The 69485-nt window shown below is 37.3% G+C and overlaps 1 protein-coding gene across 1 annotated transcript; it reads left to right on the top strand.

The window, feature by feature from the left end:
• Window positions 1-10313: 10313 nt before the first annotated feature.
• On the top strand, window positions 10314-46626 carry LOC120524245 (cytokine receptor common subunit gamma-like). The gene is made up of 6 exons (XM_039746100.1): window positions 10314-10414; window positions 23492-23637; window positions 26102-26264; window positions 38270-38381; window positions 46133-46205; window positions 46285-46626. Exons 1-6 carry the CDS (start codon window positions 10348-10350, stop codon window positions 46522-46524), a joined length of 801 nt encoding a protein of 266 aa, XP_039602034.1. The 5' UTR covers window positions 10314-10347; the 3' UTR covers window positions 46525-46626.
• The last annotated feature ends 22859 nt before the right edge of the window (window positions 46627-69485 follow it).

The raw sequence follows: 69485 nt of genomic DNA, 5'->3' as shown, positions 1-69485 counted from the left end.
TTGCAAGCAGAATCTTCTTTGCATTACCAGGACAATATGAATCACAATCATGATGTTAGGATCGGTCTTTTTAGCTCTTTTTCTGTTTCTTTAGGAGAATTGAAGATTTAGAATTGGTAATAAAAAATCACTTTAGCAGGAGACTGAGACTGTATCTGATTTCGGTTTTGTGTAAGCACTGTTTAATGCCATAGAATGCAGCTCATTTAACAGCTGTTAATGGGAAAAGTCTATAAAAATATAAATGCGGTTATTGTCAAATACAATCTCTTCTTTCTGTCTGAGAATCAACATCAAATTTTTTTACGCCTAGTTTGTTGAAACAGACAGTTGGGCTTCTCGGTGTTGAGGCATTCAATCTACATATGCGGTATGCTGCTGAGATCTTGGTGTCCAATTTGAAGTCCTCTCCAATTATTTTAGAGAAAATTTCAGCTATCAATTTCATTGGGTTTGTACTTTTAATGGTTTTCAGAGAGATCTTTGATTCTAATGTTGTTCCTTCTATATCTATCTTCTATCTTCTTCTTCTTCTTTCGTCTGCTCATGTTAGGGGTCGCCACAGTGGATCATCTTCTTCCATATCTTTCTGCCCTCTACATCTTGTTGTGTTACACCCATCACCTGCATGTCCTCTTTCACCACACCTATAAACCTTCTCTTAGGCCTTCCTTTTTATCTCTTGCCTGACAGTTCTATCCTTAGCATCGTTCTCCCACTATACTCAGCATCTGTCCTCTGCACATGTCCAAACCAACACAATCTCACCTCTCTGATTTCGTCTATCACCCGTCCAACTTGAGCTGGCCCTCTAATGTACTCATTTCTAATCCTATCCATCCTTATCACACCCAATGCAAATCTTAGCATCTTTAACTCTGCCAACTCCAGCTCTGTCTCCTGCTTTCTGGTCAGTGGCACTGTCTCCAACCCATGTAACATAGCTGGTCTCACTACTGTCCTGTAGACCTTCCCTTTCACTCTTGCTGATATCTGTCTGTCACAAATCACTCCTGACATCACATTCCACCCTGCCTGCACTCTCTTTTACACTTCTCTTCCACAATCCCCATTACTCTGTACTGTTGATCCCAAGTATTTAAACTCATCCACCTTCGCCAACTCTACTCTTTGCATCCTCACCATTCCACTGACCTCCCTCTCATTTACACACATGTATTCTGTCTTGTTTCTACTGACCTTCATTTCTCTCCTCTTTAGAGCATATCTCCACCTCTCCAGGGTCTCCTCAACCTGCTCCCTACTATCGCTACAGATCACAATATCATCAGCAAGCATCATAGTCCACAGGGACTCCTATCTAATCTCGTCTGTCAACCTGTCCATCACCATTGCAAATAAGAAAGGGCTCAGAGGCGATCCCTAATGTAATCCCACCTCCACCTTGAATGCATCCTTCACTCCTACCGCAGACCTCACCATGGTCTCACTTCCCTTGTAAATATCCTGTACAACTCTTACATACTTCTCTGCCAGTCCTGACTTCCTCAAACAATACCACAACTCCTCTCAAGGCACCCTGTCATATGCTTTCTCCAGGTCCACAAAGACGCAATACAACACCTTCTGGCCTTCTCTATACTTATCCATCAACACCCTCAGAGTAAACATCACATCTGTGGTGCTCTTTTTTTGCATGGAACCATACTGCTGCTCACTAATCATCACCTCACTTCTTAACCTAGCTTCCACTACTCTTTCCCATAACTTCATGATGTGGCTCATCAATTTTATCCCCCTATAGTTACTACAGTCCTGCATAGCCCCCTTATTCTTAAATATTGGCACCAGTACACTTCTTCTCCACTCCTCAGGTATCCTCTCACTTTCCAAGAATCCATTAAACAATCTAGTGTAGTTAAAAACTCCACTGCCATTTTTCCTAAACACCTCCATGCTTCCACAGGTATGTCATCAGGACCAACTTTTCCATTTATCATCCTCTTCATAGCTGTCCTTAATTCCTCCTTGGTAATCTGTTGCACTTCTTAAATGACTATCTCCACATCATCCAACCTCTCTCTCATTCTCTTCTTTCATCAACCTCTCAAAGTCTTTATCCTTTATTACCCTAACCAGCTGCACATCTTTCCCAGCTCGGTCCCTCTGTCTAGCCAATCGGACAGGTCCTTTTCTTTCTCCTTAGTGTCCAACCTCTCATACAACTCATCATACGCCTTTTCTTTAGCCTTCGCCACCTCACTCTTCACCTTGCGCTTTATCTCCTTGTACTCTTGTCTACTTTCTGTATCTCTGTGACTATCCCACATCTTCTTTGCCATCCTCTTCCTCTGTATACTCTCCTGTACTTTCCCATTTCACCACTAGGTTTCCTTTTCCTCCTTACTCTGTCCAGATGTCACACCAAGCACCCTTCATGCTGTCACCCTTACTACATCTGCTGTAGTTTCCCAACTGTGTGGTAATTCTTCACAACCACCCAGTGCCTGTCTCACCTTCTCCATAAACACAACCTTGCAGTCTTCCTTTTTCAACTTCCACCATTTGATCGTTGGCTCTGCCCTCACTCTCTTCATCTTCTTGAGGAATCCTACAATGTCATCCTACAGACCACCATCCTATGCTGCTTAACTACAGTTTCCCCTGCCACCACTTTGCAGTCTTCAATCTCCTTCAGATTGACTCTTCTGCATAGGATGTAATCTACCTGTGTGAATTTTCTTCCCTTCTTGTACGTAACCCTATGTTACTCCCTCTTCTTAAAAAATGTTTTCACCACCTCCATTTCCATCCTTTTGGCAAAATCCACTTTCCTCTGACCTTCTTCATTCCTGTCCTTGACACCATACCTACCCATCACCTCCTCGTCTCCTCTGTTCCCTTCACCAACATGTCCATTGAAATCCGCTCCAATCACCACTTTCTGTCCCTTGGGAACACTGTTCATCACTTCATCCAACTCACTCCAAACATCTTCTTTCTCACCCATTGCACACTAAACTTGCGGGGCATATGCACTAACAACATTCATCATCACACCTCCAATTTCCAGCTTCATAATCATTACTCTGTCTGACACTCTTTTCACCTCCAAAACACTCTTGACATACTGTTCCTTCAGAATAACCCCTACTCTATTTCTCCTCCTATCCACACCATGATAGAACAGTTTGAATCCACCTCCGATCCACCTGGACTTACTCCCCTTCCATTTAGTCTCTTGCACACACAATATATCAGCCTTCCTTCTCTCCATCATATCTCTCCTTACCAGTCATACTGCCAACATTCAAAGTTCCTACCCTCAGTTTCACTCTCTTTACCTTCCTCCTCTCCTCCTGCCTCTGGGCACGTCTCCCCCGTCTTCTTATGTTTCTCTTTCTTCGGCCAACAGTAGCCTAACTTCCGCCAGTTGTTGTTAACTTGGGGCTGGACTGATCCTGTTTGGAAATTTGTTTTGCTATCCGCATATTGATTTGGCAAAATTTTACACCGGATGCCCTTCCTGATGTAACCCTTGGGATGGGTACGAAGAAACACACTGGTTTGTGCATCCCCTGCGGCTGGTTTCTTTATCTTTCTTCCATCGCAGTTAGTTAATCACCAACCACTTTGCATTCAGATTATACAGCAGTTATTTTTTTTCTTAGTAAGAGAAGTCAATTGTTCAACATCTTCAAGATGAATCATAAACATTTGTTTATCTTCTTCAAGCTGAGTACCAAGCACTCTAATTTTATTCTCAAATTTACTCATATTTCCCTGTATATTTTCAGCATTTCCTGCTAGAGTGGTCTTATATCCTGAAGCAACTTGTCTATTCTGTTGTCAATTTTGTCATTTCTCCTGTGTATATCCTTCTTTATGTACTTTATATCCTTCATGTCAGTCTTTATTTCCTTTATATTCTCCCCAAGTGTGGTAATCATTACCTTCAGGTGAGAGAGTTTATTTCCATCTTCTCTGCATGGAGGTGGAGTTGCAAGTCCAGTTGGAGTAGATGCTGTTAACTCACAGGTATTATTAGTAGGAGTTGACAGCAGGGATAAAGCCGATGCTGCATCGTGAGGTCCTGGCAGATCTGTTCCTTTGCCTGCCACTTCCAAGTCAGTCTCTGCCAGGCCATTTCATGAACTTGAGACTGGTTTAGACTTTGATGAGGCTTTAGCTGCCTTTTCTTCCTCTTTCTGAACCCTAGATCTGCTGCATATGCTTTAAATATTCTTGTATATACTTGTAGTTAAATCCTTTCAGATTGAATAAATACAGAATACCTCTGAATGATAGTAAAACAAGGTAAAATAACACCACTGCCAGCAGAGTTCCATCCTAGATGTCCATCTCTCACGATGGAAGGGCCCAACCCCAGTTAACATTGTAAAATCTATTCTACAGCAAGAACATAGATGGTGGATGGCTTAGTTTAAAAAAAAATCTTCACACAGGAGTCAAAGAGAGAGAGGAGAGAGGAGGCATAAATACATAAAAAAATTACAAAATGGTAAAACTGAAATCAACATATGGGAGACCTTTAGATTGTGTCTTGACAGCAATTCATAAATATTAGTTGAATAGAAAAGAGTAAGAATTTTTGGCTAAATACTATTTTATTTAGAAAGCAGTGTTATTTCTTGCTATTTAGCCATTATGTATCAATAACATTCACAGCTTAATTTGGAGGAATAATAAGGTGAAAGTTTCCATGGCCAATTTACAATACTTTTACTGTCCATATAGGGCATGAATTAATTGGTATATGTATTTCAAAATTCCTGCAATTATTGTAGACTGGAGTAGGAAGGCGAAGAAAAACAAAAATGCCATACGCTAGCCATCTTATTTAAAAGGAACATAAATAATAGTGCTCTTTGAAAGACTTTTAATGCTGAATGTTAAAATATGGAAAAACAGAGTGCCACTTCTTCACAACAAATACCTATCAGAAAAGATAACAAAGCTCATTGTCAAATTAAACATGATCTTGTTCCAATTTAAATTGTGAATGTAATAAAGTAAACAAAAGTATTGTGCCTCACCAAACTTCTCAAAATTATTCAGGTAATATACATTTTTAAATTACATTAACATAAAATGGCATTTATACAATATTATAAAGCAATACCCATCAGCATAAACAGTTCTTAGTCATGGCCGGAAAAAATAATGGTCTGCATGTCCCTTAGACAAAAAATGATTCATATAAAAGGTACTGTAGATGTCAAATATGTTAGTTTTAAATAGATCTTGAAAAATGCACTGGTGCATTTTGTGATGAGAAATTAGGTCAGTTACCAGTTACTTCTGATGATATCTGATTATCATTGCTGATATCACTTCAGTAAGGGCAATGGATGAAACACTGCAGATAAAAGCTTGACAGAAGGCATGTAACATTTTGAAGGAACTCATACCACCTAAAGATAAAGGTTACCAATATTTAATATGCAAATTGAAGAATGAAAGCATCTGAATTAAATGAAGATGGAACATTTGCACCATTGTACTAATATAAAAACAAATGAAATTATCTGATTTTAGCAATAATGAACTTTGCGAAGTGATCTACATTTAAACAGCTAGCTTGATTTTCGCAGTAGATAGTACAAACGTTTTATATTGTTGTACAGCGGTGGAGAAGTTAGCACTACCACTTCACACAATCAGCAAAATGATCTCAAGTCTTGCACTTAGTCATCGGAGTTTGTCTGTTCTTTCCATGCTGCTGTGTGTTTTCCTTGAGGTACTCCAGTATGCCTCTGATTCCGTAACCATAAATACATGTGTGTCCACAGAGACCTTGTGTCATGGTGTGTTTGTGCTTGAGTGGTGCCAATATATGGCAACTTCTTACGTTATGCCTAGAGTTGCCAGAATAGGCTCCAGTAATTCCAAATTGGATTAACCAGGTTATTATAAGAATATGGTAATATTTTTATTTTACAATTTAAATATGCAACCTCTACGTTAAAATTGAAAAACTAAAATGCTTCATTAAAAACTTAGTTGAATATACCATGATGCACACTTATGAAATTGGGATTTCCACTTGAGTTAGCTTAGTCTTACAATTTAGCTCAGTCGGTTCCACTAACACAAAGTGTTTCTTGTTAACTCAAGATGGGCTGAGGCAATCCATGATTATGGCCTACACATGATATTAAGCAGCCCTGGGAAATGATTGTGGAAGAACATCTATTGTGACTCAGAAAGACACACAAGAGTGTAACATCTACATACTGAGTCTGTGTGACTTTAAGTGTGAAATTGATTTGATTGCTGTTCTCCCCGTGTCTGCATGGGTTTCCTCCGGGCGCTCCGGTTTCCTCCCACAATCCAAAGACATGCAGGTTAGGTGGATTGGCGATTCCTAATTGGTCCTAGTGTGTGCTTGGTGTGTGGGTGTGTTTGTGTGTGTCCTGCGGTGGGTTGGCACCCTGCCCAGGATTGGTTCCTGCCTTGTGCCCTGTGTTGGCTGGGATTGGCTCCAGTAGACCTCCATGACCCTGTATTTGGATTCAGCGGGTTAGAAAATGGAAGGATGGATGGATGCTTAGAATAATAAAGGACAAGAGTTACAGATAATTAGCTATTTGGAGTTTTATTTTATTTATGTAAAATAGGATGGTATCGTGTTTCTGAATTTAGGCATTATACTGTATATTTCTAGTTTGGGAATATCATACTTAAAGCATTGGCAACATTATGTATTCAGAATCAGTATGAGTGGTGTGAAACACACTTGAAAAGTGAAAATTAAATACAGAGACAAACTATAGAATTACTAGAATATACATTTATGTACAAACCTATCTTGTGTTTTGGGCAACCAAAAAGAAAGTATAGCTTTTGGCACTGGTAAGTGGGGTCCCCAACATAGGAGCTCACTCCTGCTGAGACTGGCTGATACCACAATACAACTGAACAAACACATCAATGTTATTCATAAGACTTACCAGTTCATTAATTCTATGGAAATATTTATGGTTTACATAGTTAGAGTTGAATCAATGTTTTTCATGAGGAAGTGTAGTCCACTTCAACTAAGCCTAAAGAATATTAAGTATTTTTTATTGTGTTTTTAGATCACCCATGGCATGCACAACGACATCAAAGGTAGAAGCTAACCGGCTTTGTTCTTTTCTTAATGGGCGATAGAAATAAATTTCAGAACCATCTATGTAACTGTTTCTGTAACCTCTTATCTGCCTCACTGTCCCTTGTATTCAAACCTAGGAAGCTCTAATGGCAGGCTGTTTGATGACTGGCATTTTCATTTTCACTCCTTTACTTCAACCCACTTTATCACCATTAGAGGACTAGTCAAAAATTACATATGCTCTTCTCTGCCAAAAAGAATTGGATCCATTACAGTAAACATACCACTCCAGTAGATCCACAAACGATTCCTTCACCTTAATCCTACATATAGCACTGGCCATCTGGACAACAAGAGAGGGAATTGTGGTATTTTAAGACTATAGTTCTGCATTTAACACTTAACATTTAACCCCACTAAGCTCATCACCAAGCTCAGGGACTTATATCTGAACACATAACTGTGCAGGATGGACTGGGAAATGAGGACACATAACAGCAGTGGTGGTGTAAATGTGCAAAGTGCTTTTATTCACAAATAAAAGTGCAAACATTACAATGCAGTCTTCAATAAATAAATACATAATCAATGATTTATAAAAAAAGTGTTGGGTGGGGGTTAAAATAATCCAATAGTAAAATGAGGTTAAAATCATAGTCGGGATCTATTCATAAAACCTTTCAAGAGCCTTGGTGCCGTCTTCTCAAACTGTATTGTTGCTGCTCACCCACTTGATCTGCTCTAATGCAGGAGATGCCTTACAACAAATGCAGCCATCCTTTATATCTTATATCTTGTTCCTGCTGCCATCCCTTGGAATCTATGAAGACCTGCTCCTTTCTTCCTCTGCCATCCCCTAGCTTTCAGTGGGAGCCCACTCAGAGCAGTTGGTGGCTCCTACTCCTTGGACACTCAACAGGAATGACCCTGTCCCATGAGCACCGTCTGCTCACTCAACCTGGGGCTATCCTCAATTGCTTGCCTCCATGCTGCGGCTCCAGCTCTATCACAAACCTGCTCTTTGTTTCTCCATTTTTCCCTTTAACCTCTGTCCATCATGTTCTTTTTCTCTTGCTCTATTGTTCCTGTGATCGCTTTTCCCACAGGCTTCTTTAAATGCAAGCACATGCAGGAGCCTTAATTGCAACCCAAGAGCACTAATGAGGACACTCATGCACTACCACGGGCGCCAAATGCATTATACTACATGCTACTCATTTGTAATTATTATTGCCTCTGTATATTAATAGTACCATACTATACCATACCATTTTCCAAGCCTGCTTAACCTTGAACAGGATTGCAAGGAGCATATCCCACCAAGTATAGGACACAAGGGAGAAAATCCCCTGGACAAGGACACCTGTCCTTCCCTGGTTGAACACTCACACAAACGCACAATTTGTTTGCTGTTACTTTCATGTTACTGCAATGCCATTGTATTTTGCCTATGGATGCCACAATATTATGTGTTCTGTTGATGGTAGGTCACTCTTGGTTACTGGGAGGCATGGTTTTGACATCGACATGTCTAATGACATCAGCACAGAAACAATACAGTGCTGTGACCTGTCACCATTAGCCAGTACAATTTTAAAATGAATGCTTGCATTGGTTGAAAACCCAAGGTTTTTGAAAAAAAATTTGAACTTGCAGATTTACACCTTAGCTTTCAGGAATGTGCTTACGTGGCTCTTTACTTCTATTTCTTACTTAACAGATAGGGCATCCTAATGGAAATTTCCTGCTCTGACCTGGGCTCTTGAGAGGCTGAGTGAGGAGTCTGAGCGTCAGGGCTTCCTAGATACAAACCAAGATCCAGGCCTTTAATGACCTCTTTGGCACAGCCATCGGCAGTGTGTATGTCTGCAGAGAGAGTGTTGGCCTTGTCAAGAAGTTTATGTATCTAGACAGCGACATTCATGTCTCTGATGACTCCTTCTATGATGTCAGTAGAAGGACTGAAAGAGCATCGGGGAGTAATGAGATGGCTTGAAAGAGATGTGTGGCGCTCCCAGTATCTTTCCAAAAGGACGAAGGTCCAACTCTTTACAGTCCTAGTGCTTCCTGTCTTGCTATATAGTTGCAATACATATCCAGTAACATGAGATGAATACTGGACTCCTTTGGTTACGGTGTCTCTTCAGATAATCATTGGGTACCACTGGTTTGACTTTGTGTCGAATGAGTGGTTGTTCACAGAGTCCTGAATGAGGCAAATTACCTGCATTATGAAGGAGCGTTGGTTCCGGCACTACAGCCATGTGGCGTGATTCACCGAGGATGATCCAACTCACAGGATCCTCATTGTTGAAAACCCAAGCGGCTGGACAAGGCCAAATGGACGCCCACGTAACACCTGGCTGCAGCAGTTAGATGGTCATTTACGGGGGGATAGGACTGAACCGTGTGACTGCCTGAGGTGTTGCCAACAAGGATCCTGAGCAGTTTCGTCATACTCCCCAATGACCTAACCTGACTACTGATTTATTCTTTCACATACTTTTTGAATAAATATGCCCCAGCCGATTGATCTGAGAGCCTAATTTCAATCATTTTGTAAACCACAAGACAAGATGTCATTTTCAGCTGACATGTGTGATATATGTGCTAGACTATGACCTGTTCTCAATAGTTTTATGTTATTTTATATTTAGATTGTGAATTATAAGGGCATTTTGCACCCAAATCCATTACAGTTTCACACCATTGAAAAGACTCCTTATATGTTTGAGATTACCATCAATACAACACAAAACACAAATATGTTTCTTTCCATATCTTTCTCCATTCCAAGTGAGTGTTGTCCAACTCCACCTGACTAAGGAGGATAGCCTTCCTTTAGGGTGGGATGTGGGAGTACTTCAGATATGTCACAAGTGCTTCCCAGAATTACTTCTAGATCAGATTGATAAGGGAAGGGAGACTGGCTTCCAAGCTGTTTGAACTCCAATTCTCATGCAGCCACGCAGGAGTCAAACCTAGAGCAATGCATACTGGGGAAGCATAATGTTCCAAAAAGCAGTCCTCCATTAACCCTGGCCTACCATCCAGAAAGGATACTGCTAATCTCCCTAGATGGGTTGCCCATCAACACATACCCGCCACTACAGGATTTATCTATAATAGGCGAAGAAAGGAAATGACAACAGGAACATATCACTTTTTCCCATATATAAAATGTTTAGGTGTTCAGAGTCAGACAGAAAGATAAGAGATGACAGTGATGAATCTTCAGATGCTGTTGCAATGAAGAATCTTAGAGTAGGATGTACTTCAAAACAGTATATTTTTTATCAATTGCTATACAAATTAAAGCCTTTCTGCAGGATTCTGGTAAGGCATTATAAATATTATTACTAATATCTATCTATCTATCTATCTATCTATCTATCTATCTATCTATCTATCTATCTATCTATCTATCTAATAGTCTGATATGATTATTTAATGAATTACACTTCTATCTAACCATTTATTGTAGAATATATTACATGAGGGATTTCAGAATGTTATTTTATGTAAAAAATAAATTATTATTCATTTAATATTTATATATACATACAATTTCATTTGAAGCAATAATGTTAAACCCACAGCATAGGCACTGTATACAATTCAGTTCACTTTCTTAATACAGTAAATATAAGAATGACTGGTTGATTAACTGATTTACTTAACTTCAGACCTTGAATAAAACTTATTTGATATGAAGATGCAATATACAGAAAATATAAATTATAATAAAATGAAATTAGTTAAAGTCAAAGTGTTTTTTTTAAGTGTTTTAAACCACTTTAAATGTTTCCCTTAACTGCTGGAATTCCTTCAGTGTAGTGTTTTGCCTGCTCTCCCAGTGTCTTAGTGGGCTTCCTCTCAGAATTCCAAAGGCATCTCACTAGACTATCTGATAGAACCGGAGTGTGAGTGACTGAACACAGCTATGAATAGGTGTGCTTCTGGCTACTGTCAAATAATAATATAAGGAAAATATCAAAGGGGACTTTAAAAAATTTTGATAGTTTGGACCAGTGACTGTGGGGCTGGGTATGAAGCTGTAAGTCTTAGATTGACTGCCTTTTTTCAGCACAAGGAATGCCCTTGAGCAGAATGACCTTGCAAATATATCTACAGTACATAGCTAAGTAAGAATGAGTAATTTAATGGATTTTAAATAAAGCCACAAACCAGTAGTTTCCTTTGGAAAATAATCACATCCTGTCAAGAATTTTACACATAGTAATGTATGGTTTACATGCATATATAATACAGCTTTATAAAATGAAAGCTTTTTTGTTCATGTGAACTTTGCAGGATGTGGTAAAAAATGAACTCATGTAGCTATTCTAATCTTCACATCACAAAGTTCCATTCATCATATTTAAAATAAAAGAATTCATTAATCAGCTAAAGAGTACATTTTTAAAGTCTATCATATATTTTCTTTCAGTTAAATATCAAACTGTTGGTTAATTCATAATTCACCTGGTAGGGGTGAGTGTGTGTGAGTTTGTCCAGCAATGGATCAGCATTTCAGCTAATGGAAGTTCCAATTTTGACCCCAATATTATCAAGATAGCTTGGGGCACTGAGTAGTCATAATACACTATATAATCTGTGTATATTAAAAATTATTTTACTTATTTTAAATGAGTTTTGGATGGTTTTGTCATGTTTTTGAACTTTTTAGAAAATTCTGGAATATGCATTATTTGTGAAGGTGCCTATTCTGTCAGCCTTTTTCCCTCTCACTGTTTTGGTGATCCTATTTTACAATTAAAAGTAATTTTTTTTCTACCCATCTGGCAGCTACATTAAATGCTAGTGAAACTCTGGACTAGTATTCAAAACTTGGGCTCTCCATTTAAGATAAAGGGAATAGTGCAAACCAAGGCTTGATTTGAGGATCTGGTTTTAGATGACGTGTGAACCAGATGAAGGCTGACCAGGCTTCTGCTGGTCTCATCTTGGAGGAGAACAGACAGACATGTTAGGCTTCAAGAATGAGATGCAATGCTTTTTGAAGTTGTTTATATGTACTGATTGTGATATATATTCATATACAAATTCAATGTACTAATCTGGCAGATTCCAGTAGTCCATTTTTTAATGGTTAAAATTAGCCCGCTAGATTCTCTTTCCAGTTTTAAGTCACACCATGTAAGCATGGTGTCGATTGAGCAATAAAGTCTTTAATTTTGAGATAGAGATGATTAATGTTTAAAACAACAGCACATACACTCTTAACAATAAAGGTGCCACAATGGTTCTTTAGAGTGATGCCATAAAGGAACCATTTTTGGTCCTAAAAAGACCCATCCACATGAAGGTTCCACAAAGAATCTTTATTTATTTAGATCTATAACAATTCCATACAATGAATAATCTTGAATAGATGTTAACAGATCTGTGAAATATCAATGGCTCGTGATTTTAAAAGGATTCTTCCTGCATATAGCAGCACAGGTTATGTCTAGGTTTTCTTAATCTGCTAGTGTCCTGCTACAGTAGGTAGCCTGCCATGCATTAAAGATTTAATTGGTGCAATGGTGCTTTGTCAAACAATAGTTTTATGAGGAACTACACAACCAAGTAAAGAATCATAAAGTGCCATTAAAGAATCATTATTTTTAAGAACTTAGATGACTATTTTGATTAGTGTCACATCTGAAGAGAAACATTAGCTTGTCAGAGTATGTCATGCATCCAGAGGTTTCAGCAGTTACTTGCATGCAGTATTTAAGGTCTAAAATTCAAAGACATGGAGTAAAATTGACCTACATTTTTAGATACAAAATTGCCTATTCATTAAACTGCTATATTTGATCCTGTGAAATGTTGACACCATTTCCTGATAGAGAAAAGTGCACAGGGCAGGATGAGCAAGGAAGCTAAAGACAGATGAGCAAACCAGGTGAGCAAGTGTGTGCAAGAAATGGAAATAGTGTGAGCGATGGGAGAGTTAAAAAATTAATGTTTTGTTTCTGTTGCTATGTACATTACAGAAAGATAATGCACACTATCTTAGGATTTTAGCATTATGCTATTCCAGTACAGCACACATATTTAGCTCACATTTTTAACATTAAATGAGTTAGTTATTAACCAATTAGCTTGGAACACATTAAGAATGATCATCAAATGATTCCATGGACTCTTCCTCCACAGAGAGCTACAGCTTAACTTTACAGACCATACTGGTTGCTGAACGTGTCCCTAAAAATAGCATGTGTAAAACAGGCCACAGAAACCTGTGGAATAATCTTTATTAGAGAAGATCTTAACAGCAGAGCTGCTAATCTGTTCTGTTACTTCATGTACAATAACACCATCAATAACAGATTAATACTAATCATTAAATAACCAGGCATTATTTATCCATCCATCCATTTTCTAACCCGCTGAATCTGAATACAGGGTCACGGGGGTCTGCTGGAGCCAATCCCAGCCAACACAGGGCACAAGGCAGGAACCAATCCTGGGCAGGGTGCCAACCCACCACAGGACACACACAAACACACCCACACACCAAGGCCAATTTAGAATCGCCAATCCACCTAACTTGTATGTCCTTGGATTGCGGGAGGAAACCCACGCAGACACGGGGAGAACATGCAAACTCCACACAGGGAGGACCTGGGAAGCGAACCCGGGTCTCCTAACTGCGAGGCAGCAGCGCTACCACTGCGCCACCGTGCCGCCCTGGCATTATTTATCATATCTTCAAATTGTGCATATTATTGTTCCATTTTCAGGCTACACAGTTGTACGATTATTACAGGGGTAATAACTGAAAATAAAGTAAGCTTACTGCAGTTATTCAATGTACAAAAGCAACACTTTCTAACATAAAACTATCACACACTTGAACAGAAACCAAAAAGGATCATTATAATTTTGAGTTTCATCACTCTTTGCTATATTCTGTGTAGATTTTAGCCAAAGTGAGGAAAATAATCTCTTTTGTAATAATCAACTTTAATAGAGAATACTAACAAAATACAGCAGAGTACTGTATAATAATTTACTAAATATAAATTGATTTTCAAAAACAAATTTTATTATTTTTTATCTTTTATTGAATTTATTAAAAGCATGGTAATGTTCCATACAATCAAGTCAAACTTAACAAAACTAAATTAAATTCAATCCCCACCCATGTTCAAAAATAATTTTATAACGTAGTTTTCCAAAAAAAAGTTTTTTTGCTTTTCTTTTCACAAAATGCTAGGTATCTGCATAAGTGATTGATGGAAAGCACTTAGCCAGCAATTCCACAGAGTAAATTCTTGAGCAGACACAATTACCATACAATACCATCTGCTAAGGATACAGAGCAGGGACATGGAGGCTAAAATGTATCTCAGCAAGCAAAGGGCACCAGGCAGAAACAACCACTGGACAAGGCACTTATCCATTGCAGAGGGTACAAACACACACATGTAAAAACACAAATTACAATCAGTTTAGTGTTGCCAATCCACATACCCAGTATGTGTTTGGATTGTGGGAGGAAACCGGAGTGCTAAGAGAAAATGGGACATTGGGGTAACAGGCAAAAAAAACAGGATCTGAGATGTGTGAACCCTTGTCTCCTTACTTCCAGACAGCAGCACTACCACTGTGCCTTCTAGACAAAATTACATTAAACTAAAATAAATGTAATAATAAAAAGACAACTTAGGACATACTTAAGACAAAAATACAGGGAACTGGAAAGCAAAAGACAAATGGGGCACAAGTGAGGGCAAAAATACCTTCATAAACACGTAGCAAAGAAAGCATGTGAAAAGGACACTTAACAAAGAGATCGTGAAAAAGCTTATAATGTACCATTTAAGACTTAAAGAATTTTTAAGAGTACATTAATTCTGCAATGAAACACTGCCTTGAAACAAACATTGCACAGCGTGCACAAATTTACAGCTTCCCCCATTTTTATGATTTTATTTAATTGTCAAAGTCTGGCGAATTCAGTAACTTTTCATCAGTTCAGTAATCCAAAAATAAAATCACTGCTTTATATTCATGGTCAAGTTTATTGTTACATGTACTGAGCAGAGGGACATTTTTCTTGTATGTCTGACCAACATGCAACATGTCACCATTCTCTAGTGCCATGATCAGGATTAAGGAACAGAAACTTTAGCTTGTCTATAGTAAGTAAGAATTGCTACAAGAAGAACATTAGCTTGTAGACAGCATAGTAAAGAAAAAGCAATCATACAAACATCTTTGCCTGTGTCTGCAGATTCAAATACCAAATTATTGTATTTTCACTGGTGCAGAAACACCTACCACTAAAAATAAAGTGTATGTGTAACAGTGAGGAAAAATCTCACTATACAGTACAATGTTTGCATAATGGCAAATAGTACTGAATTTCAATACACAGTGTGCGTACAATTACGAATTACTCAAGTTTTAAAAGACACCTCAAAAGTTGACACCTCACAAGGCTTTTGTGTATGCCACTGATTAACAGTAAATACACAAAATTACTAATATAAATAACAGCTTAATAAAAGTTAAAAAAAAAAAAACAAAACATTCTGCTAATTCCAAACAACTGTGAAACCTCACACTGAAAGTGTATATATAGAAGTTTGTACTAAAAGAGAAATAGCATTTATTGTTTTTAGAAATGAAACTATACATTGTAACATGCTGGAAAATAACATTAAAATAAAATAAATATCTTGTCATTTTCTAACCTGCTTAATCCAGACTAGGGTCACCAGGGACTGGCTAGGTGAATATAGAGTGTATTCCAGCTGACATAGGGCAACAAACTCTGGACATGGGAACAGTCAATCACATGGTGAACACACACCCACCAAACACACACTAGGGCCAATTTAACATTCCTTGTAATGGAAAGTGTGAGGAAACCAGAACACCTGGAGGATTCCCACACAGGGATGTTGAGAACATGCAAGCTCCATGCAGGTAGGAACCCTGCGAACCCTAGTCTCTTTACTGTAAGGCAAGAGTGCTTTAACAGTGCCACCATGAAGTCCTATATAAATAAGAAACGGACAGGTTGTTGTGCATGTTCCATAAATCAAGTTTCAGAATGGTATGTAAAATGTTAATAGTAATTTGAAAAATATATATTATATTTTATTTATTTAAAACATAGTTTTGTATAATATGCAGAATTTCTAAAATGAATATTCATTCAATGTTATCAGCATGCAATGGACTAATAAACAATTTAAGATTTTTGATAACACATAGTGTTGATAGTCATTCTCATGCAAATGCAGTTCTTCTTTCGGCTGCTCCCATTAGTGGTTGCCACAGCGGATCATCTTCTTCCATATCTTTCTATTCTCATGCATATGCAGTTAACCCTCTTTATTTACAGGGGTTAAATTAGAAGAGCCCCCATAACAAAGTAAAATCCACAAATATTGGAGTCCAAAACCCTTAGCTTGCAGGGAGAGCTGTTGAAAAGAATGGATACATTTAAATATTTAGGATCAGTGGTAGCCCGAGATGGAAAACTAGATACAGAGATAATCCATAGAGTAGAGTGTGGCTGGAATAATAGTAAGAAGGTATCAGGAGTAGTGTGTGATTGAATAATTAAGGCAAAGGTAAAGTGGTAACACTACCAATGACGTATTGCGGTGAGACATGGGCAGTAAAGAGAAAAAAAGTTAGATGTGGCAGAAATGAGAATGTTGAGATGAATGTGTGGAGTTCAGAAATGAGAATCAGAACAAGAATTGAGACAATCTGTGGTACAACAAAAGTGGGAGAGATATCAAAGAAAGTACAAGTAGGTTGAGGTGGTATGGACATGTGATGATGAGAGACAATGAATATGTGGTCAAAAGAGTGATGGGAATGGAAATACAGGGGAAGAGCAAAAGTGGATGGATAAAGTAAAAGAAGATCAGAAGGAAAAGGACTTGACTGAGGAGGAGGTACAGGCCTGAGCGGTTTGCTGAATTCTAATCAAGTACATCAACCCCACAAAGAATTGGCAAAAGAGACTTAATAAAAAAGTAAAATAAGTATGGAAAATATTTTCTTGGCACACATTAAGCCTCCATAAGACCAACTGAGCATCTTTTGAATGCCACAGCCTTCTTAAACATTGCTGCTGAATGTACGTTAGGGCTAGGTTAGGTTAAGTAGACTTTATTGTTCCAGTGAGAAATTTCTTAAGTGAATGAATGGCTATAGTCTATCCATTTTCAAAATGATAATTCCAGTACAATAATGCACATGTTTTTGCAAAATTGCTGCTCTTCAATTATTATTTAATAGAATTCAAAAACAAGTCTAAACTAGTTACTTTAACAAATTACATTTGTTTTAATTGTGATGCGATTAACAGGTAATGTCAACATTTGCTTCTGTTATTTTATTTATTTAAATTCCTTCATCATTTCATTACAGAGCAGTACTTCAAATTTCTTTACCTGTCATTTCAATAGAAGTGAAAATGCTTAGAGGAAAGATTGATCCAGCCAGAGATATCTAATCAGGATAACGAAAACAAACAGACTCTGTAGTGATTACTTCTAACAAACAAAAGAGTCTATACTTAAAGTTTTCTATGCAGCCTATGCATAAAAAAGCCTGTCTGCCTTCTGCATAGGCCCCTATTTGTCACATATTACTTTCAAAAATTGCAAGACATTGCTCTTCCCATTTAGGCATTCCGATTTTTATTGTCAATATAGCATCTCTGGATTTCATTATCCTGTTCATGTTTGTCATTGATTTTTTTTCTCCCTAGAAAGAAACCTGATCATGTTGTTTGGCTCCCGTCTCCAACCATATGGATTTTTGAAGCCGGAATTACCTGTTACAGTTTTCTTGCCTTTATACGATGAAATACAGAGGACTCTTTATAGTTAATGTATTTGGATCTTTAGCAATATTCCCAAAAACTAAAAATTAAATATCTACTCATTGAGTTTACAGTTTAATTTACCTCATGACTTTTAATTTGAGACCTAGACTATAATATATTAATAGAAAGAATCTTATATGATAATGGAGGGATTTTCCTGCTTATATACATTGAAAATTATTATTTCATTCGCTCATTCATTTTCCACACTTGCTGTATTCCAGGTAAAGTGTGGGTTAAAGATTTATTCTAGATGTAATATCTCATTTTAGATCACATTATGCAAACATAAGCAACCCACACTAAAATTGGGGAAGTTATGCACTCACTATCAATGTCAATACAAATCATTAGGCTGTTGAAGGAAACCTGAGACACTAGAGGAAACTGACAAAACCACAAAAAGTACACAAAAACTCCACACAGTATTCAAAGAAGCTTTAATTTAAACCAACCACTTGAACCCTGTCACATATGTTACTATTATTCATAACGGTTTGTTACAGTCTATGAACTATAGCTATTTATTATTAGAAGAAAAAAAACTATTTATAACAAGATGCCATTTAAATTTCCTTAATGACGTAATTTTAGCAACAACCCGACTTTCTTTAAAAGAATATTATTTGTTTATTCTAAATCACCTGTTTTTCATATTGTTGTATTTGAATACCATACCCTGTCTTTGTGGAGTTTGCACCTTCTCCCCATATCTGTGTGAGTGTTCCTTCAGTGTACTCTAGTATTCCTCCCACGTCCTCCCCAGAGATGCACTCGTTAGGTTAAATGATGATTGCAAACTGGGTCTAAATGAGTGTTGGCAGAGTGCACAAAGTACAATGCGATGGACTTTCGAGAGTGGTTTCCTGTCTTGCACCCAATGCTGCTGAAACTCAATGGTCTTTATTTGTATTAAACAACCCAGATAATGTTATGTCTTGAAAATAAAAGCTATGTTGTCCTTAAGACATCCATCTTTCCAATTTCTGAACAACTTTATTTCAATATAGGCTTGTACAGGCACCACTGTGTATAACTGCCAAAATACAGGAACTACGCTAGAATAGGATGGAAGTCCATCACAGGGTACAATAAAAAACAAACACACCCACAGTGACCTTGTTTCAGAGATAAGAGAGGGAACTGGGCTACTTGTAGACATGGGAAAGATGTGTTTCAAATAAAGGCATCTGGAGCTGTGAGGCAGTATCGCTAACCACTGTGTAACCCCGCTGCTTTATTTGCTAATATTGCACATAACTCTTAATACTATCAAAGTTGCTAATGTCTCACTTATTCTGTAAGTTAACATAAATTTAGTTACAATATAAAGTCTTAAACAGGTATTTTACAATAATTAGTTGGGTGGGAGGAAGTGACGTCAATGCACTTCTTCCCAGTTACTGGAATGAATACACTTTATTATACTAACATTTTACACTTCACACTCTTGTGATTTTGCATATCACAACTCCTATTTTATTAAATTTAGATTGCAGCAACAATATTTAGAAGTTATTGCTATTGGCAAATCATGCAGTAAGTAGCATGATCTTTCATTGCTGTTTCTTAGTATATTTTCAAAGTAAAATTTCTGAAACATAAAGGAACTGGTTTGCATGGTTGCTTAAGTTCAGTGACTTAAGTTCATTTCTCTGTCTAGGGGATGTATAGGTGGAGTGTAAGTATTCACCCTATGGCTGTGTGAGTTTTCCCCATGTACATCTCAAAAAATGTGTTTATTTAATTGGTGGCTCTGTCCAGTATGGCCTTGTGCTCTATTGTGGGTGTGCTCTACTATGGATAGCTTTGCTGTTCCGTGTTTGCTCCTATATTGTTTCATTTGATAAATAAAGCAAATTCAAAAGATAAGTGTACGAATGAAGAAAGCAAAAAAGATTAAACAGTGCATTCAGGCTATGTACTGAATAATAGACTTTTCTTTATGACTCAAGTTATGTTTAAATTGTGTTTATAGAACAGAATCAGTCTAACAAAATCTATTATCAGCTGGTGAGACTACACTGTATAATTCATTTTAAAGTATTTCCATATATCGCTCTTCATTCAAGTTAGGCTTAAACGCATTTACAAAACCGAAAAGCAAAAGTTAAAATTCATACAGATTTTACATACAAAAGTATGCATACTGTGTTTATTTAAATGAGTAATTATAAAGAGACTTTACTCTGACAGTTCCCAAGGGAAGAATAAAAAATTAGTGAAATAAATGAAAGAAGAATCAAGCCAACAGAAGTTATCACCAGTTGGTAACAGTGGAGATGAAAAAACAAACTTCAGTTAGGAATATTGCCTTTTGTGGTATATACTGTTATGGAATAAGCAAAATTAATGTCTGGATGATCTAAACTAGATATAGATAGGTAAAACTTTATTTGTCCCAGACAGACCCCTGCAATGAATGATACAATTACAGTATAGTCATATGATGGTCTAGTGCCGTATCTGTTAACAAATAAAGCCAAATGTGTTCAACCTGTCTATTGTCTCATTATCTAGCCAAGAGTGTTATTTGAGATAATGCATTTATCCAAGGCAACTTGGAAGAAAATATACCAAAAAGAAAAGGAAAATGGGAAGGAACATCTAATAATTATGGCCACCATAGCTTTAAGATAAATAACTAATGATATTTTGCATAAGCCTTAGTTTGCAATGACTATTCTGAAATACACAATTTAAAAATGGTATTAAAAGACTACCAAAGTCATAACTTCATATTCTAGAATGGAAATTTTGATATTTATTGATTTTAATGTAACTAGAAGCCATTGTGGGGGGTTATCCAACTCCCCAAACCCGTCACAGACAGGCTTGTGAATAAGCATAAAATGAACAAGAGAGTTTTTATTGTGGTAAACTCTTCCAATACTTTTTCAAGTATAAAGCACACAGCAACACTTTCTCTTGTTTTCTCACTTTGTCTCTGTCTTTCACTCTCTGTCACTGCCTCCTGTGTTCCACCCAGCAAGCTTCATCTTCCTCCTCCCGACTCGGGCTCCTGGAGCACTGGCAGGCAGCTCCTTTTATATTACACCCGCAAAACACTTCTGGTGTTCTGAAGCCGTAGCTCAGAAGCACTTCTGGGTGAGGTGAGAGCCTGACAAAGTAGAGTTCCCTAGTCCCTGCAGCACTCCCTCGCGGAACACACAGAACCCAATAGGGCAGAATCGAAAAACTCTAATTCCCATGGTGCTATAACCCAGGGGGGCCTTGGGGAGTTAACTTCTTGTGTATGCCATCTCCCGTTGTCTTTCCCGGCTAAGGGCATCCCGGTTGCGCCAGGCCATCCCTCACTCACTTATTTGAATATTTATACCATGGTTACTGAAGTGGAATATATACAGTACAGATTGAAGGATGTGCTACATTTCTAAAAGAGAATTGTCAGAATTGACTTAAGTGAGACATATATGTCTTGATATTGCATGCTTTAGTCAATCCTTCATATTTGCAAGTAATTCTATCAGTGTTTCAAAGTATGTTAACATGGCACACTGTACAGAGGTGAACAACAACATTATTGAAAGTGTAAAAGTATTATTAAGACCGAAAGAACCCTTGGTTAAGGTCATGTTAAATAACAATAAATGAGTAAAAGCTGTATTTTCACAGTATCAAAACTAAAAGAGTTACCAGTTTTGGGAATGATTAAAGCGTCATCTGGAATTGAAATGCATTAAATTCAGGGAAGACCCTAAACGAAATGCAATATGTTTGCTTTGCTTTTACTTGTGGCACATGATCTGTGGACTTGAACTAAATTTTAATACACTTTTGTATAGCATTTTAAACTGACAAGAAAATTGCATGCCATAGTTAAAAGTAATTGATTATTTAGTTGATATGTTTTAATTATAGATAGATAACGCATTGGACTGCGTTTAATTTTGGCACAAGTAATCTTCCATACATTAGCAGAAAAAAAGACTTTTTAAAGTCAAAATGAAAACAGATGTCTACAAATTGATCAAAATTAATTGCAAATATAAAGCACAAATTCATTGAAGTAGTAGTACTGTATTCACCCCCTTTAAGTCAGTATTTAGTACAATCACCTTTGGCAGCCTTGTCCACAATTTCTCTGTATGCACAGAGTATGTCATTATTGCATATCTATACACTGGCATTTTTCTCAATTCTTCTTTGCAAAACTACTCGGGCTCTGTCAGGTTGCACAAAATTGGGAGCATTTTTCAAGTCCAGCCACAAAATTTTGTTGATCAATGTCAAAAATGCCAAATTAAATCAACTATAATTCAATGTTGTATAACAGTACAATATAAAAACTTCCAAGGGGTGAATACTTTTTATAAGCAAGATATTTAAATATTTAACTTGTATTTCTCACTTCTTTGCTTTTAAAATGTGCAGTACTGCAGTACTACTTCTCTCCAGGAACCTACAATGGGTTGTAAACATGTTATCTGCCATCTGTAAAATTATATATCAAGCACATCTTTCTCGTTTAAAATTGTCCAAAATGTTTCCAGTGACATTGCAATCAAGTTCCAGCCTCATTGGGCCATATGTTTTGGGCCTGCACCAAATTAACATAATTCTGGACCAAAATCTTTAAATGCCTTTCAGACAGCCTTGGTGTCACAATCCGTCCTAACCCATTAACAGCTGTGTTTGTTGTACTTCCAGAGGGGCTTAAGTGCAGAAGGACAAACAAACTGTGATTGCCTTTGCTACACTACTGGCACATAGACTTATCTTGTTCAACTGGAAGAATCCTAACTCTCCTCTTTTAAGTCATTGGGTAACTGATGTTATACACTATACTGAAATTGGAAAAAATCTAATTCTTACTTAGAGGATCTGTACAAAACATTTTCAAAACCTGGCAGGATCTAATCAACAACATTTTAGAACAGCATTTTAATTGAGGAAGCAGATTCTCTCCCCTCTATATTCTATTTATTTTTAATAATTTATTAATTTATCTATTTACTTATTTTTACAAGTTTGAAATTTTACTCTGCTGGCCTAGCTCTCTTTTTCATGGGGGTGGGGGGACTGATTTAATTCAAACCTAGTTTTGTAAAACTTGTTTGTATGGAATGTTATTTCATTGTAATAAAATCAATAAAATGCAAAAAAAAAAAAAAGGTGAGAAGGTTTTGAAGAAAAAAATGAGCTGTTATGACCATCACAGTCTTTAAGGATTAAAACTTTAATTTCTGCAAGGAATATCAGTTTTGGGACTCAGGATCAGCAATGAATTTCTAACAGATTGTGTGGCCTTCGAATCTCAAGGGTGTTTGAAAGCAAATGAATCAACATGAGTAAAGAAATATACAGTATGTACTACAGATTACAGTGTCTTTATCAGAATGAAAGAAAATTACAAAAAAATATAGACTGACATATGAAATAATCACAGAATATTTCAATTTTGAGATCACACTGTGGAACAGATAGATCATAAGTTTAAATTTACTACATCTATAATAACATTCATTTTATTTTTCCCATTTTCATGTACTACTGTACTAAGATGTGTCTGTTTTTAGGAGTGCGTCAGCTTCAGCCATGGATTTACTCTATATTTCCCATTTCGGAAGACATTTATGTAAATTGGAACTTTTCAACACATTTAAATCTTCACTGCTTTGACAACGAATTGCAATACAAGGACAAACATGACCCACAATGGCAGGTTAGTATTTTATGTACTGGGTGTTTACTAAAAATGTACTTCTGTTGAAGAAATTTTCTAGAAATATCATAATATACAGTATATATATATATATATATATAAATATATATATATATATATAGACATGCAAATAATAATTTACCTCTGAATAGAACCAGTCACTCATCCAGTGTCACTTCTAGCCTGGAGTTGTACAGGAGAGGCAGTCATTCCACTCATTTGTCCCAAAAAGCTTTGATTGCTGCCGGTTTGATTGTAACATATCATTCAGGTTTCAGATGTAAGAACTGCTCATTCTGAAAGAAATGTGAAATGTTTCTCACACATTGTGGCATGAAAAATGGCATTCCCATTATAGCATCGATGAATATATAGTGTTGTAAATGTTGGATGGCATCCTGGACAGGACCAATCGTTCCTTACCCTACCCAGTCAGGATGCCTCTATAATGGCGGAGCATGGCTCCTCTCCAATTTGGTTGTTAGTGCCTTTCCCAGCCAGGAGGCCACAATAGTGGGAAGAAAGAGGAAACTGCCTCTCACGGCTATGTATTCCCCCCATACTCTTGCGAGGCAGCATTCCCCTGATAGAGTTCCCATTTGTGCACTTGCATTATCACCTGAAAAAAACAGTAGTCTTTTCTACAGGGCCAAAATTTGTGAGTGATGTATACACATAAACTGAAATAGTCTCATCTGGTTTCCTGCAAATGTTCAGAAGTTTAGTCTGTATTCTACTTCTTTCCATATCAAAATGCCAAATCTTTAGAGGAAGCATCTTCGCTGCAATTTGATTGCATCCATCATTAGCTAAACTGCAAAAAGGAGTGCCTGCCACACCAATGCTTCTGTTTTTTTTTTGCGTGTACTTGAAATGTTCTTCATTAGAAGACTTGTACAGTCTGTTGATTTATAGCTGCTGTGATGTTCTACGCAATTAAATGCTAAAGTCCCTTCAGCTGTACAAATGAACTCCTCACTGGATCCAGGATGCACAATGAAGTTTGTGATCTTCAAAAAACAATTTTTACTTTGAACATTCTCTGCATTTTTTCCTGTTACCATGTGTGCGTCAAGAGGTAGAGTACCTTTGTTTGCAACTCAAACAAAAGTGCCTGCATGACAAAAAATAGCCCTTTCAAAAATAGCTATATTTCTTTTTAAGATTTCACTAGCAGTAGCAACCAAAATAAGTTTACAGTACTAAAGGATGCTCAGATCTACAGATCACACCACTCTAATGCTGGCTGCTGTTTGGTTTGCACCTGCTTTGTATGGACAGAACCAAATTCTAGCATGATTGAGCACCACCGGAATGCTGAAGACTGTGGCTGGCAATGACCTCTTGAAATTGTAAACGAACTTTGAGCACCTTATTCTATAGAATTGCATGATTTTTCAAAGAAATCCCAGACAATTTTAGTGACTATAAAAATCCACCCTGATGCTTATTTTACTAGCGAAAAAGAGGACCTATCTGAGTAAAAGCAAACGTATGCAAATCCTGGGCCTATGTAGAGTTTGCTCATTCTCTTTAAACCTGCTTGGCTTTGCAATGGGCAACTTTCCTGTTTGCTCAACATCTCAAAGGCTACATTAACTGGTGACTTTACATTTTCCGAGTCATTGTGGTTGTGTGTGGGAATGTGCCATAAACAAGACCAGTATCCATTAAGGGTTGGTCTTAACCTTATGTTTTGATTTGATAGACTTCAGCTTGTAGCAACCCTGAAATGTAAAAGGAAAACAGAAGAAAAATGAATGGACCTATGCAATTTAAAAAAAATAAAAAATGGTATCATACCAGTTTGAAACGTGCTTCTTTGGATAACAGACTGAAGATGTTGCGTTTCCAACAAAACCCAGAACTTAATGCAACCTAGCAAAGTCTGGATTTTGTTTTATTAACATTACTTTTTTACAGAGATTCTTGAGACCATCTTTGAAATATCACAGCTTACTCAGTACCTGCTTATTATGTGTAAAATATGTTATCATCGAAACGGCTTTGATGGCGATGGTCACTGGCTGGCTTCACCCTCTGCTATAATGCAGGCAACAAGACAACAGCTTAAGAGCAGCATCCATTTTTTACTGTCTGAGTGTTTTATTTTAGAGCCCTGCAAAAAAAGAACCTGCATTATCAAACATAAACGCTAACCATTTTTTAGGTACAGTATACACCTTCTGCTTTTTAACTCTGGAACATTTTCTCATTTGTTTCAAACTTCTCTCTTCTGAATTGAATCCTTTGAAAAACAGCAAAAAAAGTTAAATTTCTTCCATTGTAAAATGTTGTCAAAGGTGCAAATATCAGTTGTGTACATTTGCTTGTACTAAAAAAGCATAAGGAACCTGTCTACCAGCCTGTTATTCTTAGAAACCTGAGGTTTCTAACATTGGCAGAAAAGTGGTCTGTAGCTTTCCATACAGAATCACCATGTTTTTTTCTTTCTTGGTTTCAGAAAATGTTTACCACGGGAAAATTAACTGCCCAGATCCTCAAAACAGACTTTGAACAGTGCTATTTTTTCAGAGTAAGAACAAAATTCAATAGCAATTGTGCAGAACCTGGCAAGTGGAGTGACTGGAGCTCAATAGTCAAGTTGCAAAATGGTTCAATTATAGGTAAGATTTGCTTACATTCTTTATTACCATCTAAAGCAGTCTTATTTTTTTTTTGAATATGCTTGTTTTTACATCCAAAAAGATATATACACATTTCATCATGGACTTTGAATCATGGAAAGGAACTTTCATTTTCTTGCACATGATCGGAGGGTAGTTCTCAAAATAAGTATGTGTCCCTGGAGATCATGGCTGCTTCACAGCACTCAGGTCCCAGATATTAGCCTGGAAGTATTCTTTCTGACGTTTTCACAATCTCTTCATATTTCTCTGGGTTTCTTTTGATACCCCCTGATTATTACCATTGTCAAGGGCACGATCCTATTTTGAAAATTGCAATTCTATTATTTGATGTGTTTTTTATTCTTAATTGTTATGTTTATTATTATTTATGTTTTCTCATCACCATTTTGTTTCTTATGTTTTGTCATAGTTACAGCCATAATGTTTATGGCAATTATACCCATTTTCATTCATATAGTTGTGGCTTATGACTGTTATGTTTGGGAGTCCCAAAGCACATAAATCCTAAAAACACTTCCACAAATATTAACTAAAGAGGGAAATCCCATCAAAACCCCAGCTTGACACAAAAAATGGCCCCATCTTTGTAAAATCAAAGTGTAATATTACAAAAATGAAACAGAAAGCACAAGACCTCACCACTTCCTAGTACATTCAAAATGAACCACCAGGAACTGTGGAAGACTCTTAAGGTAAAGAGCAGTTCCACTGTGAGAACAGGACCACTCACAAAAAATAATGAACATAACAAAGGCAAAGAAAGTACAGCAGAAAATTAACAAAAGTAACATTACCATAAATAAATAGCTCATCAAAGAACAAATGGGCCTTAAAACAAGACTTTGAACCCTAGCCAAGGGAGTAACAGTTAGCAGAGATATAACAATGACATTAGTACTCTTTGACTATTTAAGATGGCAGTGCATATTAACAAGCATCCAAATCTTGGAATTTGTTTCAAAAATCCACTTTGTTGATATTAGGGACAGAATTAAAAATCAGGCTTAGTACTTTATTTTGTTTCTTTGGCTTTGGTCTTTTGCCTTTCATTTTGAAATACAGTTCTCACTATTCTCATTGATTTTATGGTGTTAGATCTTTAGGCTAGTATTCAGATCTTTTGAAATAACTCTTTGTTTCCCTTGTGACTTTCCAAATTCTTCATCTATCAGAACAGCTACAATTTAAAGACAGGCTCGGACTAATTCAATTGAAATCTGTTCCAGTCATTTTAATATGGTGCACTGCTATTTAAAGGCCAGAGATCCTATTATATACATAAATGAATACACAAAGTAACCGCTAGCTATACATATTAAAATGTAGGCCTACATATAGAATATGTACATAGAAATATACACATACACTTATATGTTTATATATATATATGTACATAAACCTAAATACTGTTTATGCATAAACTTTTATTGTAGGTTTTAGTTTTTAAAAATTGGTTCTTACATATCTTAGACAAGATTGAATGGAAAAAATCAGTTTATAATATTTAAGCCAATTTTACAGTACACAGCTTCTTGCTAGAAGGGATGTCAAACTTAACAACTGCAGTTCTGATCTTGTGTGTCACATTACATCAGTACTGTTGATATTGCAGGGTATGTCCAATTAGAGGACTGCTGGACTTTCACATTTTCTGGCAGCCAATAACATGCTGCCTGGTGCTGAAGGTTCCTGTGCAAGGGCTTTACAGGTATGGTAAGTTCTGCTGCAGTCTTGGGCCCTTTTTTCCCTTTTATCCATTCTGTCATTGTATGCAAAAGATGTGCAATCAGACAAACCTCTCTTCTGTTTTGTCAGGTCCAAAATCACAGTGTATCTTTGTTATATGCGTCACATTTCTAGCTTAATGCTCATTGGTTGTCAGCACTCACACACATTCAAGCCCGCCCCCCTGAAAATCACTGGAAAAGTCATATTATGTGTTATGGATTTATGACTAGATGACAAAGAAGAGGAGCCCAGCAAAATTGTAGTCAGTACAGATTCCATATTTCCTGGACTAACTAGACGTCATGCCTGTACCCAAGCATTCATCTGTGTATTATGGTGTTGGCAAATTCTAAACGTTTTGGTAAAATTGATTGATAGCTTGTACTAAAATGCTTTGCTCTGCTTTAAGAATAACAAACTATTAGATAATTAGAGCTGGAAAAAAACCTTGCGATTAGAATCTATGAATGAAATTCAAACAAAAATAGTCTTACTCAGTTCAAATTATACAATGCATGTATTTTCTTCTGTTTGTCTTTGCCTTTGATTTGTAGCCTTGAAACACAATTTCCACCAACAGTACTGTATATAGTGTACACCATTGGGATTCCAGTCAATACTCAGCTATTAATAGTTATGGCATAACACGAGATGGAGCTCAATTGTTTAATAAAGACTTTAATATGATAACATTTACTAAACATCTAATTTGTCACCTTATTTTGACTAACTGGAGCAATCCTAACCATCCTACTGTAATACAGTACTCAATTAAAATTTTAATTGGTAAATTTACTCAATAAGGAAAAGCTTCATGAACACATGATAACATTTTATTAATATTGTCCTCAAATAGCTCACCTCGTCAAATGCACCTATTTGCTATATATCAGTTTAATCCTTCTCACCGCCTACTGCCTGCTGTGTATCTTCTTTCTTTCCTTATCTGCCTAACTTAAATTTTCTATTTTGTGTTGCTCTCTTTTCTCTTAGGTTGTGGTGGATTACTAGATAATATATTCAATACATAATTTAATTTCATCTAAATTGCAACACATTTATTTCACTTTTGAAATTAATACACTCTTGAAAAATGGAGACAAAATCCCTTGGTATGAATCTGTCTGTCTATAGATTTTTAAGGACCTCAAAACAGGGTAGATAAATTTCTGCTTTTCCCTTTTGCAGGCAGAAAAGGCTCCTGCTGCCTCACTATTCATTCTTCTTCAGTGCTTGTGTGACAAGATGAGGACCTGGCAAGAAAAGATTTCTATATACCAACACACAAGCCCATGCAATGGAGTGTGAGCAGCAGGGACTGCACACAATATAAAATAATAGTGTCTTAAAGTCCTGTGTTGATATGACTTTCAAAATCCATGAGTGACATGCCAGTAGCTATAAGACACTATCTCTATCAATTTTGTTCTTGTTTTTCCATCCATTTTCACACTTGATCATGTTAGATAAGTGATGCGTGCTCATATAAACATCGTCTTGCAGGCTGCTTTGGCTGTAGTTGGCCCTGGGGCCTCATGTATAAATAGTGTGTACATGTAAAAATGTTGTGTACACCCATTTCCACACTTACATTGAGATGTATAAAAATTAAACTTGGCACAAAGCTACACCCATTTTCTTGGCAGCCTCATACTATGTGTACGCACGTTCTTGCTTGGTTTTGTAAATGGGCAACACCCAGTGTCAACCCAGTGCTACCGTTTCTGAGTGTTGTCCCTTTCTTATTTTAGATTTGTATCCAGGACGTGGGATTTATCAAATACACCAAAATAAATTGCATATTGTTTACAATTTTAAGGCACTTGATTGTAATCATTCTGTGACAATATAATGGTGCACAGAATGGACAAACTATTCCAACTACCATGGCTGCTTTAGTGTTGATAGGAGATTTCACAAATGGAAGAATTAGAAAAGAGTATGTATTCTGAGATCATGCTGATTTCCATTCCTATGATGATGATTGGCTTCTCAGTCGATTTAGATTTCCAAGAGCTAACCTCTTGAAGCTGTGTGCTGTTAGAATACTAGGAAGTATACTTTACAGAACTTTTTTGATGAAATACATTAAAATATGTGTATTACATTATACACATAAATTGTCAATTTACTTTGTATATTGTATAATGTTAATAATTAAACATGTGGGGACACAGTGGTGAGGTGGAAGGAGGAATTGTGATTGCTTTATTAGCGTATGTTGACATGTCTTTGGAAGGGTGTTCATTGGAATAGTGCTGTGTTTGAATAAATATCTTTTATTTGAACCTGGAATTGTTTCTAGGTTTGGGGCTTTCAGGTGCCCCCTTGTGTTTACACTTAGAACACAGATTCTTCAAAACTTTTAAGGAACATTGAAGCATCTTCATTATACATGTTTAATTATTCCATTCAGGGTTGCGCCTGCCCCTGTAAGCATCATGCATGTGGCAGGAACAATCCCTGGACAGGTCTCCAGCTCAACACAAACTGAATACTAGCACACACATGCACTAGTAGAGTTAATTTAGCATCACAAATCCCCTAACCTACTGTACATGCCTTTGGTAGGAAACTGAAGCACGCCGAGGAAACCCTGCAGGAAAACATACAAATTCCAGGGAGGTAACACCCAGGACGTGTCCCCATTACAGCAAAGCAGCAGCGCTACCGCTGTGCCACCATTGCCTCACCTGTTTAATACATGTTTTAATGCATTTCATCATGAAAATGATATTAAGTATACAGCTTATTATTCTAAATGTTCAGGGAGCTGTAATATCATGAATGTAAAGTATTCTGTCTGGCGATCACTTCCTGCTCACTCCCGTAGGTAAGAGAAAATTCATTTAAGAAGCACATAGTGAATAACAACGGAGTTGGGAAACACTTAAAATGAGAAGCATTTAACGTGCTACTTTAGTTACAATGGGGTTTGAGAAACTCTAGTAAATCCAATAGACATTTCAACTTAAATCTCGATAAAGACCTTTTTTTACTTCACTGTCTCTATATTTTTTTTTTCTTCTCTGTGGCCCTAATATGCTTCTGTATGAGACTCAGACGGTAAGCTACAACTCATATTTTCACATGGATTTTGATATCTGACCATTTATTTTTTATTTCAGGCACTGTGCAACTTTCTGAATTTGAACTTTTGAGTGCCACACTCCATCAATTTCCTTTTGTTGCTTATACCACTGCTTAAGCCACCAAATATTACGTTTTTCCTTGCCTCAACTTCACAGAACAGGGCCTTGATTTTACATTTTCTGAAAATCTTCTTTTTTACATGTGCTTTTGACATTGTCTTTTAACAAAACACTAAACGCATAGGGGCTATTTATATTGACTTGCATATTCAAATTGGAGAAATTCGAGGAGGAGTCGGGGTGGGGCTATAGGCATGTGCATATACATTGATTGGGATTTATAAAGGGAAAGTGTGTAGAATTTTGCTTACATATAGTTTTTTGCATCTGAATTTTTATGTGTGTACGCACATTTTTAGTTTTGTCTGTTAGTGTAAATTCTATGCAAGGCATTATACATGAGGCCTAAGGTCTGCTGAAGCACTGGCCTTTTCTTCAGTATACTCAGTTAAGCCAATTGGAGCTCTAAGCCCTGATATATCATTGTCCCGTCTGCTACTTTGTGGGTATAGGGGACTTCATTATATCTCATAAACTTTAAGTTTAAGGAGATGCTGTACAAATTTACTTTAAATGAACATCAGAACATGAAGCATAAGCCAAGCTTTTGAGTGACCAGTAGTTTTGATGAACTATTAAATCTTATTATTTAGGACAGAGTTTTACTAAGCAAATACTTAAGCATTCCATTTTATGTGAATTAAGCATAACATAACGTTTTGACATCTTAGCTTTTTCTCTCAGTGAAGCACAAAGTAAATGCCTGTCTATGGTGATGAACTACTGTGTTTTCCAGATATGAATAGGCATATATCATCAGTCTGCCAACGGCAATCTATTTTATACTCTGTCTGCAGGCTACATCACCTAAGGGGAGCACACTGTATATAGTGGGAGCAATACTGATTCAGAAACAGAACCCTCTGGAATACATTTTGCCTTAGACAGGAACAAGTCATTGTTGTTAATCTGTAATGTATTTCATGCTGACTTGTTCATTTTATATCTAACCCCCATGTGAGTAGCAGCAGCTTTTTTTTTCCTTAGACTGATCTATATAGCCAGCACAAAGAGGAAGAGCTTTTTAAATGGGCATGCATGTCACCAAGTGTTATTCTTGAAGTGACACTTCAGTGGATGGACTTTAAATCATTTGGTTACCAGATCAGTCCCTTAGTCCCTACTTCTGACATAAAGTGTGAGTCTGAACAAGTCACATAAGTTGTCTCTGAATCTTATTACAAAAATGTTTATAACCTATTTTACTGTAGTTGTACAGTAATCCCTCCTCGATCGCGGGGGTTGCATTCCAGAACCCCCCGCGATAGATGAAAATCCGCGAAGTAGAAACCATATGTTTGTATGGTTATTTTTATATATTTTAAGCCCTTATAAACTCTCCCACACTGTTAACATTATTAGAGCCCTCTAGACATGAACAAACACCCTTTAGTCAAAAGTTTAAACTGTGCTCCTTGACAAGACAGAGATGACAGTTCTTTCTCATAATTAAAAGAATACAAACATATCTTCTCTTCAAAGGAGCGCCGTCAGGTGCAGAGAATGTCAGAGAGAGAGAGCGATATAAAAGCAAACAATCAAAAAATCAATACGTACTTTTAAATATGCCGAAGCACTGCAGCCTCTGTGCAAACAGCCCCTCTGCTCACACCCCCTCCGTCAGGCACAGAGAATGTCAGACAGAGAGAAAAGCAAACAATCAAGCACCGCGTGGGAAGCATATCTTATATCATTGAGGAGTTTTTGTTAATATGTAATACATGCTCTGATTGGGTAGCTTCTAAGCCATCCGCCAATAGCGTCCCTTGTATGAAATCAACAGGGCAAACAAACTGAGGAAGCGTGTAGCTTAAATTAAAAGACCCACTGTCTGCAGAAATCCGCGAACCAGCGAAAAATCTGTGATATACATTTAAAATCTGCGATAGAAAGTCGAAGCACGATTACTGTATACTTGCAACATGCCTTGTAATACTTATATACATTTTTTTTACTTATCTGTTAAAGTTATATTAATGAAAAACATACTTTGAGAATGAGATTTTATGCTAAAATAAAAACACACTGCTTGACTTTAATGGTATAACAATAATGAAGATTAAATGGTATTTCTGGCCAATATAGCATATCCTTCCACCAATACACCCATTGTCAAAACTGAGAGGACAGGAGCACCTCTGAACAGCAATGAGTGCAAGGCAGAAGCCAAATCTTACCAATTCTTTGTAGGGTAAGTGCACCCAAACACCCACACTCATTCATTCACACTGGGCCAATTTAAATTGAAAGTTAACCTAAAGCACACATCTTTGAGATGTGGGAGGATATGTGAATACCTCAAAGAACAAACCCAAGCAAACTTTGGGTTAATATGTCCTGGCTGTGATTTTAAACTCAGAACATTGTAGTTTATGTAGCAGCAGTCATAAATACTGCCCACTATAGCAATAAATAAATAGTGCACCTGACACAGACATCCAGGATCACAAGGTCTTGAAGGATGAAAACCACCACAGATAGGGCACAAGTCCATCAAATGGTGCTTTCACATAGTGTCAACAGTCCACTTAACTTGCATGTCTTTATTATATGGCAAGAACACAGGAATACATGGATAAAAGCCTAGGCAGACACATGAAGAATGTGCAAACTCCACACAGACACCTCTGGCATGAGTCGTGGTACAGCAGTACTAAACATACCAGTCTGACATACCAGCAAAGCCATAATCAAGTATATAATTAACAATGTCATTATTTATCTACAAAAATATTGCTTCTTGTAGTATTTGAAATTATCTTCATGACGGGTGCTGCAAGCTTGTTTCTGCGCTGGGGCTGGATTAATTCATTCTGCAGTGTTCTTTATATCCTTGGGTATGTGTATGTAAATGTGTAACCTGAACTTTCCAATTCAGCTATGGGACTTAAAGGTCATTGGCCATATAAAAATGATGACTGCTCGTTGTTGTTGGGTTTTTTGACCATGTGTCTGCACTTTAAGTTTGAGCTATTACAATTAAGGCCATGCATTACACACCAGTGAAGAGATATCCTAACTCAAGCACCATTTGTTTCCTTAAAGGTAACCATATCAATCTAAAAAAAAAAAGAAGCTCAGAGACCTGGTGCATAAAGAAGAGAAATGCGCATAGAAAGTCTGTGTGTGTATAGTTTGCATATTCTTCTGTTTTATTGTGGTTTGTCCTTTTTCGACTCATAGCCATTCTACTGTAAACTTAAGGTGTTGCCATTTCCATTTAGGCAGCTCAGAGCCAATAGATTTCCCTAAGCAGTGGTCGGATGATGTCAATGTCAGAGAGTATCTCATGCTTTCGACCCATCGTTTGATTGATTTTTTTGTGTCTTGGAAGTTGTGTGAACTTGCAAGTTTCACAAGTCATTAGCAAAACAAGGGCATACATGATTAGTTGGTGTGATGGACAGCTAAGGTCCTTTCCCAGGTGGGAGGCCATTGCAGTAGAAGGATGGGGGGAGTAGATGTGCTTTGGACACTGCCTCACCTGGATCGCTAGATGGCAGCCCACCTGGGAGTACTTTCAGATAATGCCAATGAGCCGCCTGTAGTGTTCCTAGGTGCAACATAAAAATGGCCGACTCACTTCACTGAAGGAGCCAGAGTTGGGTGGGAGAGAGAGAGAGAGACAGACAGACAGAAAGAGAGAGAGAGGCAGACAGACAGACAGAGAAAGAGAGAGAGAAACACACAAAGCTTGTGAGTGGAGGTGGAAGGAGAAAGAGAAAAGGAAAGAAGAAAAAAGAAAAGGCATTGTGTGCTGTGTATTGTGCTGTGCTCATTGCAACTGTGCTGAGGTGGTTGGAACAAAAAGAAGTTGTTTCCCACACCTAAATAAAACGTGTGCTGTGCTGCACTTGTGCCTTGTGTTTGTTATGTTGGGTGTTTGGGGAGCTGATGCGCCACATAGTGGCCACATTGGGTAACTTAATATAATTAACAACAAGTTAGGTAAACCTGCATACATAGAGAAAACATTTGGCATGGTCCCACTACAGTTTGAATACCAAAAGCACCGCTGCTCTTCATGAAATGTTTTTGTTTCTGTGGCATGTAAAACACAGTTATGAAAACTGAAAGTGAGAGTTATAACTCACTGTTTAATAATAATCTAGATTTTATTCCTTTGTAGTGGGTAAAGCAGTAAAGGTTCATGCTTACAATGAATAATTACATTTCATGTTGCTTTAGTCACTTTGTCAGAATCACAATGTGGTTTTGCTGTTCAGTTTCAAGTGTGGTTTGTAAACAAGACACTCATGCAATTGAGTGTGGAACACAACATCAAAATGTTCAAAGCAACCAAGATATATTTATACTCATTTTCAGAACTAAATATTTTGTAAACAAACTGTATGGTTACTATGGTGTAGAAAGAGTGAATCTGTGAACATTTAAAAAATCTACTTATATTTGTGGGTTCTGTTGTGCTTAAACATTACCTTCAGGCTTAAAAGTATTTAGGTTTTAACCATTATTAGAACATTTCGTAATTTTGAAAGAAAAGATTTTTTTTTTCATTCAGTGATTCCAAAGATAATGACTTGACATCTAAAATGTACAGCAAAACAACACAATGATCAGTTTCTCAAAGCCTCAAAAGGATACTTGTGACAGATCCATAGAAACTCTCTTCTGATGACCGTAAAATTACTAAAAAAAAAAAAAAAAGCTAAAGAAAATCTACAATAATTCTTGCTTGTCCAGCCCTTTCAGTTTGGTGTTGAAATTAAAAAAAAAACAGAATTGTATCTGGATAGAAGGAGTCGCTTGCATACCAAATCATCCTACAGGCAACCTTTTTAAATTTTGCAATCTTCACATCATGATAGCTTAAAACAAATGTCCAGGATGGGTTTCAAAATATTATTTTATATTTTTGGTAGATTAGGAAACATTAAGAACAATTTTGATGATAACAGGCCAACAAAACAGTCAACATAACAGCAAAGTTCCAAGAAGAAACACACTCCCAGTACTGAATAAAGCATTTTACTTCTAGCACTCTCTAATGAAAACTGGCATTTTCCCCCATTAAAACTGAGGGGGTGTTGTCTAGTGAGTACTGTGTTTTGATTGGTCAATTTTCAGTAGAGGGGATGCACACAATCACAAGTTTGTACAAGTTTATGAGAAACACGATTCTTAAGGCAAGCAAAGCATTTACTCAAAGATGGGTTCAAAAAAAGTTGGTGAGAATTACTGGATAAAGCAGCTCCTTTAATTCAAGAAGCCCTGAATTTATCATCCTCTCAGGAGTCTGCATGTACTATATAGAGTCTATCTGTAAAGATAGCAAGATTTATCTGCAGCGTTGCAACTATTCAAAAAAATGAGTACCTCTTAACTTTGATGGATGAAATTGACAGTTTTTATTCCAATGTGCATTTGACACTGCATGCATTGTCACTGAAATAAATAAATGAACACATATTTAAGTAAAAGCATAAAATATAAGCAAAAAATATTTCATGAAAAATGTATTCATGCTCACATGTCGTTATGTCTAAACAGTAATTACATTAATAAATTTTTTGTCTATCACACATATGAGTGAGGTGTTTTTGTATGTATGCCTTGCATGGCTTTCATACTTACACAACATAAAAAAGCAAGAAGATCACTTTAATACTAATAAGCATTTTCTTCAGTTACGAAACCTGTTGGATTTATCAAAAGATTGCTGTTATCACACTAACAATTACAACATGATTAGAAAACCTAACAACATGCTTTGAATAAATCACTTCAGATCATATCAGTTATACATACAGTATAAAGGAAAACACATTGTTGGGCTGCAAAAATGAACATCTTCAAGGCCTCTTTTAGTTTTAGATTTTTCCTCACACTTTGATACAAAATAATTTGGTATAATAATGATTACAGAGTAGCAGTTTTACATCCTCTGTCATTGGCAAATTTACTGACATATTAGCAATTTGGATAACTCATGGAAGAACTGCCATTCTACCTTTTGGCTTATGGTCTAATATGTGTAATAACTGGTAATACTTCATAATACTTTTTTTTATTAATAAACTATTAAAAAGCATTTACACTGGATGAATAGTTTAAACTATATTAAGTACTACAAAAATATCAATAGTAAATAAATAAATGATGTATAAAGATGTAAAGTAGCTATATACAGTAAGGTCCATAAGTATTTGGACTGTGACACAATTTTTATCATTTTAGCTCTGTACAGCACCACATTGGATTTGAAATAAACCAATCATTATGTGACTTTAGTATAGACTTTCAGTGTTAATTTAAGAGGTCTACCAAAAATATCACATGAGCCATTTTGATATTTTTATACATGGACTCCCTGTTTTCAGGAGCTTAAAAGTATTTGGACGAACTATTTTCAATTTTCAATATTTTGTTGAAAATACTTTACAGTGAATGGCTGCCTGAATTGTTCAATTTCAGTGATTTAAAATACAAGCATGACCCACTTATAAAATGTTTTAATGTTCAGCTGGTTAATTTGTCCACTACACTAAAAAACACATTGCAACTTTCAACTGAAGTTGTTTTGGGTCATTGCTGAAATGCTTTGAGTGGACAAACTGAAGAAGTCAAATTTAAGTTATGCTAATTCTTACTGCAATTTTTAAAGCCCAATTAGTATGATAAAATCAGTTGCCCCTTATTGTTCATTTGTTCTATACAAACGTCCTGGCCACAAATCCATTACAGAATGTATGCAAACAGCACCATATATGCAACCTTACCAGGGCAAAGGAGAACTAATTGACCTGACAGCATAGTTTTGCACTGTGAAAAGAAAATCAGATTCCTAAAAGACAGTCCACATGCACACCAAGAGAATATAACAGTTTCATTCACAGGCTTTCTCCTATTGGAACCTTTGTGCTGTGAGGATGCACATGGCAACAGGATGAAGTAACATAAAAAGATTTCAAATATGAATATGTAAATCACCCTGTTAAATTCAAAAATTCTTTCTTTCTTTCACTGGGTCAGTGTTCAGCTGTATACAGGTATTTATTTATAACAATTCCTTCTTTTCAGAATCATGTATAGAAAAAGAGAATCCATCAATGAAGAATTTGCAAGAATTATTATTTTTACCAGTTGTGCCCATTATTGCTCTACTTATTTATTCAATATACAAAATAAAATGGTAAGTAAAAATTATTTTTTAATTTATTTTATAAGGGCCTTTTTCACAAGTCTGACCTAGATAAACAAGTTCAGAACCGCGATAAAAGAATGGTTAAAGATTATTGATGAGCAAACCCTGTGGAATTCGCTTTGTTGTAAGTTCAGCAAAATTGCAGAAACTCTGCAAAATACATTGAACGAAATGGAGAACGAGGAACTGAACTAATTTTGGGTAGATCAGAACGATGGAATAGTCTTTTAAGCATCTCTGAGGGCGGGGAAAGCATCAGTGAACTATGCTGGACTAAATATTATGCCCAAAAATGTAACCTAAGCTGTAAGGCAGCAGTGCTAAACACTGCACCACCCAGCCACAAATAACAATGCAGTTGACACAGTTAGAGCAAAAATCACAAGCAAAATATATGTTGCAAAGTTGACTGGGTGACTCATTTACTCACTCTCTCATTAACAAAAACTCTATTTTCTGTTTAGTTAAAAAGCTAAAATTTGGCATGATGGTACATCTGGGGCACTAGGTATCCGCTAAGGAAGGACTCTACCCCCAAAATGTCAATTTTGTGACATTATAGAAAAAAAATTAGCTGACGTGTTATTTTTTTAATAATTTTTTTTTTTTGTTTGTTTGTATTTATTTTATACTAACTTACTTCTCGGCTGCTCTGTAAGCATCTATTTTGCAAATTAAAAACGTAGCAGAAGTGATTGGCAGGCCACCCGAACAGCATGAGTAATGCTGGATGGGATTGATGCATTACCAAAGACAGGGTGGTGTCCTAACAGGAAAAAGAGTGAAGTCACCACTTTGTAAAATGGAAAGAGAAAGTTTGGTGAACCTGAAGGAAGAAACAAAGCTCAATATTTTTAGTAAGTGCTGTTTTCTACTATGGACTACCGGTACTTTTAGATGTGTATTGGTTCTCATCTTGGTTATCATTTCTGCTCTGTTGACTTCCAGCCCCCTTGACCATGGCACTGAAAACCAACTCCCTCCCAAACCCTAAGCCCAACCTCTCACCCCCCACACTCCAATTGCAGTACTGCATACCCCAAAGGAGAAACTGCGGTCTTACGCAGGGCATACACTGTGTACATTTTTGAAATTGTGGTCAAGTGACTACAGCACTGCATGATAGAATCCTAAGTCATATATACAGTATGCTCAACCTGTACAAACAAGTTTGGTCCAGTTGACACGCTATGATGTGGGTGGTCAGAGTGTACTGTACTGTACCGTGGTACCAGGCCCTGACAGACAGATTTACCGAATCAAGAAAAAATGATAGCAGCAGGTTTCTTAAAATGTCAACAGAGAAAACAGCTTAGTTCCTCTTGCCATACTGTGCTCTAAAAGTACAAAGAAAATAAAAAGGTGTAAATGGTCATGCAGATGGCTGAGTCATGGACAATGTGGTCTGCCTATTTTATAGCGAGAATTAGAGGTACGTAGTCTATGTAATTTTCCATTGTGTGTGTTTATTTTAGGTTCTTCCAGTAAAGGTTTCCTGAAGTGCTTTTGTCATTAGTCATGTATTTGGATGTATGTTATGCTATATGATATTTAGATTTTTGAAATCAAAATCTTAAAAATTTGCATGAAAAAGCAATGACTAATGTATTATATTGCGCCAACTGATGCACAATAAAATTCATGGAGGCATCATAAAATCTGGTTGCAAGACTGCTCACACTACAAGACAACTAACCTACTGAAATTTCTGACATGACAGAAATTCTTCTGATCATATGACAGTATAATTGTAAGAAGTGATCGGGCATCACAAACCCGCTCATACTACAAGTGAAATGATGGCCATCGAACTCAAAAAGTCAGTCATTGACTGCAAGTTGGGCTTAAAATCATGCCAAAATCGTCCAGTCACAGTGTATGTCCAGCATTATATGGTGGCATCAGTGTAACGTAGGCAGGGCCGGATTAAGACACTTAGATGCCCTACGCACTAAATAATTTTGGTGCCCCCTTACACTAGTAATTCAAAATATTAAAACAGTAACAAACTAGAAAATAAAATTTTATTTTATTATTGAAAATTCAAAATTAAACAAAACATACTTATAGTAAGAAGGAAAATAATATTTATTTTTGTATGCTTCATTTTATTTTTATCTTAATAATTTTCTCCTACATTTTTCCTTGCAAACTCTTTGATTAGATCTTCATAATCAATCTTACGTAACACATCTGCTTATATGTTATTTGAATTATTATGTGGCATTCAACACAGTTACGCATTTCATAAACTGAATAATACAGACGTTTGAATTCCCAGGTTACTGTTGATGCTGAATCATGTGCTTTTAAGGTGGGGGGAGGGAGGAACTGACAAGTGCTGTATGAAGGATTCTGCAAATTCTAGGCAGGAAGTAGAAAAAAGAATTATCCTTAAACGACATTATGTAAAAGTGAAAATCGTGCAGCTGATTACTATTGGATGAAATTATTGATAACTTTTTTACTAAGAAAGATTTAGTTACAAAAGTTTCACAGAATATTCTTTAAACCTTATATTAAGAATGTGTTTAAAAGATTTGCTAAATAATGAACCCAAAAGCCATAAATAAATCCTTCTATATAAAGCAGTCGGGATTGTCCTTCCATCCCGTGAGTGCTACGTAGGCGCAGAGTTTCACACACGCCCCGTGCATTTTGCAATCCACGATGGGATTTTTAGTTTTGTTTTTCAAGGTTATAAATGATTTTCTACTCCAGACTGTGTGATATCTCCTTTGTCTTTCTTACTACAGTATATAAAAGCGGTCGGGATTGTCCTTCCGTCCTGTGAGTGGAAAGCACAGCGGTATTCTGCTTATCACAGATTTATTACTTGCAGTTTGCGGTACGAAGCAACATGATATGAGCAGAGTTGTGGTGCTCCCATCGTTCCCTTGCTTTTGTGCGCGATGCGCTGGAAAAAGAGAAATTAATTTATGTCTCTGGAAATAATTAATGTTGATGGAGTACAAATGCCAAAATATCAGGGAGGTTCAAAATGGCGACCTCAATATAGAAAAAAAGTTAAAATTTCATCACAAAAATAACAGAAACTACCAAATTAATGAGTTTCTATAAATTATCAAATTGATCTACATATTGAATTGCCTTAAGAAGTGGTCAGCTTAAAAGTCGGTTGCCTTAAAAGGCGCGTCAGCCTAGTTAAATAATAAAAATGGCAAAAATTCATGACAGTTAAAGTCGTACGGCAATGTAATGCTTAGAGCGGTTATATGCATTAAAAACTGCAAAACTGCCACGTCCATGTCGTAAACCAAACAACTTTAATTGTTATAGTACCCAGGGGTCGTGAAAATTGTCATATCAAAATGAGACTAGGACCAAACTTTTCGTGAAAATCTCTAGTTTTTGATGAAGCAAACCAAATTCCAAAATATCAATTAATGCAGATTTTGTTTCAGCTTTTTTGAAACTTTTTACATCTCATATTTAAGGATGTTTTAGGTCTCAAAGTGACAACAAAGTGGCTTAAATGGCTACAAATATTAATTTTATCTTTTTATCTGCCATTATTCTAAGGACTACAAATTATCCAATCTCCTGCCAAAAACTGTAGAAATTGACTTTAACCCCAAAATTGATTTAAAAATGTATTTTGTGCGGCACTCGATAAAGACTTTCGATAAAGATCTGATCGCGTTTTTATCATTACTTGATTAAATGGCATACGAAATTTTACAAATTGTAATGTTTGGGGTCGATTTTAAAGGTTTTTTTGAAATGATTTACCATTTTGATTATTTAATTTATTTATGGCTTTTGTGTCAATTTAGCAAATCTATTTACACATATTCTTAGTACAAGATTTGAAGAATATTTTGTTAAACATTTGATAATAAATCTTTATTAGTAAAAAAAGTTATAAACAATTTTATCCAATAGAAATCAGCTGTACGATTTTCACTTTTACATAATGTAAATGAATTTAAAAATATTCAATAATAGAATTAAATAGATTTACCAGAATATTTTTTCCTCAAACTGGAACGATTTTTGTTTTTTGCTTAAAACAGAAAATAACGCTTTCTGTGCACTAGAAATTTATTTTAAGTTAAATAACAGATAATGCCTGAAACCCAACAATTTTGTGATAATTTTTAATCAACTATTATTTAAAAATATAAAAACATATTGTTTTAAATCGAATTATTTTCACAATATTTTGACATAAAATGGCATTTAAGGGAATCACCATGAAAATTTTTGTAGTGCCCCCTTTACCCTTGATGCCCAAAGCATGTGCTTTCTTTGCTTATATGGTTAATCCAGCACTGCACGTAGAGCATCAGTGCAGTCACGTCAGCAGTAATGTCTTTTTTTTAAACAACTTTAACAGCGTCTTCAAGTGAATGTGCACAAACTGAAATGAAAATGTCAGAATATAAATGTGTATGGCCCCATAAATACAGAGAATTGAAGTGGCGTGAAACTGTTAATCTATCAAGTTGACTTGATTGACTGACTGACTGACAGACTCACTCATCAACAAAAACATAATTTCCTGTTTAGTTAAAAAGTTAAAATTCAGCAGGATGGTATATCTAGATCAGTAGGTATCTTGTAAGAAAGGACATTTTGATGTTTCAGCATTTATGGGTCCCCTTCCAATAGAAAAAAAATAGCTGACAAGTGGTTTTTTTTTTTAAATGTGTCAATAAATGTTTTATTTGTCAATATTTATTCACATTATGCAAACTTAAATACTTTGCGCTGAGAGTGTGCTTAATATAAATGAAGGATACAGCAGATGTGATTAACGGGTCACATGAATAGCACTGTTAACCAATAGGGTGGTCAGATGACTGAAGACATGGCAATGTCCTGGACAGGAGAAACAAGATGTGAGCACACTGTGAAATGGAAAGAGAAATTTTGGGGAAAGTTAAAAGAAGACGACAAGCTCAATGGCTAGCAACTGCTGTTTTATGCTATTGACTACCAACTCTCATATTGGTTATACCGTTCTGCTTTATTGACCTCCAGCAGTCACAGTGCTGAAAACTGACCCCCTGTCTCACACCCACTTTTTGATCTTGGTGCTTATAACAATAAGGGAGAGACTCCCTTCTCTTCAATCATGGTGCTGCAAACTGCAAGGGAGAGAAACATTAGTCCTACATCTTGTCGCCTGAATGGAGAAGCCTCAGAAATTGTGTCATGAGACTCGAAGCTGCTGCTCCGTGCTCCACACTCTCCATGTTAATTTTTTAAATATAGGGTACCAGAACTTGCATATACATTCGCAGCTGTGGACTCTGAAGGGGAAACAACTGATAAGCACATAAAGAAATACTGTACACTAGTAAACACCATAACCAAATGTAAATTGTGTTCAAAAAAATACACTATCTTGTAAAACTGTGTTTTGCCATGACCATCAGCCATGTCACTAGGAACAGCAGGAATTGATCTAATGCATGAATCCTCATGAGCAATTGTGTGTAGCGTTTTCAAGAACAGTGCCAAGAGCAGGATTTGAGCCAAGGACCTTCGGGTTTAAAATCTAATGTATCAAGTACTACAACACATGACCTGCCAGTAATATTATTATTAAAAAAAGGAGTGGATGTTCATTTTTGCCGCAGCAACCTGAGCTTAGGGGCTGGGGGTTTGGGGCGGAGGGATTCGACAAAGCAGAAAAGATAACAAAGATGAGAGCTGGTATGTATTTAAGAGCACCAGTAGTCAACAGTCAAAAAACAGCCTTTGCTAACCATTGAGCTTTGCTTCTTCCTGAGCTTCGCTGAACTTTTTCAACGTCATTTCTTCTCTTTTGTCCTGACCAGGACACAGCCTCATCCTCAGTCGTCCATCTGTCCTACTGGGTGGTGGTGGTATTTGTATGATCCATCCATAAAAGTGAATGTTCTAGTTGTTGTAAGGTTTTGGCAGGTACTCCCACCTTTTAGACATGTTTTATGCAGATTTCTTTCATTCTAGAAATCTGCAGCATGCTTTTGTGAAAGCAACAGTCAAGCACTTTTGTTGCATTTTTGGTTTGTAATTTTTGCCATTTCTCATCTTCTCGCTTATTTTTTAATCTGCTTTAGTTTGGTCTCTTCCCTGAAAAACTTTACTTGCTCAGTTTTGCCACTCGTGCATGACAGTATCACTACCATTATATTCTGCTTTTTGAAACTTTTGTCTTTGATGTACATTACTATCTGCCTATTTCTGGCCAGTTTTTGGGTTACATATTTCTCAAGAATATATGTTTTTTTATTAATGTCATGCCTGTTCTTTTGTCAGTTGGTCCAAACTTGTACACCAACCATGATGCACTTAGTCATACTTTATATACTTTATAGGGCAGCATCTCATGTTGAGGACAAGTTGCTTGCCTTTTCATGCAGGAAATTGTTGCATGTGCTGCATGTATGTCATCCACAGTGAGTGCAACTGCTTGACAGCTGACTCTCTTGATGCTACTTAATGTCGTTCACCTTTGTAATGATTAAATGTACAGTGGTGTGAAAAACTATTTGGTAGGTTTGGATTTTTTTTCTCCCTAAATAATAAAAACCATCATTTAAAAACTGCATTTTGTGTTTACTTGTGTTATATTTGACTAATGGTTAAGTGTGTTTGATGATCAGAAACATTTTGTGTGACAAACATGCAAAAGAATAAGAAATCAGGAAGGGGGCAAATAGTTTTTCACACCACTGTATGTACATGTTCAGGTAATAGCGGGAACATTGAGTGGCTCAGAAAAACAAGTGGCATTTTTGATGCAACAATTTATTTTTGTTGATCTTTAATATGTGACAGCTTCTAGTTGAGGATGGTCAACTCTGATCTTGGAGGGCTAAAGTGGCAGTAGATTTTCATACTAACCATTTTGTTAACTAATTGCCATTATTTTGCAGCTAATGAACTTCTTTCCCATAAATTTTACTTGACTTGCTACTTAACTTAGACCCCTTAATTGCTTCTTTTTACCTTAAAATAATGAAATACAAATCAAACCAATGCATGATCAGATAAGCTGTGTCTATTATACAATATCTTTCTGTATATAAAATCCAACGTCTATCTGTCTCTCTGTCTGTCTGCTTTTCACGAGAGAATTACTTAACGGATTTAGATTGGATTTTTTTCTATAATTTGCTTGAGCATTCCAGGTGATTTTGCGACTTCTCTCATCACGCTAAGAATTATAGTTCGCTTGCAGGCGCAATATATTCACGCTAATCCGAGATAGAGGCTGTGGGCCGAGGGGAGGGGGAAGCATGATGTCATGAGTGGGGAGCCTGGCAGGGCCCTCCTCACTGTTCTGTTTCACTACTACCAGTCTAAAACTAAAGAAAGGTCAGTAATGTTGAGCTGCTCAGGTGCAAAAAACATTCTGACATGTTCTTAGAAAAAAGAAATTCAACAGTTTTGAAAACATCTGCTGTGTCAGAATTAGAGCATCAACAAGTCATGGAATTAAAACCCCGACTTGACTGGTCATCAATTAGCTCACTTCACACCTCATTTTTGTTTGACTGCCATTTAAGGAAAATAAAAACAATTCAAAAGACTGAGTCTGAAAAAACAAGTCAATTAAAATAAAAGAAAAACTAGTTAATTAACAGCAAAGAATGGTCACTGATTAACAAAGCAGCAGGAACGAAAATCTAAGCCCTACTAGCCCTCCAGGATCAGAGATGGCCATCTCTTTTTTAAGAGCAAGTATCTTCACTTACATCAATACCTTTTATCTTATTTAGCATACGATTGTCTGTTTTGCCAAAAATTCCACATCCAAGGAACGATTTCCTTCAAGGTATCCATGAGTTGCACGTAAGTAATGTAGATTATTCATTAAAATGCCCAAAGACACCAAAGGTGCAGAGTTCACATAAAATTTTTGGTCTTTCAGAAGGAAATCTTTAGCTTTAATGAGCAGTGTGAAAACTATAAGATAGCAGATTTTGAAGATATATATATTATTGAAGAGGAAGAAGAAGACAACAAAGAAGATTCCAACAACCCTGTGAACAGCATAACAACTATGCAATTGTATGAACAATCAGCATTGCTACCAGCAAATACCAGCCTAATCAACCATGAAGAACATGCAAACTTTACAATGAATGAAGCAATGTATGTGACTTGGTAAATTGCTGCAGCACATAAAGCTGCAAATAAGAAATACCAGTGTAATTAGATAATTAAGTATATTCCACTACTCTTCTGTTGTGCAAACATTCTTTAAGAGTGGTGTTTCTCCATTCAGGGCTGGTGAGGCACAGCCAAAGGTTTTGCTAAATATGTAATAAGCTTTCTGCAGTTATTTAAATTATTAATAAAATGTTTTTAACCATCCTTGTCCTTTTAATCAATTCTTTATACATTCCCATCATTCTCAATGTAAATTCCTATCTAGAAACCCATTGCTCTTTATAGTGTGTGAAAGTTTCTATATGTGTAGTGCTGCAAAGCTGTTTCTGTAACCTTGGGGACACATAATGGTTAATTCAAGAATTTTAATGTGTGTTATAATTTGTTATTAATGTAAATAACATATTTAATTAAATGCTTACAAATTGTTAATATCTACTTATAAAGGATACATAAACTAAAGTGTTACTACATAGTGTTTAAGGCTTACCTAGGATGTGTACATTGAGGCAAATGCAACCTGAACTTTCAGTTTAATTATGGGGCTTGCACCTTATTCTGCTTATATTTTTCCACTTTTGGTTTTAGCTTCCCTATTCAAGGCTATGCAGCACAAGCAAGCAGAGAACTATGAAAATACTGGTATTGTATTTTCCATTGCAGGTACTAGCCAATAGCAATTTGCTAAAAATAAACGCCTATCAAAATTAGGAATGATTTGAGAACAAATATATGTGCTAATAAGAACTGGGCTAAAAAAGATCTTCTAAAGTTCACTCACCAGCAATACCAAGAAGCCCCACACCTATGCTAAACATTGCTATAATTAAAAAGACCACTAAGGAAGCCATATGTTTGCTCCTCCCTCTTTGTGGATAAGAGTCCAACAAATGACCACACTTACCTAGAAAAGTGGTTTAGGTATGATGTTCCTATTTCAAAGCAGTACAGTGTCGTGGCAAGAACACGCATATACAGTGCATCCAGAAAGTATTCACAGCGCATCACTTTTTCCACATTTTGTTATGTTACAGCCTTATTCCAAAATGAATTAAATTCATTTTTTCCTCAGAATTCTACACACAACACCCCATAATGACAACGTGAAAAAAGTTTACTTGAGATTTTTGCAAATTTCTTAAAAATAAAAAAATTGAGAAAGCACGTGTACATAAGTATTCACAGCCTTTGCCATGAAGCTCAAAATTGAGCTCAGCTGCATCCTGTTTACCCTGATCATCCTTGAGATGTTTCTGCAGCTTAATTGAAATCCACCTGTGGTAAATTCAGTTGATTGGACATGATTTGGAAAGGCACACACCTGTCTATATAAGGTCCCACAGTTGACAGTTCATGTCAGAGCACAAACCAAGCATAAAGTCAAAGGAATTGTCTGTAAACCTCCGAGACAGGATTGTCACGAGGCACAAATCTGGGGAAGGTGACAGAAAAATTTCTGCTGCTTTGAAGGTCCCAATGAGCACAGTGGCCTCCATCATCCGTAAGTGGAAGAAGTTCAAAACCACCAGGACTCTTCCTAGAGCTGGGCGGCCATCTAAACTGAGTGATTGGGGAGGAAGGGCTATAGTCAGGGAGGTGACCAAGAACCCGATGGTCACTCTGTCAGAGCTCCAGAGGTCCTCCGTGGAGAGAGGAGAACTTTCCAGGACAACCATCTCTGCAGTAATCCACCAATCAGGCCTGTATGGTAGAGTGGCCAGACGGGAGCCACTCCTTAGTAAAAGGCACATGGCAGCCCACCTGGAATTTGCCAAAAGGCACCTGAAGGACTCTCAGATCATGAGAAACAAAATTCTCTGGTCTGATGAGACAAAGATTGAACTCTTTGGTGTGAATGCCAGGTGTCACGTTTGGAGGAAACCAGGCACCGCTTATCACCAGGCCAATACCATCCCTACAGTGAAGCATGGTGGTGGCAGCATCATGCTGTGGGGGTGTTTTTCAGTGGCAGGAATTGGGAGACTATTCAGGATAAAGGGAAACATGACTGCAGCAATGTACAGAGACATCCTGGATTAAAACCTGCTCCAGAGCGCTCTTGACCTCAGACTGGGGCGATGGTTCATCTTTCAGCAGGACAACGACCCTAAGCACACAGCCAAGATGCCAAAGGAGTGGCTTCAGGACAACTCTGTGTATGTCCTTGAGTGGCCCAGCCAGAGCCCAGACTTGAATCTGATTGAACATCTCTGGAGAGATCTTAAAATGGCTGTGCACTGACGCTTCCCATCCAACCTGATGGAGCTTGAGAGGTGCTGCAAAGAGGAATGGGTGAAACTGGCCAAGGATAGGTGTGCCTTGCTTGTGGCATCATATTCAAAAAGACTTGAGGCTTTAATTGCTGCCAAAGGTGCATCGACAAAGCATTGAGCAAAGGCTGTGAATACTTATGTACAGGTGATTTCTTAGTTTTTTTATTTTTAATAAATTTGCAAAAACCTCAAGTAAACTTTTTTCACGTTGTTATTATGGGGTGTTGTGTGTAGAATTCTGAAGAAGAAAATGAATTTAATCCATTTTGGAATAAGGCTGTAGCATAACAAAATGTGGAAAAAGTGATGCGTTGTGAATACTTTCCGGATGCACTGTATGAAATCCAAGTTTTAAAGGTTTGCTGGTCTCTCAAAGTACAGGAGACACATGGCCACAAGGTGTTTAGAGATGCTACTTGATATCTCCAGAGTTTTGTTTTTGAGTCATCTCTATATATAATCTTCATTTGGATCTTGATCTTTGTTTGTCCGCGAATGAATTAGAAGGAGAAGCACTAGATGGCAGTAGAGAGACAGCTAAAACATAGGCATTGCATTAAGAATCTCCTCCAGGCGTATACTACTGAAGACTGTAGTACTCCAGTCACACCTCAAAACACAGACATTCAAACTAAACAAATTGTTGTGCTTTAAATTAACTAAAGAGATCTTCATTTAGATCTTGATCGTTGTTTGTCCGCGAATTCCACGCATGCATAGACCACCTTCCAGTTTAGTACGTTGTTGTTACTCACGGATGTCAACAATGTGCTGGAATAACGAAAGGGGTGGTGGGCAGTGTTACGCTGGTTAGCTCCTGAGGCCTGGTTAGAGAATGAGATTGCCGAAGATAAAAGGTACGTGCCTACGTAACATATGAATGAAAGATAGTCAGTGGGTAAAATGAATGAAAACGTAACAGCACGTTCCGGAAATTATTATTGTTACGTTGTAGCCAGCGAGTGCTGCGCATCTCACAGTTGTACCGTGCCTTGCTCACATGTCAGTGAAGTGATCCCTATTTATGCTTTAAAAAGCCTGGATACCTATGTTGCTCCCCTTTTATAACAATTGCTCCGTGTATATTGCCTTACTATTTGGATTGCCACAAAGCAACCTGCGAGATTGGAGAAAGGTTGAGAAGACATTGTGAGAGGAAACGATAGCGTTGTGAAAATGAGACGGACTGTGAACGGACAGAAGCAGAAATGCTCCTACACCACCGCATAATTACTATTCAGACAGTGATTCAGAGTAGGCCGTTCCTATCGAATCAATGTTCAAGGGTTTTCTTTTGTAATTTTGTTTCCCTTATAAAAAATCATAATGCTGTGCGACGAAGGGCCCAGTTCACGACTGGCAGCCATATTTAAACAGGGAGCCCTTCACAGACAACTTTTAACACGCAACGTAGTTGGGCGCACGTGGCTAGTGTAATATAGTTGTTGTCTGTGTGTTTTTTCTGTGTTATTGTAGGATGTCTTTTTTACCTCAAAACCATTTAATTCTAAGCTGGCTGTTTCAATTTAGTCCCTATATTTTTCTGAAAGTGGCTGGTTCTGAGGCTTCATTTTCTTAATGTGTAAATCTATATTCCTGTAATTTTTAGATGACAATGACAGAGGGGATTGCAATGGTATAAAGCCAATTAAGAGAGACCAGACACTAGCATCTGATTTTTTCATTGATTCTTTGTAACGTAAATTGCATGTGAATTTGCACATCAAACAAGTCAATGGGATTACAACATATTTGGATAAAATTTAATAATCACTAGTCTAATAGTAATCACTTTGTAGTCTAATCCTTTGGTAATATAGAAACCCAGGGTCTCGCTATTCCTATTTCACTTCTGCTTTATTGGTCAAGTGCTTCACTTCAATGTAATAACTCCATGATATGATTGCATAATCAACAATTCTTGTGCAAAAATCATGTGGCCAATCAGAATTGTCATGCCAAATGCCACTGCTTTTTACTGGCATAAATCTGCAAAGTACAAAGCAAGAATCAGGCTTTAATAGAACATCAAGACACAGTCAAGCAATTGTTACTGGTTTGCCAACCTAAAAGTGTGTTTTTAGAACTTGTATGGAGGGGGCTGCAGAAGACTATCAGATCTAGAAAACTATCACATAAAAACAGTTACCTTTGTATTTTCATAATAAATAACTTTATTCGTATGTTTGCAGATAACAAGCTAAAACCAGATATACTTACACATTGCAGTGGTCACCAAGGGACCAAACAAACTGAAGGCCAGTCAAATTCTTTTTATGTAGGCTGGTTATCACTCTTTTACAATTGTAACTGTTCTGGCCTATTTTAGTTTGTCTGCCATTTGAGGACATCAGTGTTGTTACAGCTCAATGCTCATATTCCACAAAACTAAAATTAGAATAAGTGTGTTCAGAGAATGGATCAATGGATGCTTTTTTATATACTAAGTGAATTTATTTAATGTCTCCAGCTAGCATCTAAGCAGCCACACTGACTTCTTTAAATTCAAAGTTGCAATTTATTATGTTACCAAACTACAAAGGCCTGTTCACTTTGTAGTGGAGTGCTACATTTTAGACGTGCAGGGCTCCCTACAACCCTGTATGGAAATATACTGTATACAAAGTTCTGTAACCTTGTCCAAGAAAGCAGGGTATTTAAAATTTACAGAGATTATGTGTTGTAATAATGGATTGGTAGAGTATTAAGCATAGATGGTCACATGGTAGGTAATAAACCCTTCAAATAAACAGACATATTATATATAAAATTTAACGCCTATATAATAATTGAAAGCCTTTTACATTTACTTATTTGGCTGACGCCTTTATCCAAGGAAATTTATAACATTTATAATGCAATTATTTATATTGCTTTTGTTTTTCTAATTGGAGCACAGTCAGGTCAAGTGACTTGCTCATGATCACACAGTGTCAGAAGCGGAGTTTGAACCCACAACTGCATGATTTGAAGTGCAAAGCCTTAACCATTACACCACACTGTAGCATTACAAGGAAAGAGATTAATTAAAAAAGGCATAGCTGAAAAAATTGAGTCTGTTTGAGAAGAAAGAATTATATGCATTTAGAAATTCTGAACGGGAAATAAGATTTTGTTACAGTAACTGACAAGGTGGAAAAAAGGGTACTTTTGTTGATGACTAGGACACAATCATTCATATGTTATTTTAAATCCAAACAGAATAAAAGTGTGTACCTTAGAAGCATATTCATATGCATTTTAGCATAATGAAAAGTCTATAAAGGAAACTATTATGTCATATGAATCTGTATTAATGAAAAAATTACAGTTTCTCAGTAGATGCTGTCACACACGTGCGCATGGGAGGCAGCTAAAGGGCTTGAGTGAAGGCAGTTCGGAGGCATGCCGGGGTGTGGCAGAGTGCACTGACTCTTTTCTCCCTTGCCTGTAGACCATTCCCGGGGGATTTCACCTGGCTCTCCTGACATCACTTCCGGGACTGAGCCAATGGAAGTCGGCCACACCAGCTCCAGTCCCTCTGATGTCACGTCCAGCTATGAACCAATGGTGGAAGACCACGTGCCGGATCCATATGACCTCACTTCCTGTCTCCCCCTTTAAAACCTGCCCCTTTTCCTTTGTTTCCTCAGTGTTGTTTTGGACTCAGTTGAATGCACTTCAGTGCTGATTATTTGTTAAAACGACTTTTGCAGCCAGGATACCACATTATACGGGTGGCTGCCCCAAACCTTTATCTGTCCATGTCTCGTTCTTGTGACAATGCATAATAGAGGCGTGGCTTGAGCAGAATGAGCAAGATACAAACAGTAAAATGTTTCCGAATTCAATGCCGTCAGAATTTTAAAAAGTACAAATATATAATCAGGCAGTGACAATAGCAATATTTAATGGTTGTAGTCCCTAAACTATTGTCACATCCAGATATCTGTGAGAAGCCTTTCTATAACCTACTGCACCCATGTGTTTTTGCAAAAATGACTTTATTTGGAGAAAGGCCATTTTGATGCTTGTTGTGATATCTATCATTTGTAACTATTTTTTTCTTTTTTCCTTATTTTTATCTTTTATTGAATTTATTGAAAGCATCAAACATTCCATACATCAAGTCAAACTTAACAAAGCTAAATTCAATTCAGCCCCCACCCATGAGAAAGAGAGGAAGGCCAACAGCCAGAGTAAACCTTTTGAGAGTAGTATAGAGGGAAAGGAGTCTTTCTCCCCAATATAAATGCTTATTCTAAAATGTTATTGATTAGGACCTGCAAGGTATTAAAAATGTTTTTTACAGATCCTCTAAATGTGAGAATTCGATTTTTTCCAGTTTCAAATAGTATAAAACATCAGTTACCCACTGACTTCACAGAGGTAAGTTATGATTCTTCCAGCTGACCAAGAGAAGTCCATGTGCTAGTAGTGAAGTAAAGGCAATTACAGTTTGTTTGTCCTCCTCCACTTTAAGCCCATCTGGAAGAACACCAAACACAGCTGTTAATGGATTAGGAGGGATTGTGACACTAAGACTGTCAACTATTTTTTTCATTGCCTGTTTTTCGTTGTTTTGGTTTATTTTTTAAATGTGTCACTTTCTTTACGTCACACCTTCCTATTTTGATGCTGCTGGAGCACATGCAGCAATTTAGTGATGTTGGAAATACCATATGACTTACATGAACTCTTTTCGTAAAAAAAATTTAGAAGGTTTAAGAATTTCAGGTTCTCACTTACAGCATTCTTGATTCTTTTCTTTTTTTTGTTTTGTCATCTTTTATTCTCCTACACTGATTTAGTCTTCTGAATGAAAGTGGTAAAATACCAAAGCGGAAACTGAAACATTAAGTATGGTGGCTGAGAATTGCATGGAGGCTGCATGTTTGTAACAGAACATGCATGCTGTCTACATTGTGTGGAAGTAGAAAACAACAATTCAAAGACAGAAGTGTAGAAAACCTAAGACAACAGAAGGCGTGTGCTTAAAATTCAAAAGGATGTTAACTTTTAAAAAAGAGGGCAAAGTAGATTTTAATAAACATAGCTAAGCAGCATTTAGAAGAGAGTGCAGCAAACTATGTTTATTAAAATCTGCTCCATCTCCTTTTTTAAAAGCTTGCACTCCTTTTGAATTATAAGTGAACCCCTTCTCTTCTCTTAGGTTTGGCACACGTCTTTGAATTGTTTCCACCCACTTCCACATTCCCTAAACAGCTTGTAAAAGCACACAACCTCTTTGGACTTCTCGGCCACCATACTTAAGGTTTCAGCATCTGGCTTTAGTATTCAACCACCATCACTCGTATAAATTAAACCGGCAATATCCTATTCTTATGAGTACCATTCTTATTAATAACAATCCGATCTATTACTCTGATAACCAGGTTAACTAGCTTTGGAATCACAGTCCATTGTTATACGCAGCTGTCATATTTGAATATATCTGCCTATACCTCCTGCTTGTCCTGTCACAACAACTGTTGATGTCTCCAAGGCTGCTTGTTCTATCAAAAGGTATGTAGAAGGCAGTGAGATGCACTCTTGGGCAGGGGTGGGCAAAGTCATTCCTGGAGAGCTGCAGTGGCTACGGGTTTTTGTTCCAACCCAGTTGCTTAATTAGAAAACAATCCTTACCAATAATTACATTTCATAGCTTATTATTACTTTAACTCTGCTATGTCAAGTCATTCTCATATCCTAGATTTTATTTCCATTCTAAGGATATCATCCAAATACTTTGAGGTGTAAAACGGATGGGTAATTCTCAACCCTTCACGGTTTTCTCTTCTCTTTCCTTCCAAGTATTTAATTAAACCAAATAGTGCACGATAAATACACACAGGTGTAAAGGGGAACAAGCAAAATGGATAACTGCTGGTTTCTTTTGTCATTTGCATCTTATTGCTAATAAGGAGCAATTAAAAACCGAGAATGCAGCTGTTTAAGACTTGAATAAGCAATAAGGGTTCAAAATCTTAGTGAGGAGGGCGGCACGGTGGCGCAGTGGTAGCGCTGCTGCCTCGCAGTTAGGAGACCCGGGTTCGCTTCCCGGGTCCTCCCTCCGTGGAGTTTGCATGTTCTCCCCGTGTCTGCGTGGGTTTCCTCCGGCGCTCCAGTTTCCTCCCACAATCCAAAGACATGCAGGTTAGGTGGATTGACGATTCTAAATTGGCCCTAGTGTGTGCTTGGTGTGTGGGTGTGTTTGTGTGTGTCCTGCGGTGGGTTGGCACCCTGCCCAGGATTGGTTCCTGCCTTGTGCCCTGTGTTGGCTGGGATTGGCTCCAGCGGACCCCCGTGACCCTATTCAGATTCAGCGGGTTAGAAAATGGATGGATGGAATCTTAGTGAGGGAGACAACTTAAATGAAGCAGAAGTGTTTCTAGAGCAATAAGTGCTTCTTACTAAGCAATTGGGTTGGAACAAAAACCTGCAGCCACTGTGGCCCTCCAGGAATGAATTTGCCCACCCCTGTTTTTGTGAGTCCTCTAGAAAAAGTGAGGTCCGCTTATATCTGCAAACTTACGGATTTCTAATGCACAAGGGCTGAAGACAGTGCTTGAAACCAAGTTCAGGTAGCATGATTAAAATTAATGCATTAGAGTTGAATGACCCAATGTGATTGAAAGATTGCAACTGAAAATCTACCATGAACTATGACAATTAAACTATTGATTGAACTACGGTGATATCAATAACTACTTGATGAAGAGTGCAACATTGCCTTAATTATTTATTTGGACAAAGTAGTGAAATGCAGTTAATGGTTCTGTGCTCTATTCTGGGTCCATACTATAATTCAGTATTTCTTGATCCATTGCTGTTTTTACAATCAGTGCCTAGACAAGTCCTACCCATGTTCTAGCTGGTAGCCTAGTCTGAAAGGAGTGTATTCATAATATATGAAGATCTGCTGAAATAATTAATGATCAATTATTATATCGTTAAAAAATTAAACTCTGCTTTTCGTATATGACATGTAAATTTAAAATAAAAACTGGGGTTGATGTTTTTCAATCACAGTAGACTAAGTTCTGTCTTACGAGTGTCAATAAATAAGAATTAATTCACCTCAAAAACAAATTGAATGCATTCTAAAATGGATGCATGCACAAATTATTAATGCGGAACATACACTTAAAGCCAGGTTTGAGTTTCACCAGCCATTCCATTTTTGTGGACTTTGTACAGGTATGTTCATCTCATATTTGTGGAGCCCTGGCTTCCTCATATTGTCTAAAACATACTGTTATGTTACTGATGCTAAATTCACCTGAGTGCTTGCGAGAAATGTAAAACACAAAAATGTATCTTGTGATGGGCCTATGTGTCATCTAAGCAAACTTTGTAGTTGGTTTTGGCTCTCCTCTATCTAGGCTAGGAAAATTCAGATTTACAAAATTGTTGAATGTGGATTCATTCAAGGGGTGAACTTTAACATAAATAAGTTATACTTATTTAAGCTTTACAAATGTATTATTACAACTATTGAAAAAGTGCCAAAATTTCAGTTAAGAGTTTGGTCTATACTAATTAGTTGTTTCCTTTTTCTACATCTTGCTAGTAGTATATCAGATAGTGGTGGTGTGTGATCATGCAATACATAGGAAAATGATCATATCTGATGAAAAACAGCAACTGAAAACTTTACCACTGTGCATGTGTGCATGAGAGTTATTAAAAAAAATAAAGAGTAAGTAGCTAAAAAAAAAAAAAACTGTCATATCAGATTAAGGATGCTACTGTTGTCATTACACTCTACCCCTGAGACAGGAAACATAACCTTTTTTAAAAAAGAAGCTCTGCATTTCTCACTGTTTTTCTTTTTTTTCTGAACTTATTTAGTAGCGACTAGTCTTATTTAAAATTATAATTGATCTGGCTTCTGGCTTGTCACTGATAATAGCCACTAGAAATAAGATAAATGGATTTCAAAAAGATTCTAAATTTACTGACGAACTGCAATGGATGCAAACTTAGGCATATCATGACCGCGCTTCAAAAGAGCTGCAAACTTGGATGGAGTTGTGAAGTGGACCTGAAGGCTGCCTTATGCCTACAGCACCTGAAACAGTAAGAAACACTAAGAAAATAAAAGTGGGGTGTGTTAAATACTCCCATAATCAACTACTTGTGCTGCAATCATGAGTGCCTAAGCAGCTCAGTTAAGCTTTACTGCAGGAGCTGTTTGTCCACAGACGGAAAGGTAAATGTGTCGGCGAGAGTAAATTCAAGCTGAAAGGGTTTTAGAACTGGTCTAGCATCTATTGTAATAGGAAAAGTTTGATCGCTGTCAAATAAGATGGATAAATTATCTGTGCTTATAGCGGGTCTGGAGCATACAAGTACAGTGGCATTTTATGCTTTATGGAGAGCTGGCTTAAACCTGATATACTTCACAGTATTTTAATGCTGAATGGATTTCAATTTACTCGAGCAGACAGAGACCCAGTGCAGGAGGGGGACTGTTCATCTATGTGAACGAAGAATGGTATAAAAGGAGCATATTACTATTAAAACAGTGAGATTTTAAATTCAGACTTTGAAATTCTGGCACTTGGAATCTGTCCAAATTATTTGCCCAGGGAGATAAATGACATCATTCTTATTAATGTTTATGTTCCCACCTCCGCAAATGGGGACCAAGTAAAGGAAATGATTCATTCTGTTACTACCACTTTTCAATTGTTAAAGATACCTTTAAATTATAAAATTCTGATACATTTAGGCAAATCTGACCTCAAACTAATTCATCTTATTTCCAACTACAAGTTTGTTATTAGACAGAAACCTGTCACCACCAGAATAGTGGCAAAATGGACCCTGGAGGCTGAAATTATCCCAAAAATTGGCAGCAAAACTGCCTGGCTGACTGATTAGAGCACCATTCAGGCTGCAGTTTGGTGATCTTAAATCACAGGCTGTTGTTTACCCATAATCCCTGTTGTAGGGCATCCTATAAAGTTAGTTAAAGTGTAATCAATCAAACAATTTAGATCAACTACCACCAAATGAAATTGGGGAAAACAATTTAGATCAACTAACATCAAATTATAATAATACCTTGAGAGATGCTTTGGATGCAGTAGCTCCCCGTAAAATAAGTGGAATGAAATGAATAATAATCATAACTGGAAAAAATGTATAGCTTCTTTCCCAAAATACATTGCATATGTGCCCCAAAAGAATCGCACAATCATTATATCTACAAAGAAAAATCAACTTCAGTAATTTTGCTCATAATCAACAAGCTTCTATCAATTTACAATGCAAATAAAAGTTCTATTCATCATTTTAATTGACGTTATTGTGGCCTGAGGCTTAGACTCTGACATACAGGCAGGAACATTTGACTACACGTCAAGGATGAGGAATGCCTAAAATCTTCTTTTGATATTGTGAAATGGACGCAGTATAGCACCCGACCCGGCACAGACTATACAGAGGCACGTGTAAAATCCAAGCACACTTTTATTTTCTTCAGCTGGAGGGCACGTCTTCCTCGTGAAGCCACAGCAAAGTCCCAAAAGCACTTAAATCACAGAACAAACACTCTTCCTTTTCCTCCTGATTCTGGCCCTGAGTCGTGGTTGCCGGTTCTTTTTATAGCCCACCCGGAAGTGTTCCAGGTGCTTGACCACCTGGTTCCAATTGCACTTTCGGGTGGGGCTGAAGAGTTGTCCAGCTAAGCTGTGGAAACCATGCAGCACCCCCTGGCAGCCACCCCAGCTCCCAACCGGGCTGTTGAGGACTCCATCTCCCATGGAGACCTGCGGGAGGTTGAGGCATCACCGCCAGCCAGAGAGGCTGCCACCAAGTGTCCCAGGGGTGGTATTTAGTTGCCCATGGTTGCTCCCCCAGAACATATGCAGCACAGGCGTCACGGCTGGGCATGGAATCCAGCTGCCTACCACAACATATACAGTATAATTAGAGCAAAATATAGATTTTTGTCTTTTAAAATAAATAGACCTTTCACATTTTACAATGGTAACAATAAAAACATTTTATTTGGATTGAGTCATTCATTTTTGAGTTACCATATTCACAGATTCATGTCCTGAAGCACAGTATACACACACAGAAGATAGCATCAGTACAGCCTAAAATGTGTAAACTTGTCACAATCCAAACCTAATCTTTGTATAACTTATATGTCCATACATAGACAGACTCAAAATGAAGAGCTGGAAATTATGTGTTAAAAGTGGTTACCAATTTAATCTTCAGAAGTCTCTGAAGTTCTGTGACATAATGTCTGATTATATTATTAAGGCATGTTGTAAGGAAAGACATTAATTTAGAAAGACATGGATTTAAAATAACATATGAATGATTGTGTCCTAGTCATCAACAAAAGTACCCTTTTTTCTACCTTGCCACTTACTGCAACAAAATCTTATTTTCTGCTCAGAATTTAAAAATGCATATAATTCTTTCTTTTCAAACACACTTAGTTCTTTTCAGCTATGTCTTTTTTGTTAATGTCTTTCCTTGTAAAAAAGTCAAAAGTAAACTCTTGCTAAAAAAGGAACCTGTTCCAAAGATAAAAAAGCATATCTTCTTCTTCTTTTGTCTGCCCCTGTTAGGGGTTGCCACAGTGGATCCTCTTTTTCTGTCCTCTGCATCTTGTTCTGTTACACCCATCACCTGCATGTCCTCTCTCACCACATCCATAATCCTCCTCTTAGGCCTTCCTCTTTTCCTTTTTCCTGGCAGCTCTATCATTAGCATCCTTCTCCCAAAATACTCAGCATCTCTCCAGTGCAATCTCGCCTCTCTGACTTTGTCTCCCAACCGTCCAACTTGAGCTGACCCTCTAATGTAATCCTATCCATCCTCATCATACCCAATGCAAATCTTAACATCTTTAACTCTGCCACCTCCAGCTCCTGCTCTTGGTGCCGGGTAAGGTCCTTGCTAGGGTCGTCCTCAATAGGATCCGTGTTCACTTGCTCACCTCCCAGCGACTGGAACAGTCTGGTTTTACGCCTAAGAAGTCTACCATCGACCGCATCATGGCACTGAATGTTCTCATGGAGCGCATACACAAATATGGGCAGAGTTTCTTTGCAGCCTTTGTCGATTTTCGTAAAGCGTTCAACTCAGTTGATCGAGCTGCCCTGTGGGACATCCTGAGGATTCGTGGGATCCCCTCAAGGTTGCCTGTTCACTGGTACTGTGAGTACTGTGCAGAGGGGAGGCAGAACCTCTGTATTTTTCCCAGTTGATTTTGGGGTTCATCAGGGGTGTGTTCTTGCTTCTACTCTGTTCAATGCTTGTATGAAATGGATGTTGGGCAAGGTCGTGGGGTCCAGCGGCTGTGGGACATCTGTTGGTGAAGAAAGATTCACAGATCTTGGCTTTGCTGACAATGCTATGATCTTCGTGGAGTCAATGGAAGCTCTGATCGGGGCAATCTAAAGACTGATTGAGGAGTCTGAGTGTCTGGGCTTGTGAGTGTCCTAGATGAAAACCAAGATCCAAGCCTTTAATGACATCTTGGGCACAACCATCAGCTGTGTGTCTGCTTGCGGAGAGAGTGTTGACCTTATCAAGAGGTTTACTTACCTTGGCAGTGACATCATGTCTCTGGTGACGCTTCCTATGAAGTCAGTAGACAGATTGGAAGGGCATGGGTTGCATGAGGTCACTATAAAGGGGTGTGTGGCACTCCCGATATCTATGCAAAAGGATGTAGGAGCAAGTCTTTAGAGACTTGGTGCTTCCTGTCTTGCTATATGGTTGTGAGACATGGGCGCTATCCAGTGGCCTGAGACGAAGGCTGGACTCCTTTGGTACTGTGTCTCTCCGGAAAATCCTTTGGTACCATTGGTTTGACTTCGTGTTGAATGAATGGTTGCTCATGGAGTCCTGATTAAGGCACATTACCTGCATTGTGAGGGAGTGTCAGTTATGGCACTACGGCCATGTGGCGCGTGTCCCTGAGGGTGATCCAGCTCGTAAGATCCTTATTGTTGGGGACCCAAGTGGCTGGACCAGGCCAAGGGGTCGCCCATGTAACACCTGGCTGTGGCAGATAGAGGGTCATTTCCGGAGGGTGGGACTGGACCTGGACCTGGCCTGGGGGGTTGCCAACTGGGATCCTGAGTTGTTTCGTCGTGTAGTGGGTGCGGCGAAGCACTGTACCAGTGCATGCTCCCCAACTTGACTTGACTTGACTCCATCTCTGTCTCCTGCTTTCTGATCAGTGCCACTGTCTCCAACCCATATAACATAGCTGGTCTCACTACCGTCCTGTAGACCTTCCCTTTCACTCTTGCTGATACCTGTCTGTCACAAATCACTTCTGACACTCTTCTCCACTCATTCCACCATGCCTGCACTCTCTTTTGCACCTCTCTTCCACAATCCCCATTACTCTGAATTGTTGATCCCAAGTATTTAAACTCATCCATCTTCAACAACTCTATTCCCTACATCCTCATCATTCCTTTGAATTACTGTAAACAAAAGGATTCAGATGCCACTTGGTATAGCATCACTTGGTTCTAGTGTTAATGATTATTTTAAATGCTGCAGAACCAATTATTCCAAAATGCAAGAAAGAAAAGATGTTTTTTTAGAGGTGTTTTGAATGTTATAACTGCCCATATATCATGGATAGCATCCGTAAGACAGTTGTAGTGAATAGGCTCCATTAAGCTAAAAGATAATTCACTTAACGTTATGTGGGTATGAAGGGCCAGTGTCTGGAATTACAAGTAGCCTTTACCCAAACCTAGGGAGCAATGTGGTCTTAAAAATGGCTTGGAGTGGTTTGTAACCTACAAGTGACATTCAAATTTCTATGTGCTTTTGAAAATTAGTGACAAACATTCAAGAGATTAGCTGGGGATTTGGCTAAAAATAATTCAGTTTTGCTTTGCTGTAGCAAGTCAGAAGACATCCATGTATTTCATGAAATAATCTTTTCTGCATTTGGCATGAATCTGCTGTAGGTTTTGTCTTCATAAATAGCTGAGAATTGTCAGCAGATGACTGACACAAAATAATGTGGAATCCCAGCCAACTACTGATAACACATACGTATTAAGCAGAAACAGATAAAGCACATGATACTGAGAGACGTCACAGAAATCAAGGTGCTGTGACGATTGATGAGGGGCATCTGAAAACAGCAAAACACAGGAACATCAGGGTTTTGTTCCGTTCCAGACATACTGTACTAGAAAACCTTTATTTCAGTCCTTACCAACAAGGAATTGTCATTCTTCATGGTAAATAGAACAGAGCTTCCTCTTTTTAATAAATTAGTTGCCAATAAGACATGCAAATATTGTAATTGTTCAATGGTAATTAGTAATACAGCTGGATGAATAAAGTAGCCAGATAGCAAAATGAGGAAACTCTTCTTTTTTTCCAAATTAATAACTTGAGCTGTTTCTACGTGAGAGTTCTGCTCTTAATGAGAATATTAGGCTAATTGCCCCCTTGTTTTAGATCCTCTTAAAGTTATGCGAAGAGAAAAGATAGTCTCTTTCTTGACCTTCTTGAGGTGGACTGGCTCCCTCATGCTACCTTGGATAATCTGGGGCAGTGTTTTAAGTGGAAAAACAGAACTGGCTATACTGCTTGTTTTGTACATGTTGAATAGCAGGAAGGGGTGTTCCCCTTTGAAAATGCAAAAGCTTAGTAAAGATTATTTTTTTAAATATGGTTTGCTAATATGGGTTGAAATGCTGGTACTAATAATACTCAGAAGGCAACAACAGGAAAGTTCTGGTACTTTAAGAACTGGTCTTTGGTGACATAACTCTTGTGTTTTCTGGAATGGGAAGCAAAACTGGTTTTGAGGAAAAGCTCAAACTTTGGATGCAATTTGTCAAAAATACACATGGCTGCACATACCAAGAATGGTGCAAACACATTTAGGAGCCAAGAAAGTATAGTGCTTAAAACAAGAAAACTGAATTGAAAGGTAGTCACAATAAAAGTGTAACTGTTTGGCTTATTTCCTATTACTCACCATTAGAAAGGCTGAAGATGGTAAGGTCCTTGTCCTTCCACTCAGTTATACAATTATAGGTAAGATGTCTCTCAAAGCAAAGCTGGGTCTTTTACATATGATGCATGGCAAGTCTGAGATTAGTAAAAAATATTATTATAACTTCTGCACCATTTCCATTTTCTCCACTTCTAGATAACCTTTTTGGTGGTGGTGAAAGCAGGTCCTTTGAACCATTTTCTTAATCCATTGTTGTATCCAGCAGGGGGTGCTACCTGCCTTGTTGGAATAAGTTCTTTTGTAAATGCGGCGTGTTACATAACCTGAAACTATATAGATATGAAAGGTGATACCCCTCCCTTAGTGATACCGCAGTAAGAAATCACATAGGAGAAATAACTTAGCTTTCTTTAATGATAGTTTATGCAGGAAGTCATGACAAGACCTTCGGGTAGTAGGGGCCCGATGTGTAGAGTCTGCCATTTTCGTCGCTGCGTTAGAAGGATTTTCGTTTCAGAGGTGTGCCGGGCAATGTTCCAAGGCTTTATACTCTTTCTACATGTGCAGGCCCCCACTTAGGTGAATAATACAATTCCAAGCAAAGCAAAGAGAGGATACAATTTCATGCTGAGTTTGACACACAGAAATAGTGCACATTTCTCATTTCGCAGTTGTCCTTAACTTGTCTTGTCTTAAAATGCTTTGTCTAGCAGTTCTAAATGCTGGGCTCCTGTACTAAATCTGACTTTGTGTTAGCTGTACATGTGAGAAAAAAAGAAAAACAGATTTAAAATATTTGCACAGAGCACAGTGCCATATTAAACATATTCTGATTACAATTGTATAGACTATCTTTCTAATCTAAAACAATGCCTTAAGTTACATTACAAATCTTGTACTAAAACCTCAGATGTAATACAGGACCTAGCTACATTTTTTCATTCATCATGAGAGAAAAGTAAATGTTAATTGAAATATTAAATTAGTTTTAGATTTTTTCTTTATTTCTTTACAAAGTAGGAACATTTTTGACACTTTTCTGCCTTATGTGTGTCTGTCTGTGTGTGTGTGTCTGTGTGTCACAGTTTCGTGAGGATAGTCTAGAATTAAAACACCTGGACAGAAAAATACCAAACTCAAAACTAAAGCCTGTTCTGAGATGACGATGTGCTGATTAGTTTTTGAGCCAAATCGTCCAAGAGAATGAGGCACTCTTTCTGCAATTAATTATGAATTCTTCTCCTCAGTTGCTATTGTAATGATTTTTTTTATGATCAGAAAGGTCAGCATCAAAGCAGTAAATAATTATTGAAATGTTATAGAATAGTTCGGGTAACTTTAGTTATTAGTGTGCAAAGCCTACTCACACTGACATACAACTTTTTTTTTAATTGATGTTTTAAATAAGCAAATAACATTCCATACAGTCAGTCAAACTTAACAAACCAAAATTCAAAACCCCCAATCAAGTGAAAGAGAGGAGAGCCAACAACCAGTGCAAATCTTTAAAAGCAGCAAGGAAGGAAGAACCTCCTTTTCTCCAATATAGAAGCTTATCTCACAGTGTTATTGATTAGATCCTCACATATTTCAAAACAGTTTTGAACAGATCCTCTAAGTGAGAATTTAATTTTCTCTGATTTCAAAGAGCATAGAATATCAGTTACCCACTGACTTAAGTTGAGCAAGATAAGCCTATGTGTTAATAGTGAGGTAAAGTCTAGTATAGTTTGTTTGTTCTTCTCCACTTTAAGCCCATCTGGCAGTACAAAGAACACAGCTATTAATGGGTTAGGAGTGATTGTGGCAGCCTATCTGATAGCCATTCAAAGATATTTGTAAAGAATGATGTTAATTTGGTGGATGCCCAAAGCATGTGGCCTAGTGAGGCTGGAGCTCGATTGCAATGTTCACAGATTGAATCTTGCTCTCGGTATATTTTGGACAATTTTAAATGAGATAAATGTGCTAAATAAAGATTTTAAGTTGAATGATTGAGTGCTTTGTGTATATGGAAAATCCACAACCTTGATATACTTAGAGGCTAAGCCATGTACTAATATTTTGGGAAAATCATGAACAAGAAGAGACATGTAGTATTAGTACTAGTAGTATTACACGTACAGAGTACAGTGAACCTTGCATATGCAACCAACTTGCAACACGTCATCATTCTTTGGTGATATGATGAACAAGAATGTGTTATGTTAAATGCTTACTGAAATGATGTTAAGTGTTTGTCATTTGAGGCTGTGCAGTTACATTTGGTACAATGTAATCAAACTGAATTCAACCTCCTTAGCATTGCATTTTATTACAAAAAAACATGTAAGAAAGATTTTTGGCATGACAAATTACATTTTTATTAAATCTCAAAAGTATAATAATGATACAAATAATAATAGTAATAATGAATAAAAATAATAATATGGAATGAAAAATAACAGCAAAAATAATAATAGAAGTAATAAAAATACTACTAATGATGCCAAAACAGTATATAATCTCAAAATGAGTCTTTGTGTTGAAAATCTTAAAGCACGATGAAAGACACAATCCACCGTCACATTCTGGACAACAACAGTGCATTTCTTTTCAGATTTTCTTTCCAGATTTATTAGTTTTGAACAGCACACTGCACAGGTACAAGTTGGATTCTCTTGTTTTTATTGGTAGTATATAATCAATAAATTATCTACCAATAAGATGCTCTGGATTGATCCACGATGTCCTAGGTCAACCACGTCTTTTTAGTGGTAGTGTGGACAGTGGATGTGTGGCAATGATTTGTACTACAAGGTGGCATGTAAAGTTTGCATGAGATACAGTTTTACCAGCTTTTTGGTTTTATAAGATGAATGCATTCCAAATGCACTGTTCCACCAGATGACAAATATCTTTTTGTAGTATTTCTTTTGTTGCCCCCGCATAATGGGATAAAAAGTCAATTCTTGATCCATACAATCTACGCCGCCCATATTGCTATTGTAGTCAAACACAGCACAATGCTTTGTAAACTACTTGTTGCCTTTTGCTTGTACAGTGACTGTAGCTGCATTATGTACAATGCTAAGAAGACAAAAATCTTTCTTGTCCTTCCATTTCAGCACAAGAACTTTACCCTTTTGCCAAGCTAGTGCACCTTGCTGTAATTTAGCTCTGCTAAAGTCTTCAGGGGACGGCACGGTGGAGCAGTAGTTGCACTGCTGCCTTGCAGTAAGGAGACCTGGGTTTGCTTCCCGGGTCCTCCCTGCATGGAGTTTGCATGTTCTCCCCGTGTCTGCATGGGTTTCCTCCGGGTACTCCGGTTTCCTCCCACAGTCCAAAGACATGCAGGTTAGGTGCATTGGCGATCCTAAACTGTCCCTAGTGTGTGCTTGGTGTGTGTGTGTGTTTGTCTTGTGGTGGGCTGGTGTCCTGCCTGGGATTTGTTCCTGCCTTGCACCCTGTGTTGGCTGGGATTGGTTCTAGCAGACCCCTGTGACCCTGTAGTTAGGATATAGCGGGTTGGATAATGACTGACTGACTGACTAGTCTTCAAGCATGCCACGATGGGTATGTTCTATATGTGTCAGTCTTTCTTTGCAGCAAGATGTCAAAAAGCTCTGGTGAAGCATAAAAAATTGTCCATGGTTACATAGTAACCTTGATCCAGTAGAGCATCTATCAAAGTCAGAAACAATGATGTAGCAATGCTGTACTGATTGAATTTCAGATCAAACATTGTTCTTTTCCCTGTGTACAGAACCGAATTCCAAATGTATTCCATTTTAGATTCACAAAGCTTGTAAAGCTCTATGACAAATATTGCTCTTTTTGATGCAATGTACTGTATCCATAAGCCATGAGATTTTCATCGATGCTGACATCGTGGTCTGTAATGTAAATGCTCCGAAACTTTACTGCAGTCACATGGTTTATCTCCTACATTTTCTTTATTTTGGATGCTGGATAAAAGTATTCTCATTAAACTCTTCATTGTTGGTAAAGTGCAGATATTTCATAATTAGTGAAAACCTACACTCAGAATTGCAGCACTTACAGCACTTACCCAGAGTGATTCTCAGTTATAACGCTTACGCAAGACATATCTGTACATTTGCCTGAGTGTTACTTTCAGCACGGTTTTCATAATCCGAGTAATGCTCGGGTCTAACGCTAAGGAGGTTAATTAAAAATATGCTAATGTTTTATTCAAATCTATTATATAAAAATGGCTGTAATGGGCAGTTTTCAAGAGAACACTAAATGCAAGAACTTGCAGACACAGGGAGAAAATAACATGGAAAACCAGCCTCAGAACATCATAATGTTGCAGCTCTTCCAGCAGGATATCACTGTGCAGTCATATTTTTACATTTGTCTTTCTGAAATCAATGAAATGTGTAGAAAGGAATGATAAGTGTCCTCCCTGTAAAGATATACCACAGCCAGAAGATAATTCTTTTAAAGCCATTTTCACATTAACAGCTCTTTTTTGTGCCAGGAGATGATTAGTTACTTAGTTTCAATTTCCAGTTAGTTCAGTTGTGTTTCTCAAAACAAAGCGAACCAGAACGTAACAGTAAAAATTCAGTGTGTTTTTTGTGGGGTTGTTACTGTGGACTGTAGTGGGTGTTTTAGATCCTCAATCCCCAGACACAACTTCACAGGAACAAGTCTCGGGTTCGAATTATCATTTTATTTAAAGTAATACCTTTAAACAAGATTCTTTACGAGGTTCAAAATCACATTACAATTCTTTTTTCTCTCCTTTTTTCTCCTCCACTTCACACAGACAACCTGTTTCCATTTCTTTGCACTGGACTCTGACTCCCCAGGGCAGGCAGGATAGTTGCCTATAGGCCAGACCCAGGAGTACCATACAACATGGGAGTCTTCATTCTACAGTGGACCCTGGTGCTCCCCCTGAGGAACCCAACAGGTCTGCCTATGTGAACTACAAATGCCAAGCAGAGCTGCGGGTGACCAAACTGGAGACAGTTTAGAGGTGCACTGCTGCCAAACATACTGGCAAAACGCTTCTTCCTAGTGGACAGCGTCACCCAGTCCATCCCCTATTTTCTGTCCCAGGCTGAGAAAAGGAGAAGGACCCATCCCAGCTAGAATATGCATCCACTTGCACTGTCTTTCCATAATGGCCACCCAGTCAGGTAAGGAACCATCTTCCATTCCAGTCAGGATGTCAGTCCATCCATTAGGGCTCTTGCATTACATTGGACCGAAACATTTAATTCCCGCTCGTGAAATATGGATAAAGATTATTGGAACTCACAAATTCTTCAGAATTTGGAACTGAATTATGTTTAATTTGTTCTGTGTAATATTGATGATGGGTGCAACCAGAGGAAAAATTTCTTGGCCTTTGCTTCCTTGTTTGTATGGAATGAACTGATATTGCTACAATTCACTTAAAGTTTAACAGCTTACACTTTGATGTGGCATTTTTACATTAATGGATGGATTAAACTAAATTAAAGAAAAGTTGTATTTCACTGCTAACCCTCCTGTGGTTTCTAGCCAGGGGAATTAAGAGAAGGGATGCCCTAAAAACATAGCCTGTGAATAGCACAGTCTTGGGTGAAACAGCACTGTATAGAGCAATTGTGGTCCTGGAAGTCTGCAGTGGCTTCAGGTTTTTGCTTTAAGCAGTTTCTCAAAAAAAAAAACATGTATTCACCAATAAAGCAATATTTGTTAACCTTAATTTTAGTTAACTTGCTTATAAATAATTCAGAACTCTTTATTGCCTATTTTAGTTTTAAACAGCTGCACTAAGTTTTTAATTGTTGCTTGTTTTCTTAACCAGACATAAACTAATAATGAAGTTCAAAAAGGAACCAGCCCTCCAAGAAGAAGAAGAAAATAAAAACATTGCATTTAAATAGCACTTTATTCAAAACAATCAAAGTGCTTTATATAGAGGGAGTGAAATCACTTCAACCACCACCCATGTGCAGCATCCACCTGGATGATGCCACGGCAGCCATTTTGTTAACACGCTGACCACACATTAGATTTTAGGTGGTGAAGTGGTGAGAGCAATAGTCAATCAGCTAACATGCTTCCATTTAAACCTGTGTATTTGTATCATAAATTATCTGTGTTAAAAAAAATGTTTTGAAATAAGTGAGAGAGAAGGGAAGGACCACAAAGCATACATCTCAGAAAATAACAGTTTTTGACTTGGATGAATGAACGCAGTAACAAATCTTGTAATTAAATTTCATTATGTGTTATTTCTGGCTTCTAAGTACAAAACTAATTGGAATGAAAACCTGCAGCAACCGTGGACAACAAAAGGCTTGTCATGCCTGAAAAACAAAAAGTTCCATCTTATCTTCCACTTTGCAGACTGAGTCACAGAGCTGATTGAAGATGACAAAAACTGATTGTTTGAGTCACAGAGCTGACTGAAGATGACAAAAACTGATTGTTTGAATCACAGAGGTGACTGAAGATGACAAAAACTGATTGTTTAAAAGGGATACACAAAAAATGAACAAATGATCCTGGTTTGTGGGTGAGTGCAACTGGGATGTGGAATAGCTGAAGGATCACATTAGATACACACACACATATTTAGGCACAAACCACACATACAATGCTATGTTTACAAGTTTGTGGCTAATTGTAGATAATACTGTGAAACATGGGAATACAGTGTCACACATGTGCGATTGGGAGGCAGCTAAAAGGCCTGAATAATAGTAGTACCTTGCCAGGCCA

This window comes from Polypterus senegalus, chromosome 2 (genome assembly GCF_016835505.1).
Source record: "Polypterus senegalus isolate Bchr_013 chromosome 2, ASM1683550v1, whole genome shotgun sequence".
NCBI lineage: Eukaryota > Metazoa > Chordata > Cladistia > Polypteriformes > Polypteridae > Polypterus > Polypterus senegalus.
Note: the sequence above shows the minus strand (reverse complement) of the source record. Positions and strands in the feature narration are given on the sequence as shown.

Coding starts and splice junctions, on each gene's coding strand:
- LOC120524245 (XM_039746100.1), top strand. CDS start 10,348: ATGTACTTCAAAACAGTATATTTTTTATCAATTGCTATACAAATTAAA. Junction 26,265..38,269: donor GCAAAATGGTTCAATTATAG/GTAAGATTTGCT, acceptor CCTTCTTTTCAG/AATCATGTATAGAAAAAGAG. Junction 46,206..46,284: donor AAGGTATCCATGAGTTGCAC/GTAAGTAATGTA, acceptor TTGGTCTTTCAG/AAGGAAATCTTTAGCTTTAA.